The sequence below is a fragment of the Hemicordylus capensis genome, chromosome 5 (assembly GCF_027244095.1).
Source record: "Hemicordylus capensis ecotype Gifberg chromosome 5, rHemCap1.1.pri, whole genome shotgun sequence".
Lineage (NCBI taxonomy): Eukaryota > Metazoa > Chordata > Lepidosauria > Squamata > Cordylidae > Hemicordylus > Hemicordylus capensis.
Window position 1 is genome coordinate 16,353,177 of NC_069661.1, and position 72,089 is coordinate 16,425,265.

General features: G+C 45.5%; 1 long non-coding RNA gene across 1 annotated transcript; it reads right to left on the minus strand.

Annotated features, from left to right (window-relative positions):
- Positions 1-7,275: 7,275 nt before the first annotated feature.
- On the minus strand, positions 7,276-53,397 carry LOC128327957 (uncharacterized). The gene is made up of 2 exons (XR_008308921.1): positions 53,256-53,397; positions 7,276-7,503 (listed from the first exon to the last, which is right to left on the minus strand). It is a non-coding gene; the product is annotated as an uncharacterized LOC128327957 (long non-coding RNA).
- Between the last annotated feature and the right edge of the window lie 18,692 nt (positions 53,398-72,089).

Genomic DNA, 72,089 nt, shown 5'->3' on the forward strand with positions numbered 1-72,089 from the left:
TGGAGGCCTGTGGTCTGGCCTCTCATGATGCTAGCCATCGTTTAATAAGCACCAGTGTCCTTCAAGCTAGATGGGGTCTTGGAACATTCCATCTCTTTATCATCTTGCGGAACATGCAGTGCAGAATGGAAATTCTTGTGGGGGGAGGACTGCGGGAGAAGCTTCTGCTTTTCCGATTAATTATTTAGTCTTGTTGGTCTGTGCATCAGTTACTGACACTTTGCACTGTCAATACCAGCCCACAACACTACGTTGCGTATGACAAGGTAATTTTCTGCAGCTACTAGTCCTGTTAAGTGAGAGGATCAAAACCTCCTGGGGAGGAAAGGGGTGCACTTTAAATCTGTCAGATATAATCAGACCGAGCTGGCTTGTCACATGGAATTTTCCCTTTATCTTAGAAGGGCAAAACCAGGCTTCTTGGGGAAATGAGATGAGGACGAAGAAGAAGTCTATCTATCCCAATAGTTTCTTCTTGGGCTGCATTCACATGAATGAAGGTAAGCAGAGCATAGGTGGTATGTCTCCATGGGTGATTCAGAAATGTTTTGTTCTGTACCATTTGTAAACCTATACAATACAATTCAACAAATATTTATATACCAGGTTTCAACGAAAGTTTCCAAAGCGGTTTTCATCAATATAAATAAATGAATGGCTCCCTGTCAAAGGGCTCACAATCTGAAAGAAAGAAAGAAAGAAAGAAAGAAAGAAAGAAAGAAAGAAAGAAAGAAAGAAAGAAAGAAAGAAAGAAAGAAAGACACCAGCAACAGCCACTGGAGGGATGCTGTGCTGGGGATGGATAGGGCCAGTTGCTCTCCCACTGCTCAATAAAGAGCAGTCACCACTTTATCACCACTTTAAAAAGGTGCCTCTTTGCTCAGTTAGCAGGAGTCCACAAGAAAGACATGGGGCCCATTCAGATGATATCTTACTGACCCACACAATTATAAAGGGGATAAGCTGAGAATGTGCCCATCAGGAGGTTGTCTTCTGTGGAAGTCCCAGTGCCCTGGCTCTGTGGCCATAAACCGCGGGGGGCGCATGGGGCAAGCACCCTCCCCCAGACAAATAGTTTGCCTCCCCACTTGCCCCCCATGCAAGAGCTCAGCAGGATTTATTTCAGTAAAAATACATTCAGTATGAAAGTGTTCATGTGAGATATACTATTATTTCTGTTTCAAAAATCTAACATGTGAGAAACAACTCACCCACTTACCCAGAAATGCACTTTGCCTCTTCAGTGTCTCCCCGAACATTTTTCTCTGGTGCCACCACTGATGAACAGCCCTCTCCCATGCCATAAAGGGACATGCTTGTAGGATGTCAGGATGTCCGCAGAGACCTCCCAACAGGAGTCAAAGTGCACTTTCTGATCATATGGGCTGTAAGGTGTCATCCGAACCTACCCTTAGTTCAGCGAGGCCATGCAGAGATCTTCCAGAACTCCCACAGCTGTCTCCCCCACCTCACAATTCCTTGCAAGCTGTTGCCGATCATATTTCATCCATATTCTAGAAGTCAAGTGCTACAGAGAGCGGTTTTCTAGAGAGGGCGTAAGTACCATCCTGATGGTAGGCCTTGATGCTGACAGGATTGACACTCTGGATGCATTTTCCTAGCCAGGCAAGGATTTCATTTCCTTCCATGGGTGATGAAGAATATAAAGTAATACAATAATGTAGTGTTAGTTTTGTATGCTGCTAGTCCCAAAGTCCCCGGATCAGGACCCAAATGGGTACACAGAAATAATTCTTCTGCTTTGTCCAATTGGATCACTGCTGAGTTGAACTGGAGCCCTAAATCCTCTCCTCACCGCAGTGGACATTTCTTCAGCTAAATTGGCAAGTATAACCTTTGTTCATCTGATACTAGGCTACTGAACTGTGATTTGGAAACCCATATGAAGATTCTGTTGTTGAGCTATGCCACTTCAGACTATTGATGGGGTTCAGATTTATGAATGTGTTGGGGCGCAAGGGAGGCACTCGCTCCGAGCACTGGCCATGCACGTCTGCAGCTACATGGGCCTCATCCACCAGCCCCTCCTTTGGGCAGCGAAGACAATGCAGCGGTCCAGACCAATGGACAGCACCAAGAACGGCCCGGCCGTGGTGACGAGGGAGAACAAGAAACACGCCAGTCCCTGGGGCTCTCATGAAATCTCAAGACAGGAACTGGTCTTCCATCTTGCAAGAGATGCACAGGCTGTGCAAGGCTATTTGTGGCAGGACTGACCAATGATGAGGGGCTAGTTTCTGACAAGAGCATTGGCTGGCCATAGCCCTGTTGAGTCAGGCGGCTGCCTGTTGATGCGAAGAAGGGGGCCAAGGTGCTGTAACCTCCCCTCTCCCACCCCAAAGCGTTCTGGGGCTGCTTCTCCACCTGCCTTGCCCCAGCTGCCATACCCAAGCATGGCCCCGTGCACTCCAACTCACAGAATGCTTCCCCCGTATCCCCCTTATATCATATTTATAAACCTCCTAACACATACATCCCAGGGTGGTTTAAAGCCATTTAAAATTACAATACAATATAAACAATTAGAACAATATGTTAAGAATAGATTTAGCAGAAGCCTGATAAAACAGGTATGTCTTGTCTTGAGCCATTTTTTGAAGGCAGCCAGAAATGGAGAAGCTCTTATATTGACAGGGGGCGCTTTCCAAAGCCCTGGGGCAGCTACAGAGAAGGCCTCATCCTGTATTGCCACCAAATGACCCGGTGGCAGCCGTAACCAAACCTCCCCACATATCTCCCCATTTAACCTCCCCATTTAAGAGAGTGCCTTCCCTGTCTTCAACCCCACCATCTTAGAAGGTACTCTTAAATACCTGGGACCAAGATGTTAAGGATTGCATTTGATTGCAAACCTATGGTGTCACCGTCAAAGTTGGTGCTCTCCTTTGTCCTGCCGCCACTCTAGTAGTTTTGTGGGAATAAATTTTGTGAGCACCTTTGAGATAGGGGAATTGACTTTCCTCTCCTACCTTTCATAAATTAATTTCACCTTGGTCCTCCCCCCCCCCCATTTTAAAAATATATAACAAAACACAGATAGAGAGGCTATTCACATGATGGAAGGAAATCGGGCTAATGGAGGCCAGGATTTCCTCCCATCGTGTGAACCACCAGGCTTGGCTGCGAGCCCGGTGGTTCCTAAGCGGGTAACCCACCCAAGAACCTCTGCCCTTAAACCAGGTTTGCGGAGCGAGCGCTCCACAAACCCATTTTTTAACTCATGTGTTGCCGTGGCGCAGCTCTGCGCTGTGGCAACTCATGAGTAGACCCTTGGCTGGGAGGCTCAAAAGCAGCCTCCTACTCGAGGGTCTCTCCAGCATGCCCCGTGTGCTTGCACAGGGCATGCTGTAGCTTCCAGGGCTGCACGGCCCCCAAACTTCCCAGCTCCCGCCGGCTCCGTGATGGAGCCAGCAGTCGTGTGGGTGGCCGCTGCGCTGCCCAGAGCAAACTGCTGCTCATCTGTGGGGAGAGCAAGCTAAGTCTGCTCTCCCCGCAACCCCCCTAGAGGCTTTTCTCACTAATCATGAGAAGAACCTCATAGTCTACCAAAAAAACCCTCAAAACTAATGTTTACAATACGTATAAGAATACATTTGACATCTACATGAGGCCACCTACTGTCCAGCAATCTGGAGTAAAATTTCATCAATATGTTGATGACGCACGAGCCCATCTCTCCTTTCCATCCAATACAGGTGTGGCTGTCAGTGTCCTGAATAGATATTTGGAATCACAAATGAGTGAGAGAAGAACCAACAGAACAAATCTCAGCCTAGGTACTGAGGTGCTGGTTGGTTGGTTGGTTGGTTGGTTGGTTGGTTGTCTGGCTCACTGGGAAATTGTGATTCAGCCTGTTCTGGAAAAGTTATTGGTTGCAGTCCCTAAAAAGATGGGACTTTTAGATCCAGTATTTTGGATGGATGCTCGGGTTCTATCCATGGCTCGTATACCAACCAGTATTGGTTGCTGGAGACCTGTGAGATTTGACCATAGTTATCCATACCATAGTGGCATCCAGATTCTTCGGAGAGCAGGTGTAGCATAATGGCCAGAGTATACACTGACCAACAAGCAGTCCCTCATTCAAATATCTTCTCCGCTCAGTCATGAACTTGAATCTGTAGGTGGCTTTAAGCAAACCATCTCTCAGCTTCAGCAGCTGCCACATGAAGATAATACTGATTTATCTTGATGGAGATTTTTAAAAAGGTGGGGAGAGACCACCCTTTCCCCATGAAGCTCAGAATGGCATACATGGTCCCCTGCTACACAGGCAGGTTAGGCTGAGAGGGAGTGATTGGCCCAAAGTCACCTAGTGAACATGATGGATGAGTGGGAATTTGAACTGGGTCTCCCCATTCCATTTATTATTTATTTATTAGACTTCTATACCGCCCTATCCAAAGGCTCTGGGCAGTGCACAACAAGTAAAATACAACAAACACCATTTAAAACAAACAAGTTAAAGCCATATAAAAACAAATCTAAAACAGTTCAGAGCCCTTTTAAACCGATTAAAAATACTTAAAAACAGTTTAAAGGCCTTGGAAGGCCAGGCCAAACAAGTAAGTCTTTAGGGCTCTCTTGAATAGCCCAACAACGAGCCCAGACTATGGATATCTGCCGGGAGTGCATTCTATAGACCAGGAGCAGCTACAGAGAAAGCCTGTCTCTGAGTTGCCACCAGATGTACCAGGGCTAACTGGAGATGGACCTCTCCGGATGACCTCAGTGTGTGATGGGGATCATACCCGGACCTAAGCCGTTACATCACACCAGCTCCAGTCTTGCAGGGTTCTTAGAATTCCTTGAGATAATATATGCAAACTGCTTCCAGCACTCAGAAAGTGCTAAGCATTAATATTATTCTCTGCCTGAAGCTGTAAAAACACGTGCAGCCCACTTTAAACTCTTGGGCTGGGGTGGTGGGCTCTAAATCTTTTTTTTAAGGAGAAAGAAGCCCATGTTTTAAGAAACAGACTGGCAAACGTACCCCGTTAGTGAGGGAACTGTCATTGGCATGGCTCCAAAAACAGATCACCAGGCTTGCACACCCCTCCCTCTTCCCCTTCAAATCTCATTTGGAAGGAGAAATGTCCTTTTGAGAGACTCGGATGCCCGGCACAGGGGGATGCAGCACATCCTGGAGTTGCCATGGCTTGACCCATCTGCTGTATAGAGAACCAAAGGGAATGACGTCAGCTCTTCTGGCCACCGAAACCCAGTGCATTAATAGAACATAAGTGCCCAGGCAATGGCACTGGATCTGTGGCAGCTGTTTGTTCAATGTTTCATGCGTTTAGCCACATCTGCTCCAAATGAATGTTAATATTGCAATGGCATCCGCTAAGGAGGGGCTCTGTCAGCTTTGCTGAACATCAGTCTGACCTCCGTGAGAACCAAAGAGCTTACCATTCCACAGGACCACCCTTTCCTTGACCTGTTATCTTCTGACCCTCTTGCATGCCACCGTGATGCCCTGCTTCCAGTTCTCTTCCCTCTGATCCTCCCTCCCTCCCTCCCCCCCAAAAAACTCCCCACACTAAAGACATTGATTTTTCAAGGAGAAAAATTGCATTTATTTCTAGCACCCTGTCCAGCAATGTCAGATAACAGTTTATTCATCCCCCGGCCCACGGATGACATTGAAGCATATCAACAGTGACAAAAGTATATTGAATAATTATCTTGAAATTAATACATTATCCCAAACTTAAATAAATGTCATCTGATCAATATATCTTGGAATGGAAAGGGAAGAGAATGTGAAGGGCATCGCTTCATTATTCATTAATTTTAGAGTAATGTAGGCAGATGAAATGGTTATTTCAGAGGACTGCTATTATACTCCCTGGCATTTTAAATAACTCCCAAGATTTAACAGTATATATTCCCCTGTCGGAGCAGCATATAGAGATTAACACTGTGGCTTCCAGATTTCTCAGCAGAGCTGCAAGGCGCTTACTTCTACTGGCTATGGTACTGTATCTGCAGGAGCTGGTCTCTTGTGCTATTCCTGTTCATTTCAGTGAGTGGAGATTGTGCAAGAGAAGTTGCTGGAGTATCCTGCTGCCTTATTTTCCTTCCAATTTCACCTAAAAATGGCTTTCTTGGGAGACAGAAAGCCTGTTCTCACAAGCAGCCTAATTCAGGTGTGGGCAGCCCAGCCTTAGTTAGGCTGATCATTTAGAGTGCGAGAATCTGCATGGATCCCATCCACCCTCACCCTACTGTTGAGTCCAGCTCTTAGCCAAGGTCAAGGGCACAAGAACACCCTTAACCCAGCTGCCGGGATTGTGTGTCTCCTCAGGCTGTATGCAACCCGTGGGGAGACAGAGATGGGTGCCTAGAGTGCCTGTCTGATGGGGAAATCCCCCAATGCACCGTACTAGGTGCGCAGTGCATTGTGGGATTCCTGGAGGCCAGGGAGCACTTCCCCAGCCTCCGGAATGCCATGCCAGTCTCCGCTGCAGCAATCGTGTGCATGGCAGCACAGTGCTGCTCAGGTAATCCTGGATCATCTGTGGGGAAGGTAGGCTAAACCCTGCCTTCCCCTCGCCCTCCCTCCCAAGCCCAACAATGATCGTGTGAACAACCTTAGTGAGAAAGAAAGAGAGGACTGGTTCTCATTATTGAACTAATGTTAGATTGAAATTAGTTATTATTGCCCCACATGTGTTCCAACTGAGTGTATTGTAAGAACAAGGATTTTTCACTGATCTTCACTTCATGCCAATGCAACATGAAGCCAAACTAAGCAAGCTAATTTCAAATCGTGATTATGGATCTTGACTTCATTTCAGGTTTGCGCATTGTCAAGCAGAGTTTTGAGCAAATCCTGAGATCTCATGACACACTCTTCCATGGCGCATGTTATGGTGGAAGTCTCCCATTCCCACCTAGCTAACATTAGCTCATTCATGTGAACCAGTCCAGAAAGTATGCACTAGGATGATACTTACAATTTTTCAACTGTTTTCTGTGATCAAATGTTTACATGAACTTGCTGAAACGAATTTGCTCTGAAAACTCTCATGAAAACCCTGGTCTGCATATTTTAGGAGAACGTTCATTGCATTCATGTTTGACCATATTTGATAGTTGGAATGCAAAAGTATTCAATATTTGACATGCAATGGTACATAGTATTCAACCATATTTGATAGCTGGCATGAATATATGTCTATTTATTTGATATCTAGCCTTTTTATATTAAAATGTACTCAATGCATTTAACAACACTGAGAGATCATGCACAATATGGAAGCAAAATTTTATTTAAGTATTTATCGTATTTTTATACCGCCTGATATGTATATCTCTAGGCAGTGTACAAAATTTAAAATATTTAAAAGTCACAAATTAAAATACATGACAATAAAAACAATAGAATAAATTTATTAAAACAAGTGGGGTTTTTTTAATTATTAAGATTAATTCTAATTAAAAGCCTGAGAGAACAGGAGGGTCTTGAGGTTCTTCCTGAAAACAAACAGAGAAGGAGATGAAAACAGAAAATGGTCAATGAAAATGATTTGAAAACAGCAAATCAAAAATTCAGCAGTAAAATACATTGTAAACTACCATGAGACGCTTATTTTTGGTGGTATGTAAATGTGCTATAGATAGATAGATAGATAGATAGATAGATAGATAGATACCAATATTTTCAAAATCTGCTAAAATAAGACTATTTCCTAGGGGAGGGTCAAGGAAGTGGCTATGATTACCTTTCTCAGAAGGCCATTCCACATTTTAGGTCAGAGGTAGGCCACCTTGGTCTTCCAGCTGTTGTCGAACTACAGCACTCACCATCTCCAGTCACAATAAATTGTGGCTGGGGATGATGAGAATTGTAGTTCAACAGCAGCTGAGGAGTCAAGGCTGCTTACCCCTCTTTTAGGTTGCACAACCAAAAACGGTCTTAGTGTTCATAACAAGCTGCTGTACTTTCATCAGCAGCATGGGGATGGGGGCAGAGAGAAGGGCCTCTGTTGTAGTTAGACTTCAAGAGTATCTGAAAATCTGTCTGCCTGCCTCAGAATAGCTTCTGGTAATACTCCTTGTTGACTTTTCCATTTGGATATGTCTTTGGATGGTCAAGGCAATGGGCACAGAACTGCTAGATATTTCTTCTGCAAATCTTCTCTTATTCATGAATTTTGGGTCAAAGTTATGAACTATATGACAACCCGTACATTTTGTCCATGTGATAAATATCCAGTGTCCTTCCACCTGAAGATTGTACATTATCTGCTGGACATTTGGCATCGATGTCGTCAGCATTCGTAGTGACTATATGCCTGGCATTGCAAAAATAGATGTCGTCATCGGAAGCACCACAATTTGAATAGAGGCTAGCTGAATTGTACTTGCAACTAAGAGACAAGCTTTTTATAACTCTGGCTATGCAGACAAAGCAGAAGGAATATGGGGATTTTATAACTAAGATCTGATGATGGACCTTATGAATTCAAATCATTTTTATTTTAATAAAATAATGTTTAAAGCTTCCAGAAATAATAGCGTAGCCAACTAAAGAGGTTGGCCAACATGTCCCACAGTGTAATGGAAGCTATGCCAACCCACCTGTGCCACTGTGGGGCTATGAATCACCCAGAGGCAGTGCTGCACAGAAGGGCATCACCAGTATTGCTGACTCTTGTGCAATCGCACAGTGCCGGCTGCTTCAGTCATCCCTTATTGAAATAGCACACAAAGTGCGACTGCACAAGAATCAGCAGTACTGATATGCCCTCTTGCACAGCATCATAGCCGAGTGATTTAGAGCCTCACAGCACTACAGGTGGGTCTGCACTGCCCACGTTACATTGCAGGACATGTCGGAGCAGATCACAATAGCATTAAGCAACATTCTGAAGTCAGAGAAGGAGGCACTACAATATGTTTTCATCAAATTCCTTGCGCACTCATCCAGGAAGTTCTTGAGTGTGGTCAGCGCCATAGCAACAAGCATTCTGCAACTTGCAACATCTTTATTCTTGTGCAGTTTTAACCCTTCCATGCACCAAACCACTGCATCTTTCCTGCCATCTTGCTGAGTCCTCGAATCACGTATTCATATGGTCCTGAGGTGGTGGTATGGCAGCGGCAGGGACCTCTAGCAGAGCATTCTCAGTGCCACACCAAACTACAGTTCCCAAGAGCCATTGGGGAATCCATGTCGGTTATAGTGTTCTACAACTGATACGAATGTGTAATACAGAAATACTTGCAGAGTTAATGCATCTTTAATATGACAGCTCCACCCAATGCCATCTCCAGTGAAACATGCAGGTGTAAGAATAATTGTCCATGTAGCTAGGAGATAGAACACTTGCAATGCATTGCAAATGCGGGCAGAAACACATGTGTGAGAACCTCTGAGGAATTAAATAACAGCAAACAATTGAAAAAGTAGGGGATGGAAACTCATGTGGAAACAGACACATTGATTCAGGCTAACTATTTTCTGCAGAAGTCCATTGTATGGGGAGAGCTTGACCAGGAGGAATAAGAAATTTACCAATTCTTCTAGTGGGTTTCACACTTCACATGGAAAAGTGATGGTAGCCACCTGTCTAACACCACTGAGCATGCTCAAGGTTAACCAGAACAATAAAGATCTATTTGTTTGTTCATGTCATCATTCATAGAACTCCAGTACAGCCTGGTGTTTCTGAGATACCCTCTTCTTCAAATGCATCGCAAATCCCCATTCAGCCACAAAGCCCATGGGTTTCTCTCACATAAAGCTGCCTTCTGTTGAGTCAGATCATTGGTCCATCTAGTTCAGTATTGTCTACACTGACTGGCAGTGGCTCTCCAGGGTTTCAGGCAAGAGTTTCTCCCAGTCCTACTGTATGTGGAGATGCCCAGAGGCGTATCTAGGGAAAACAGCACCTAGGGCAAGCACTGAAATTGCGCCCCCTGTCCAAGCATCTGACACCCATCTTTCAGATAACTTTACCATAATATCAGCTGAAAAATACGTCAAGCTCCTTAATCTTTTAATATTTCAAAAACTATTTAGCAGTGGACGTAGCCAGACACATGCCCTGCCTGCCCTACCCTAGATATGCCCCTGGAGATGCCAGTGACTAAATCTAGGATTTTTGCAAGCAAAGCAAAGTTCTGTCACTGAGCTGCAGCTCCGTCTCTGATCTGCCTCATCTCCAGCCCCACAACTTTTTATTGAGGATTAAATGGAGTGGTTACGTATGCTGTCCTAAATCTTTGGGGGAAGGTGGGATAAAAATGTCAATAACAATGGCTGGCATACTATACTGTGTAATATTCTGTGTGCATTGTAACACGCTATGCACACAGTTGTGCAAGTGCATTCTTGCAATTGTGCAGACTGTGCAAATTTTTGAAATTGTGTGAACGCAGTTGCATGATGATACATCCCCATTATTCCCAATGGCCATATCACCATTGCATTTGCACAATTTTTGCATTTATGCAAGAGAGTGTGCTTGGTGTGTTACAACATGTATGGAACATTGTGCAGTATGTCTGCCAGTAACAATATCAACAATAATGCATTAATGTGCATAGGTTTCTACATGGGGGATCCTGCAGGCCAGAGAATGAAGCAAATATGTATTTGGTTTCGTTTCATTTTTAAAGAACACTGTCTCTAGAGTCTTCTTTCTTTAGTCCAACCTCCCCACCTCCGCTCCCATTTATTTTATTTATTTAAAATATTTGTATCCTGGCTTTTCACTGTAGTCCCCAAGAGGCTCACAACAGTACTTAAAACCAACCTGTCATTAAAAAATCAATCAAATCGTAAAAACACAATAAAGACACAGCCATCAACAAAGTAAAACAGCAGCCACGTTGAATTAAGCAATCCCGCTAGAGGCCATGAACCGCATGAGCAAACAGAATGGTTTTTAACCTGGTACCTAGAGGCCATCAAAGTAGTTGATCTTTGAATGGATGTGGGGAGGGGAGTTATCTTGTAAGAAGGTCACAGCAGGAAAGACTTGGATACCAACCAATTCTTTCTTTATTCTCAGGTTGTGTAACAGCTTTTGCCTTCTTTCTCTCTTTCTCCATTCTGCCTCTCCCACACTCCACCCCCACCCCCCATTCCCTCTCCTGTTCTACTTGGGCCCCGTAGGGACAAAGTTCTTGAAACAACCTGGAACAAGATTACAGCTATCAGGATAGTACACTAAATCCACAAACAAGGTGTCACCATCGAGAAGGTCCTGTTCCTGGTAGGTGCACACATAGGAAACATAGGAAACTGCCATATACTGAGTCAGACCATTGGTCTATCTAGCTCAGTATTGTCTTCACAGACTGGCAGCGGCTTCTCCAAGGTTGCAGGCAAGAATCTCTCTCAGCCCTATCTTGGAGAAGCCAGGGAGGGAACTTGGAACCTTCTGCTCTTCCCAGAGCGGCTTCATCCCCTGAGGGGAATATGTTCAGTGCTCACACATCAAGTCTCCCATTCATATGCAACCAGGGCAGACCCTGCTTAGCTATGGAGACAAGTCATGCTTGCTAGCACAAGACCAGCTCTCCTCTCCTGTTGACTGGAAGAACACTGTTCCCTGGTATGGACCATACTGATCAGTTGAAAATCATTTTGAGACTTGTTGGAACTCCAGGGACTGAGCTTTTGAAGAAAATCTCTTCAGAGTCTGCAAGAGACTATATACAGTATTTGTCATATACCGAAGATGAATTTTGAAAATGTATTTATTCTTGTGAATAATTGCTTGTAAACCACCCTGAGCCAAATTAGGAAGGGCGGTATAAAAATTAATTAATTAATTAATTAAATCTGGATGCCAGCCTCTTTTTTCAAATATTGCAGTGTCCTAGAGGGTTTTCCAGCTCTGATTATTCCAGGATTGGCTGCAGAAAGTAGATGTAATATTGCTTGCCTCTGTATGCCAACTGACAAGCCTTTCACCAAGTTCTGAGAGATAACCTTGGAGATGATTTCCTTCTTTGACACCAGTGGTGGACATCCACCTGTTTTGTGGGGAATAAGCAATATTATTATTATTATTATTATTATTATTATTATTATTATTATTTATTTGATTTGTATACCGCCCTTCCAAAATGGCTCAGGGCGGTTTTTGATCTAACAGAGAATCTACAGTGATCTAGGACATATTTAAGACCTTTAATTTTGGTTGGAGAATGCAATTTTCCCCCATAGGAAAACTGGGGTGAGGTTCAGAACAAAAGATTGAATTGTGCTCATATCAACAGGCCTTGTATTGATTTTAGTGGTAAGATTCTGAATTAAGAATTCTGTGTGCAAGACATTTCATGGTGCACATGAGAACCATGATGAAAGTTGTTCTGGGTTCCTTGGAAGGAGAGCAAGCATAAGTGAAGACAACTATGATGAAGAGCCAGCGTGGTATCAGGGTTACGCATGTTGGGTTGAAACTGCTGAGGACCCAAGTTCCAGTTGCCATGAAACTCACTGAGTAGGCTTGGGCCAGGCACCATCTCTTAGATGGACCTACTTCATGTTGCTGTGAAGTTAAAATGGGGGCATGAGCAATGGACATGCTGAGGAAAAGTGAAATAAAATTATAAATAACTTAATAAATAAAACAACTGTTTACTGAATCTATTGAAGGACAACTCCTCCTTAGCAGTTTCACCTGAAGCCCCTTGAGCACAAGACCTACTGCTTCGGCAGCAGCCTCTCAGCACATAAAGGGAATATTCCCATAAAGTGAAAAAGAAGGAGGCTGCTAGTTTGATCAACAGCTCAAGTTAGAGCTCCCTGACTAGGCATGAAGTCCACTGTGCTTTCTCCTTGCCTTCCTTGACTTTGATCCTTCCTAAACCTACAAATCTTCTGTAACACACTTGGCCTGTTTCCCCTTAGATTTCACCCTTCATGCAGTTATGGCACTTCCATCCTGGCTTGCAAAGGTGCATAGGAAAGTGCCTTAGATCACTGGTCCATTTAGCGCAGTATTCTCTGTGCTGACTGGCAGCAGTTCTCCCAGGTTTCAGAAGGATCTTCTTATTTTCCAGCACCCCCTGCCCCTGTGGTCAGGGAATGAAACTAGGACCTTCCCCATGCAAAACAAATGTTCTTACACTGAGCTTTAGCCCCTGTCCCCAAACTTCTTCTGATTAACATTGTCAGATGAGCCCCCCTGACAATGTTGATATTAGTATCCCAGATAAAATGAGGGAAGGGAGAATCTCTGCCCTCATTAGATTTCCCATTCTCTACAACTCACCTTTGAATGGCTATGGTTAGAGGGTTTAGTGCAGAGATTCTCAACGTTGGGTCCCCAGATGTTATTGGATTTCAACTCCCATAATCTCCAACTAAAGGCCACTGGGGCTGGGGATTATGGGAGTTGAAGTCTAATAACATCTGGGGACCCAGCATCGAGAATCTCTGGTTTAGTGTTGACCATTAGATCCAGTTGACCATTATGCATTAATGAAGATCAAAACAATATAGATGCAAATTATTTCCAAGTTACTGGTGTCGGATCCTCAGGTCCTTGGATGCTGGCTGTTTCAACCTCTCAAGAATCTAGATCCAGATGATTGCAGACTACAGAGGGAAAACAGGATCTAAAGCCTCGATCACTCAGAGCAGGGATTCTCAACGTTGGGCCCCCAGATGTTATTGGACTTCAACTCCCATAATCCCCAACCAAAGGCCACTGGGGCTTGGGATTATGGGAGTTGAAGTCCACTAACATCTGGGGGCCCAACATTGAGGATCCCTGACTCAGAGAACACAATAAAGTCTAGCAGCCAGCCCACAACAAGACTTAGCTTAAGGACTTCCTTCCATGCTTGCTAAGATGAATCTTTCCTTTCCAGGTTCAATGATACATTTTTTTAAAAATGACAAATGGATCAATTGGTGAAGATGATAAATGTATCAATTAAGTGAGAATTAAAGTAGCATATGACTTCATTAGTTCTGTCTTTCCATCTCTTAAAGGATAATATATCCACAGTGCCACAAGATTGGAAGGGACCTCAGAGGTCAACCCAGCCAGGCTTCAAAGACCTAAGAGAAAAATGACCCAAAGCCTCACTCTGTAGACTACCAAAGGATTTCCAGAAATCTGTTGATTGGTCCTCATATCTATAAAGCTGTCAGTCCTGATGGGTTTTTATTCTGTAAAACAGAATTAAATGTAATCCGATTCTCCCTGCTTCCCCCCATCCGACTTAATCATGAATTCTAAGGTCAGCCCAATAGATAGGCCTTACAGTGCTTCCAAAAGATTCTAAGGGCTGGACTTTGGCAGTTTATTTATTTATTATATTTTCTGAATAAGGCTTCATTAAACAAACATAAGATTGCTTCATGTTTACAAGTGAAGCAGCTATTAGACCTGTGCATGTTCAGAAAAATTTGGATTTGGATTCAGATCTGACTGGAGCCAGTTTCAACAATGTCACATTTGGATTCTATGAGCTCTGGCAATGTCAGATATTGGATCAGATCCGGAATTTGAATCCAGATTCCAGGGCTGCTCAACTTTGGTCCTTCTGCAGATGTTGGCCTACAACTCCCGTAATCCCTAGCTATTGGCCACTGTGATGGGATTATGGGAGTTGTAGTCCAAAAGTGCTGGGGGGTGTGTGCTAAGTTGAACAGGCTTGCAACTCATGAGTTTACATACATTATGTCAGCTCCTCCCATTATGCCCAGAAGAGATCCAGAAGCTGGTGCAGATATCAGGTGAAGGGTGATACTACGAACATCCCATTGAGTTAAGAGGTGTCTCCACTACATTCTGCACCAGTGAAAGGTTGTGAGCACTAGTATTGTCTGGTCCTGAGGTAACCGAGGCATGAGTAACAGTTGGCAGGCCCATATTTTGAGTGCAAAGATGTTTGTGAGAAAACTATACTTGCTTTTTCCAAAGATTCCTTCTGCGCTCTTGGAGCATTTCCAGGCGGGGCTTTTAGCTCACTTCCCCTGTGGAATGGAGGGTGTGCGTTCAAATATCAACCAGATTTAACCCATAGTCCCTTCAAGCTATTGGGGAGCACTCCAGATATGAGCCAGTGCAGTTCTTCTGAAATTGGTGTTATATGGTCCCTTCGGGTAAACCCTGAGACCAATCTGGCTGCCACATTCTGTACCAATTGTAGTTTCTGAACTATATACAAAGGCAGCCCCATGTAGAGTGCATTACAGTAGTCGAGCCTAGAGGTTAACAGCATATGTATCACTGTTTTAAGGTCTGTTTTAAGAGCCAGCATGGTGTAGTGGTTAGAGTGCTGGACGAGGACCAGGGAGACCCGAGTTCAAATCCCCATTTAGCCATGAAACTAGCTGGGTGACTCTGGGCCAGTCACTTCACTCTCAGCCTAACCTACTTCACAGGGTTGTTGTGAAAGAGAAACTCAAGTATGTAGTACACCGCTCTGGGCTCCTTGGAGGAAGAGCGGGATATAAATGTAGTAATAATAATAATTATTATTATTATTTCTTGTTTACACAGTCAGACAGGTATTATTGACTGGTTTGTTTTATCCAGACATCGAGTCCTTCCCAAGGACCTGGGATGCCAGAATTTTATTGTCAGTTGTTATAGATATCGTCGCCGAATATAGGCTGTTCCCAGTAAAGCTGCTTTTTGTAATTGGCTGATGGTGATTTCTGTGGCCCCTATGGTGTTGAGGTGCTCTTCAAGGTCTTTTGGGACTGCACCCAGGGCGCCAATTACCACTGGGATTAATTTGGTCTTTTTCTGCCACAGCCTTTCAATTTGTAGATCTTTGTATTTGGTGATTTTTTCTATTTCTTTTTCTTCTATTCTGCTATCCCCTGGTATTGCTATGTTGATTATTTCCACTTGTTTTTCTTTCTTCTCGACTATGTTTGTCTGTTTGTAGTCGGAAGTCCCATAATATTTTTACATCTTCATTTTCTACCACTTTTCCAATTTGATGGTCCCACCAATTTTTGGCTACAGGTAGCTTGTATTTTTTGCAGATGTTCCAGTGTATCATCCCTGCTACTTTGTCATGCCTTTGTTTGTAGTCAGTCTGTGCGATCTTTTTACAACAGCTGATTAGGTGGTCCACTGTTTCATCTGCTTCTTTACAAAGGCGGCTGTTTCTTTCTTCATGTTGCCATTCTTAAGCCATTGCCAGGTCTTGGTGATGTCTGATTTTCCACTTATACAGTGCAAATATTGACCATGCAGGGGCTTATTTTTCCATTTTTCTGCTCGGTTCTTGACTTGTTCTTTCTTGTAGGCCTGCTTTCTTTCATTGGTGTTGAATAGTTTCGCGTTATTGACCATTTGAAGTGCATCTTCTTCACTGTCCTTGATATATTCTTCAAGGCCTCTTTTCTCCTCCTCTACTGTTTGATGGACTTGCAGCATTCCTCTTCCACCTGAGCTGCGAGGGAGGTATAGCCTATCGACATCACTGCGGGGGTGCAGAGCATGATTGATGGTCATGATTTTCCTGGTCTTACGATCCAGCGTCTCTAGCTCTGCCTGAGTCCAGTCTATTATCCCTGCAGTGTATCTGATAACAGGTATAGCCCAGGTGTTTATGGCTTGTATGGTGTTCCCGCCATTGAGTTTGGACTTGAGGATTTTTCTAACTCTCCTGATGTATTCACTTCCAATTTTTCATTTATCTTCAGTGTGTGCGATGTTATCAGCCTGGAGAATGCCCAAGTATTTGTAAGGTTCTTTCTCTTCCAGGTTCTTGATCTTGCTTCCAATGGGCAGTTCTATTCCTTCTGTTTTTGTTATTTTCCCTCTGTTCATTATTAATGCAGCACACTTGTCTAATCCAAACTCCATTGCTAGATCGCTACTGAATATACGGACAGTGTTTAGCAGTGATTCGATTTCTGACTGGGACTTTCCATACAACTTCAGATCGTCCATGTACAGCAGATGGTTTATTTGACTTGATGTTTGAGATGTTTGGTATCCGAGGCCTGTTTTATTTAGTATTTGTGAAAGTGGGGTCATGGCAATTACAAACAACAGAGGGGATAGTGAGTCCCCTTGGAAAATGCCTCTTCTAATGCTAACCTGTCCAAGTGTCTCGCCATTGATTGTTAACTGTGTACTCCACATGCTCATTGCTTTTTAAATAAATATCTGAATGTTTTTGCTGACACCAGTTGTATTCTAAACTTTTTAGTATCCATGTGTGAGGCAATGAATCGAAGGCTTTCTTGTAGTCAATCCATGCAACACTTAGATTTGTTTTTCTTCTCTTGCAATTTTCTAAAATCATTTTGTCAATCAGCAGCTGGTCTTTTGTGCCTCTGGTGTTCGGGCAATTTCCTTTCTGTTCCACTGGAAGCTATTTGTTAGTTAATAAGTGTTGCATGACTTCATCTGCTATTATTCCAGTTAATAATTTGAACATGGTTGGCAGGCAGGTTATCGGTCTATAATTACTTGGAACTGCACCTTTTGCTGGGTCTTTCATGATGAGATGAGTTTTCCCAGTTGTTAGCCATTGTTCAATATCACCTCCTTTCAACATGTGATTGAACTGTTTTGATAGTTGTTTATGAAGGCTTGTTAGGTGTTTAAGCCAAAAGCCATGCAGTTCACCATCGCCTGGCGCATTCCAGTTTTTAATTTTCTTTGCTCTTTCACTTATTAATTCTGGTGTTATTATTAGATCTTGCATTTGTTGGTTACATTTTTTGACCTTTTTCATCCAGCCTGCTTTTTTATTATAATCTATTGGATTGTCCCATAATTTCCGCCAGAATTGCACTGTTTCTTCTTTATTTGGTGTTTCTACGTTTCTTGCAGTTTCTCCTTCTATGCTTTGGTAGAAACATCTCTGATTCGACTGGAATTGGAGATTCTGCCTGTGTTGTGTAATTCTGGCTTCATACCTGCTAATCTTCTTTGACGCTGTTGTTATTTGCTGATTTATTATTTCCAGGACTTCTCTAATTTTCCTTGAATCTAGGTGGCATTTTTGGATCAGATACTGTTTGGTGTTTTCATTCTTCAGCTTCTTGTCTTTCATATCTTTCAATTTACTAGCATCTGATCTAAGCCTGGAGATTTTATTTTCTAATCTAATCTTCCATTTAGGTGATGTACTACTTTCTTTTTTTACAGGTCCACTGATCTTATATCTGAGCTCTTGTGTTGTTATTGTTGCTGCACTGTACATTAGTTGGTTTGTTTCTTGAAAATTATTGGTTGTTGTTTCTGCAAGTACAGCATTGACATCTTTTAATGCCTGAGCAAGTTGTTTTTTGGCAACTGTTTTTAGCGCTGGAAGTCGAACCCTGGTGGTTGTTTGGTTCATGTGCTCAGTTATTTTTTGCTTTAGTTCTTGTTGCTCTTCTGTTAAATGGCATTTGGGTTTTTGAGGTGAAGGCAAAGGGGCAGTTGCCTGGTTTTGATTTTGAAACCGTTCAACAACAGTGGCATCCTTGATTTCCAACACCTCCTCCACCTGCGCCTGAGCAACTGCTTCAGTTGGTGGTAATTCTTCTTCCATATCTTGAGCCTGTGTTGCTCTTTGAAGTTCTTCCAGCTCAACTCCTGTGAATACTTTATTTCTTATTATGAATCTTCTCTGGTCTGCTAGCCTTTGTTCTGTTATTTCTGTATCTGGATGCTTCTCTTTCCAAATCTGGTACATTCTTTTAAAATAACCTCTTCTAGTTGGACTAGACTTGTAATACCAAATCATTATTTCCTTGTTGGCATTTTTTGTATATTTTTTTCGGTTAAGCGACGTTTCTTCCAGTAACTTTGCTATCTTCAGCCCTGGTTGCTCAACTGAAGATCCAATAATAATAGTAGTAGTAGTAGTAGTAGTAATAATAATAATAATAATAATAATTTTTAAATTATTATTATTATTATTATTATTATTATTATTATTATTATTATTAATCTCCAGAAATGGCCGTATCTGGCATATCACCAAAAGCTGATAAAAAGTCACTGGCTCAACCTGAGAAACCAGGGAGAGTTTGGGATCCAGGAGCACTCCCAGACTATGAACCTGATCTTTTAGGGGGAGTGTAACCCCATACAGAACAGGCAGCACTAAATCATCTCTTGGATACTGACCCCCTACAGACAGTACCTCCATCTTATTTGGATTCAACTTCAGCTTTTTATTCCTCATCCAGTCCATTATCGCCTCCAGGCAGGCATTTAGCGGGGTCATGCCATTTCCTGATGAAGTTGGTATGGAGAAACAGATCTGGGTGTCATCAGCATATTGATAACATCCCAAACCAAATCTCCTGATGATCTCTCCCAGCAGTTTCATGTAGATATTAAAATACATTGGAGACAGTATGGAGCCTTATGGAACTCCACATGTTAGCTCTCCACACATAAGCTATTATGCTTTTGGTTACAGCATAACTGAGCACCTCCCTCGTTAACTGGAATAAACAGAATTCTGTCACCATCTAGGCTACAAGACACCTCATTTGAACAGGGGAAATAAAAATCCAAGGGTGGTAAATTGATTTAACTCACAGTCCTCAAATTTCATGTGGCTGCATGTGTGACATTTAATGCAAATTATGCCAGGGAACCAGTTTGCTGTTTGCAAATTATTTGCAGAAGAGCATAAATTTCAGCTTCCTACTAGTAACACTTTGCTTGATATTTGTGCTTGAAGTCACACTTATCTTAGCATGCTTCAGTGCCATTAACTCTGAATTTGGAAATGCCAGAGGCTTTGCGTCTGATTATAAGAAACGCTGGAACAAACCCTCAGAAAGTGGCTTAAGGACAAAGGAGAACTATCATTCCATACGATGTTATTGTTTGGGTTTCTTTATGTGAACCACCCTGCTAATTGATATTCAAGGGCACTATACCAAATAAACAAACAAGCAAAATATGCTTCAAATTTTCCTCATCAGATAGTCCTTATTTTCTTTTCCCTTCCAGTCCCTGGTAAATGACTTTCTTCCTGATATCTGGACAAAGAGGCACCTTTTAAAGTGATGCTCTCTTATATTTAGCACAGAGAAAGCAATTGTCCCTATATTACCAAGGATAGCATCTCTCTTATAGCATAAGTGCGTAGCCAGGGAGGACAGCTTACATACTACTAACTGAGCAAAGAGGCACCTTTTGAAAGTAGTGATTCTCTTTATTGAGCAGGGGGAGAGCAACTGGCCTTGTCCAGCCCCAGCACAGCATCCCTCCAGTGGCTGTTGCTGGTGCCTATCTTATGTTTCTTGTTTTAGACTTTGAGCCCTTTGGGGACAGGGAGCCATGGTATGTATGTATGTATGTATGTATGTATGTATGTATGTATGTATGTATACAAAGTAGTTCCCAACTACTTTTGGGAACATCTTGTTGAAAAAGGAAAAGTGTGCCGTCGAGTCAGTGTCAAATCCTGGCAACCACAGAGATCCGTGGTTGTCTTTGGTAGAATACAGAAGGGGTTTACCATTGCTTGCTCCCGCGCAGTATAGCGGTATGTAAATATTCATCATATTCATATTTGTACTGATCTTTGGCAGGAGAATTGCGGTCAAGTTTAAAGGCCCCATAGCATTACAAAATGGGTCGGAAGTCCAACTCCCACATGCTGATGTGACATTCACCCTCTCCTCTCCGTGTTGCTCATGGTTACAGAAGCATTCCCCTGAAGGAACTGTAACTGCCTGTAACCATGAGGGCAGGAGCTGGTCTAAACTGGGTCCTGGTCTAATAAAATTTTGATATAACTTACAGTTGTTTCTGCACAGACTTAGAAACCCAATGGGGCTATTCCCACAATCAGGCCAAATCGGGTTTGGGTTAACCTGCCAAACTAACCCTCCCCTTAAACCGAGTTTGTGGAGTGAGCACTCCACAAACCCGGTTTTTCAAATTGTGAGTAGCAGCCACAGCGTGGCTCCACACGAGTAGACCCCTGGCTGGGAGGCTCAATCTTCCCAGCTCCCACCGGCTCCATCATGGAGCCAGCAGTCGTGTGGGCAGCCGATCCAGCTGCCCAGGGCTGCCGCCCTGCTCATGTCACCCTGCTCACCCTCCCCAGCCCTCCCCAGGCGGGTCTCTTGGATCGTGAGACCAGCCTCAATGTGATAAATAATTGTGAAGCCACATGAGTACATTTCTGCCATATCAGAATGATAATGAGAGTTTGTCCTTTCTTTTTCAACCAATTACATAAAACTTTTTTTGTATTCAGAAGACCTGCATATTATGAGGCCCTAAGCTGTAGCTTACTTAGCTTGTGCCTACATCTGGCACTGTCTATGAGACATAAAGGTCACATTCACACATAACACAGAACTGGAGTTGCAGGGGACAGAGGTTTCCCTACCATTATGTCCAAATGTGTGCAACTCCAGTTCCACTCATCCAGAGACCCAGGGTTGCACTCTGCAGACGGTTTTTAGTGAGTTCTGTACCAGGTTTTTAGTGAGTTCTGTACCGGGGTTCCACTTGCAGGGTGTGTCATCCAAATGCAGCACTGGGGGCTGCATTTGGTGAAACTGGAGATGCGGAAGCAAGCTCCTCCCTCTCTCCGGGCATGATTGGCTGTGTGGGCTGTCATTCAAGTAAGAAGGAAGCCTGCCCAGACAGTTCCCCCTCTTCTCTTCAGTCTCCCTGACTGCAGACAGCCCACTCCCCATTATTTCAGAACCATGGGTGCATTGGACCCACGGTTACACATTACATGCAAATGCGGCCAATACTCTTCAGCAGGTGCTCCACAGTTTTCTCCAAGCAGCCGAAGAAACTTTGGCTTCTTTCCTTCCCATTTATTTCCCTATTATTGTATCTCCTGAGGCTCACATCCCAGCTACCCCATTTCCTCCTGATATTCTGCATGTGTTCATGTGTGCACATCCATGCAAAGAGCAGCATCTTAAAGAAATGCAGTCGCTGGGAGACTTGTGAGCAACAAGTGAATAGAACCACAGATGAACTGAGGGCTCAGGCTTAAACCACAATCCTATGCAAGTTTGACATGCAGTGTAATCCTTTGCATGTGTACCTGGAAGAAAGTACCACCATGTTCAATGACACTTAATCCCAGATGTCTGCATCAGATTGCAACCTCAGTATCCTTGCCATAACCTTGACTCCTTGTTCCTGCCATATCAGAGCAGAACTGGGGGAAGCTGCAGACAAACCTTCAACATGAGTTAATTTTCCCCCGCTCAAGCAGGGTGGCCCTTTCATGAAGCAAGGTAAGGCAGTTGCCTCAGGCACCAGATTATTGGGGCGCCAACAGGAGAGCCATTGGAGCACCTCTTTGGGATCAATCTGACCCTTGCAAACTCTTCAAGGAGTGCCTCTTCTCACGTCCTTTGCAAAGCTGGCAGGAAGCATGAGAAGAAGCTGCTAGCAACCTTTGCGCCTCCCTGCACCCGTACACTTTCAAAGTTTCCAAGGATTGCTTTTTTGAATGGGGGTTGGCCCCCACCAGGGGCAATGGCCAAGGCAGCAATTTTGCACCTTGTCTCAGGCACCACAAGAACCTGCCCCCCCCAGCCCCGTTGAATGAGGATGACGAAGGAGAACAATTACATTTTGAGAGCAAAGAGGGGCCTCAGGTGCTCATAGAAATGTAGCCTTCCAAAACCGACGAAACAGACTCCACCAGCAATATGCAAAAGGGCCTTCATGCATGCCAAATCCGTGAGTGATGGGAGCTATTTGAACACATTTCAAGCCTGAGGATTGACCAGGGAGAAAAAAATGCAATCAGCAGCAAACAAGATAAAAACCATCTACAGGAAATGCCCTTGAAATGATTCACAAGCACAGCATAGTTCTTGGAGGAGAGGGGAGCAGCCTTCATCAGGGGTCCCCCCCCCAAAAAACCCCCACTGTCTTAGACCTACCCCGTTGCCTGGCTGTTCCAGTCAGCTGTCGCAACATCTGTGTTTATTTTGCATGACAAAGTTGTTCCTCGGCTCCGACAAAGCCTGTGTTGGTTTGGGACTTGACAGTTTGTGGCTCCTCCACTGGCTTCTGCAAAAGCTCCTGCGGTTGGCCTTTCTTTCTCGATATTATACATATTACATGATCTCCATCAATGTTTAATGACAAGCGTGCAATAGTTTTTTAATCTTTATAGCTTTAATGTGAGCGCGTGGTTTTAATAATTGGCACTGCCACGGCGGCCTCTTCCCAGAAATCCCCGGCAAAACTGCTGTGTTTTCAAAGCCCCTCAATTGCAGAGAGGGTGAGGGCTGTAAATTATAAAGCGGGGTTGCTGCTAGGGGTTGGTTGGCAGCCTTGCTTTGCTCTTGGAAAACGCCAACCTGTAGCAATAATCCAAGACAGACACATTAACAATTCACAACAAAGTTTTGGGGAAAGATGAGACCAGGCTTCTGGTTCAAGAAAATTAGATAGTAGAAGAATACTTAGGGACAGATCTTAGAGGGCCTGCAGGAATGGGGCCTTGAGCCCCATGGAGACCTCCCTTGGAGTGATCTGTTTATATATGCCAGGGCATCTTTATCTTTATAGTTTAGTACAAGTGGAAATCTATGAAACATCATTGAAAGGCCTGTTCCTTCTTCTGTTCAGAAGTCGGACACATATGCATAGATGAATATGTTGGTTGGGTTGCTGCATAGATTGCTGCAATGCATTCCACATGGGGCTGCCATTGAAGACTGGAGCCTACAATTGGTGCTAAATATTGTAGCAAGGTTGCTAAGTGATGTTAATAATAGGGAGCATAATATCTCCTAGCCATACTTAAAGCAGCAATGGCTACCAGTTTACTCCTGGGCCCAATTTGAAAAGTTGGTTTTGACCTCCAAACCTCTAAATAGATAGGACCCTATGGATCCAAAAGGATATGAACTTGCTTTACTGTTGAGATTTTGGGAGCTTTGAAACAAAGTAGATTCTGCTTAGCCAAGGGGACAATTCCTACTTGTGACCACAAGACCAGCTCTCCTCCCCTTATCTCCTTCTATCTATCTTCTTTAGAGGCTCTATGCACGCTCAGGTGCCCCTACTTTTGGACCTGAGATGGTGGCAATAAACCACGCAGCCAAAACACAGAGGACTGTGCCACCCTCTGGAACAAATTTATACATGCCTAGCAAGCCAGAGGTTGCCGGTTCGAATCCCCGCTGGTATGTTTCCCAGACTATGGGAAACACTTATATCAGGCAGCAGCGATATAGGGAACTGCTGAAAGGCTTTGTCTCATACTGCATGGGAGGAGGCAATGGTAAACTCCTCTTGTATTCTACCAAAGAAAAACCACAGGGCTCTGTGGTCATCAGGAGTCGACACCGACTCAACAGCACACTTTACCTTTAAAGGGCTTTTGGAGGGAGGGAAGAGACAGAGATACCACTGCCACTTCCTCACCCAATTGGCTGTACAAAGAAGCCTTCAGCATAGGGACTCTGAAGGCTTCATGCAGACCAGTGGACTGGACCAACAGGGTCCACCCTGGTTTGCATTTGAATGGGAGACTACATGTTTGAACACTGTCAGAGATTCCCCTTAGGGGATGAAGCCATAGCTCAGCGGGAGAGCATCTGCATGCAGAAGGCTCCAAGTTCCCTCCCTGGCATCTTCAAAATATGGCTGAGAAAGACTCCTGCCTGCAATCTTGGAGAAGCTGCTGCCAGTCAGTGTAGACAATACTGAGCTAGGTGGACCAATGGTCTGACTCAGAATAAGGCAGCTTCCTATGTTCCTAAGCAATTTTTTTAAAAAAAATAAAAAAATCAGTTCTTGATCTCCCTACCTACCCTACGCTGCCCAACAAGCCTCCAGGGTAACTACTTTGAAGGCTCCCTGCCTCTGTTCCCATCATGTCAGCCACTGTCCTTACAAGGTTACACCAGAAAGAGAGCCTTGCTCTCTACGTTCTGGACCAAGGTAAACGTCAAGTGGGAAATGATTGAAATGAGACCTAAGGCTGCAGCACAAATGTTTCAATCATGCCATGTGCCACAGTGATGTGTTTGCATCTGCATGTGTATGTGTGTATCCTTTAAAGAGCCATTTGTGTGCTTGTAATTGAAACTGCATAATGTGACATGCCTTTTCAATGCAATTTGTAAGAAATCCTAAAAGAATCAGCATTCAAGTTAGACACATTGAATATGGAGAAGGCCAGATGTGCTGCTATGTTCCAGATGTTTTTACAACCCCGACTCAGTACTTAACAAAGTAGTTAATCACACAGCAGAAGGGGGGAAACAGCAGAGGAAAGTAATGAGAAACAGAAGAATATGGAACAAAACACCTCTCAGTTCCATCAAAAGATGGTTTGCTGAAAGCACGTGTAAGAATTGCCCAGTCAGCATATTTCTCCATCTTTGCTACTTCATTAAGGAACTCCTCAGAGATGTTCCTTTAAAGACTCTGTCCTTTTCTAACTGTAACAGACCCAAAGGACAAGGAAGATATATATTAATCAAGATTTCATTACACGAGGGACAGAAAGACAAAATCACTAAAAGGGAAAATGTGTTGAAAGGAAATGAATTATAATCCAATGCAGGAGTGGCCAATTTGAGGCTATCCAGCTACTGTTGAACTGCAACTCCCATCATCCGCAGCAGCTGATGTAGTTGTGGATGATGGGAGTTGTAGTCAAACAACAGCTGGAGAGCCCTAATCCAATATTTATGATCACATTTTTCAAGTTGTTGACATGGTGTGAAGGAATGAGGCCCGAACCTCCTCTTTTTGTGTTAAAGAATTCTGCATTGTTAATGTATTTGCTTTCTCCATATGTTCTGTTAAAAAAGCTGTTCAGGGGTTAAATATTCACAGCTCCTGTTCTATAGTTGGTTTGGGAGGGAGAAGAGTTGTACTGGTTAAGTTCTGGAAGGAAGAGGGGGTTTGATATGATTGGATATGTTTTTAAATAATGGAGAGAACTTGAGTTGTTTTGATTGGTTTGTTTGAAAAAAAAACTGGAGCGGGGGAAAGAGAATATAAGAAGGCTGCCTTCAGCAGAGTTTTAGTGCAGGTTGCTGTCAGAAGAGGAGTTTGAGAGAATCAGAGCTGGAGTTGAAAAGCGAACTGAGAAGAGCTGCTAGAAATAGAGTTGAGAAATCACTGGGAGAGCTGAGATTCTCTGGAGGACTGAATCACTCTCAAAGCAGCTGAAGGAACAGTCTGGGGTTGAACCCCCAGAACTAGGAAGGAAGAGCAGGACTGGAGGCTGAGCAAAGGAGAAGCCAGGCTTGCTGCAGAAGTGGACTAGGGGTGGTTGGAAGAGGACCTTTGGTAAGGACTCTGAGTAAGGGCCCAGTATTAGTTCAGGATAGACTGGATGTGTTTTTCTCTTATTTCATTTGTTCTTTATGCTCATATGGCTGCTGTTTCTTCGTACTAGATCTTCCAAAAGAATACTGTTTTGAACTGAACTATCTTAAAGTAACTTTTGTAGTTTTGAAGTTAAAAAATTGTTGCTTCTGTCTGTTTCCCCACCCCATGCTTAGAAGCCTTTCCACCCTGCTGCTGCTACTGCTGTTGCTGCTACTATTATGAATATTTATATTAAACAAAATTCTCAAGTGGTTTACATAGAAAAATAAATACATAAATAAGATGAAAGTGTTGACTCTATGTGAGGCAGTTGTGGAAAAGGTCAATTCCATGCTAGGGATCATTAGGGAGGGGATTTAAAATAAAACTGCTAATATTATAATGTCCTTATACAAAACTATGATGTGGCCACACCTGGAGTACTGCATACAATTCTGGTCACCACATCTTAAAAAGGACATTGTAAAACAGGAAAAGGTGCAGAAGAGGGCAACCAAGATGATCAAGGGCCTTAGAGCACCTTTCTTTTGAGGCAAGGCTAGAACACCTGGGGCTTTTTAATTTAGGAAAAAAGAGGACTGTGGGGAGACATGATAGAGGTCTATAAAATCATACATGGTGTGAAGAAAGTGGATAGAGAGAAATTCTTCTCCCTCTCACACAACACTAGAACCAGGGGTCGTCCCATGAAAGTGATTGCCAGAAAATCTAGGACCAACAAACAGAAGTACTTTTTCACACAACACATAATCAACTTGTGGAATTCTCTGCCACAAGATGTGGTGACAGCCAACAAACTGGATGGCTTTAAGAGGGGTTTGGATAACTTTATGGAGGAGAGGTCTAACAAAGGCTACTAGTTGGAGGGCTGAAGACCACCTCCAGCCTCTAAGGCAGGATGCCTCTGAGTACCAGTTGCAGGGGAGTAACAGCAGGAGAGAGCGGATGCCCTCAACTCCTTTCTGTGGCTTCCATTGGTATCTGGTGGGCCACTGTGTGAAACAGGATGCTGGACTAGATGGGCCTTGGGTCTGATCCAGCAGGGCTGTTCTTATGTTAAGATGGTCCCCTGTCCCCAAAGGGCTCACAATCTAAAAACAAACATAAGATAGACACCAGCAGCAGCCACTGGAGAGATACTGTCCTGGGGTTGGATAGGGCCAGTTGCTCTCCCCCTGCTAAATAGAAGATAATCACCACTTCTAAAGGTGTCTCTTTGCTCAGTTAGCAGGGGTTAGCACCTTACCTAACTTTGAATGAGACAGAGGTTTGGAAGGCTGTTTTAGTAGACACAGCCAGAAAAAAAATTCAAAAGTCTGTTTGGTAGCAGCAGTGAAGCATAAGATCACGGGTCAAGACAGAGCCGTGACATGTGGTGGCAGCATGGTGTGATCCGTGACACAAGGAAAGAAATGCCCATCAATCTGCAACCAGTTTTGGAAAACGGTTGATGCGTAGTCCAGCAGCCACAGAGTGATAGGAATCTATTGATTTAGATAGATTATCTATTTAGATAAACAGAGAGTTAAGAAGGAGCATCATGTACTGTCTCCTTTCTTTGGAAGGCTTAAAACCAGCCAGGTAAGAGAGCCATAAGTGCTCCCAATCCCTGGTTTTGTGAATTCAGAATGCAAGGTAGAAGGAAGGGAGTGTGGTTGTGTGGGAGCTGGGTAGGATGGGTGCTCCCTACCAAAAATCTGTCTGCAGCATTTTAGCAGGGGTGGCTGAGAGGTTGTCCTCCACAGCTCCCTCCTCCCACAAGATCACAAGGTAGCCCCATCCTACCTTGCTTTTTGAATTCACACGGATTGAGAGTGTTCATGGCTCTCCTACTCTGGCTGGACACTTTTGCAGCCCTATTTAGGGTGGTGTGAAGAAGCCTACTGAGTCCAACTATTGGCCCATCTAGCTCAGTCATTGGGGCTTACTGGGTGGGCAGTGGGGGAGGGCAGAGCTCAACCTGCCTTCCTCCAGATGACCGAAGTTTGTTGCTTCAGCGAGTGAGCAGTGTGCCCACACAACCCACACTGCCCCCGGCAGTGTGGATCAACAGAGACCGGGACTAGTTTTTCCAGCCTCTGGATATCCCACAAGGCACCGCACAATGATTCCCTCACCAGGCAGGCACTCTAGGCTCGTCTGAAGGGCCTGAAGGCTGCATGGAGCCCAAGGAGACACACAATCCTGGCACCCAGGTTAAGGGAGATTAGCCTCAGTAAAAACCATACAACACCAAAACCACAACAACCTCAAACAATATAAACAAAAACAAGAAAGCTGGGAAACCTGGCAGCCTCTAAGGGATTGATCTGGGGCCTTTGGGCCTGCAAAGGGCTACATCCTTTGCCACTGGCCTACAGCCTCTCCCACAGCTGCAGCCTTCTTGTTTGACTCTCTTAGGTTGCCCCAAGTGAAGGATTACATTACTGATTGAGAAACGGGGGAGTTCCATCTCGCTTCCCTTGGAACCTTTAACCCACACCCACCCCTCTTAAGATGACTTTCTTGGTTCCTGTTTGCCAACATATGCATTCCCACTGTCTCTGTTTATTCAGGCCAGTTCCTATTTTGGGTACCCAACCCTAGCAAAAGATTGTCCCTGTGTTGCATTTTCAGAAGATGCTAGGATTGTCTTTTAAAAATCTGGTGAGCATCCACACATCTGCAGTAGAGCTATATAGCTTTCAGCCCCACCCATCTCCAAGCTCTCTAGAAGTTGCATATCTAACTGCAGGTGTGTGTGTAGTAGTGAATCACTACCCTAGCCACATGCATGTCAAGGCAAGCATAAGGACACAACATTCCACTGTGCTGCTTCCCTTCCCAACACATCCCTGGACAACCCGTTATCCAGATAGTAAATGATGTTGATGGTGTTTGATGTGCAGCTGTTCTAGAATATGGCAGGCAGCTAGAACAATTGTGAAATGAACACTTGACTCATCATTTTTTTCCTTTTAAAAAGAAAACAATAATGGTCAGTTAATGGACACAGGCAGCATCAGAAACTGATGAAGTCTTGGCTGTTGCAAAGTAACTAATGACAATGTACAGCAAAGCAAGAAGAGAGTTGAACACTGTGTAAAGGAAGTGTGGCACTCAAATGGCGTTCCTTAATATGAGAATTTGTTCTACAAACACACCCCTACTCCTATTTTCTTCTGCAAAATGTCCAAGAGCATGTGCCAATTATTTACATACATGCTAGATCATTGTTTCCCCCCTGTTTAGTTGGCCAGCCTACTCCCAGCCCCACCCATCGCTCTTTCTACCATGCAATGCAGCCTCTGTTCTCCCTTAGCGTATCTGTGCTCCCCACCTAGCCAATTTGGTAGACTGTGTTGCCATATTAGAGGGCTGTGGCATGTCTTGATAATGAGGCAACAAGAGAGAGCACTCCCCAATCATTCTAGGCCACCATCAATGGCTCCACCGTGAGGGCCTTGACAGACATGATTTTGTGCCACATTTAAGCTAGAGGATCCCAAGTTTGGGCCCCCAGATGTTGAGGCTCTACACACGAGCGGTGTTTAGAGCCTGGGAAGGTTCGGCAGGCTTAGATGATCAGCCAGGAAGCCCTGGGCAGCTGGATCAGCCACCCACATGGCTACCGGCTCTGTCACGGAGCTGGTGGAGGTCATGGGGATCAGGGGCCGCTTGGCCCCTGGAAGTCCCAGGATGACCCACGTAAGTGCGCGGGGCATTCTGGGGAGATCTCCCAGGTCGGGAGGCTGCTTGTAGCCAACCAGTTGAAGGTCTACTCATGTGTCGCCACATACCATGGCAGCACACAATAAAAGAAATCAAGGTTAACGGAGAGCTCACTCCATTAACGTCATTTAAGGGGTGGGGGAATTAGGCAGGCTAGCCGCCGTGGAACCACTATGGTTCCGATGACCACTAGAACGTGGGCTAGGCTCCCTTAGCCCACTTTCTAGTGATCGTGGGAATAGGCTCGTCATTGGACTATAACTCCCATCATCCACAGCCATAATGGTGTTTGCCCATTGTGGCTGAGGATGATGGGGTTTGTAGTCAATGACATCTGGGAATCCCAGGCTGGGAACCCCTGATTTGATCTGAACATTTGGAGGTCTGGTTTAGACCCAGCAGAGGCTGATACAGCGAGGCTGTTCTCACAAGCAGCCAAGAGTGGCCTGAGGCAGCCCATCCCGCTCTCAGCTGCTCATGAGAAGCAGCGGGAGGCAAGCAGCTTCTGCCACTTGCCAGCAGCAAACCCGGAGCCCTCCTTCAAAATAAGGTTAAGAGAGCAAGTGCTGTCTGCTTCGAGCCAGGGCTGGGAGACTGCCGGGCTCTCGTCCAGCATTGGGGGAATTCCCATAACGCCCCATGCGCTTGCACAGAGCATTATGGGAGTTCAAGGTGGAGGGGGCAGGGAGATGCTCCAAGCTCCTGACCCTACAAAGTGCCTGAGGAGGTAGCTGCACGTCTGGGCACATGATTTCCACGCCCAGACTCTTCGAGCGGATCATCCGCGGGGGAGGTAAGCTCTTGAAGGCTTCCTCCCCTCAGCCCTTTTGAGCCCTTTCTCCAATCGTGAGAAAGGACTCCGTGATTTGGAATTCTCTTTTACAAAGCGGACTTGGTTTTGTATACTTTTCATTATATTTCCTGGGACAATGTATAGGCTTAGGTACTAATTAGCCATGACATTTAAAAAAATAAGTATATAGGTAATTTTGCTTTTTGCCAACTGTGGTTTTCATCAGTCCAAATCAAATCATAAGTGCAGGGAGCAAATAAAAATGACAGCTACTCTACCTAATGAGGGGAAATGAAAGGTTAACTAAAACATCGCCACCAGTCTTCTAGCAAAATCAGTGCACTGACAAAAATCGAGGACCAGTTTCTTCTCATTAAGAATGAATTCATCAGATGTGTCGATTTTCATTTGACCAGAAACAATAAACTGTTTGTTTGTTTGTTTGTTTGTTTCCTTCCAGCAGAAAATCTATGGCTCACATACTTAAACATTAAAAAATTGCATCGCAAAAAACCATAAGATGATGCAATGATAAACACAAACCCAAAAGAAACAGAGAAAGCTGCAGCCAGCCAAGAAAGTAAATCCCGAACTGGACACCATTCTAATAAAAGACTAGCATATCCTTTTGAAAAGAGAAAAGGAGCCATGATTCTTTAAGGAAGTTCTGAACAGACAATATATCCCTGGAAAAGATATGACTGTTCCTTCAGGCAAAATACTCAAAACTGCCCCAGGTAACAACAGTTCCCTTTGATGGTGCATATTGCCTTCAGCCTCTGTCTTCTGGCACTTTTCCCACAATCTCAGAAACTATTTTTATACCCCTTGAGTAATATTTGTCTGCTATTGTCCTCTTTTGCCGGTTTCAATCTGTCTGATAGCCTAAACCAGATTCTTATCTAAGCCTGCAGGACTCTTAAAATTCTAGCCGTGCTTCCCTTTGCTGCTTCCCTGCCCATGTACGTTGTAGAGAAGTAGGTTGCAGTTTTTAATTAACAAAAGTCAGGGCAGAGTTGCAGGGCATATGTGAAGCGACACTCAAATTCAAGCCAGTTTAAACAAGTTTAAGCCTCAAAACTATCAAAGCTGCCAACTTGGGAACCCAAGATGTTCTCAGACACATTCTCAGGTCCCTTGTAAAAGTCCCAATCGCAGGATTATTTGAGGAAACCATGCCCCAAGGTTTGGGTTTCATTCAAAAGGGTTGAAATGTATCGTGTATGTTCTTCTACAGTTTTCAACCTAGTGGGCCAACATAGGCACAACAGTAATTATTATTTTATAATCATTGTTGTTGTTTCTAACACAGATCTGGCTGGTGGGGACTAGAGTCATGGTCTTTTCAGGTATGGCCCCTCAGCTTTGGAACACCTGCCTAGAAGAGCTCCATCATGCTCAATCCCCTTGAGAGGAGAGCTGGTCTTGTGGTAGCAAGCATGAATTGTCCCCTTAGCTAAGCAGGGTCCACCCTGCTTGCATATGAAAGGGAGACTAGAAGTGTGAGCACTGGAAGCAGGGGCGTAACTATAATAGGGCAGGGGGAGACAGTTGTCTGGGGGCCCACTGCCTTGGAAGGCCCCCCAGAGACAAGTCACATGACTGACTCCCCCAACCGCACACCCACCCGGGCTTCCTTCAGTTGTATTCATCCTCTGAAATTGATGTGAGTGTTAAGACCTGGAGCTACCAGAACAGCATGTCTTTCTCTAGTACCATTAAATGACTTGCATCGCCCACAATTTACAAAACCTTAAAAAAAAATAATTTAGGGTGATGTTCTATTGTGGCACATAGGTGTTATATATATTTCTATGCTTTTTGTTACCACTATTCAGCCTCAATTAAGATTTCTTTACTTCATGAGCTGAGCTTCCGGGGGGGGGGGCATTTTAAAATCTTGTCTCTGGGCCCACTCCAACCTTGCTACGCCCCTGACTGGAAGATATTCCCTTTAAGGGATGGAGCCACTCTGGGAAGAGCAGAAGGTTCCAAGTTCCCTCCCTGGCATCTCCAAGATAGGGCTGAGAGAGATTCCTGCCTGCAACCTCGGAGACGCCGCTGCCTATCTGTGAAGACAATATTGAGCTAGATAGACCAAGAGTCTGACTCAGTGAGCCGGGTCTCACAATCCGTGAGACCCAGTTTGGGGCAGTGAGCGGGGAGGGAGCCCTGGGCGGCCAGAATGGCCGCCCACACGATTGCCAGCTCCATGATGGGGCTGGCGGGGGCTGGAGGTAGCGGGGGCTGCGCGGCCCCCGGAAGCCCCAGTATGCCCTGCGTGAGCATGCAGGGCATACTGGGGAGACCCCCGAATCACCTCTCGGTCGGGGGTCTACTCACAAGTAGCCGCGCCACAGAGCCACGCTACAGCTATTCACGAGTAGATAGCCTCGGCTTGCAGAGCGCTTGCTCCGCAAACCTAGGCTAAGGAGCGGGCTACTTGAGCGGGTTAGCCGCTCAAGAACCACCAGGCTCGCTTGCTAGCCCGGTGGTTCTTATGATTAACAAAAATCGGGCTAGGAGAGCCTAGCCCAATTTTTGTTAATCATGAGAATAACCCTGTCATATGGCAGCTTCCTATGTTCCTCCCTCAGGATATTAAAGACACTGCTGAAGACCCATCTCTTTAGAGAGGTTTTAATACTATCTTATCTGCAGGTTCTATCTGGTGGGTTTTGTAATCTTAACTCATAATCTTAAATGTAGTTTTAACTTAAGCTTGTTTTTAGTTTCTGTTAATTTTATATTTTTTGTATTCTATCTTTTTTGGATTTTGTAAGCCGCTCCAAAGAGTAGCATCCTAGGAAGGCAGGGTACACATATGTTAAATAAATAATTGTGTGTATGCCAATTGGCTTATTGCTGCTGTGTTGTGTTTGTGTGTGTGTGTGTGTGTGTGTGTGTGTGTGTGTGTGTATCAAAGTGTTTTTTTCTGAATAAAATGATAGATGCTAATATTTACATTTTGACATGCAAAAAGTAAACTCCATCTAAGTTTCCATTTTACTACAGCAGATCTCACCAGTGACACACCACCTCAGTTTTATCAAGGTCCTGTTCATTTCACCTAGGGCTGGAATTTCTTTATCAAGAAATGTTAAGTTTATTGTTATTTTTAAAATAAATTCTTATAACACCATGCCTATAAAAAGTTCATCACAACCCAAACACCATTCTAACCATTTAAGCATCTACAGTAAAAACTGTCTTTTTTATTTATATAAGGTGGGGAAAGATACAAATGTAATCATAACCCCCAAGGCAAAATTTTATGGGAGTTTTGAGAACTCCTCACTATAAAAAGTACTCAAACCTACAAACATAAAAGTTTCCAATAAAATTTGTTTTAGCTACAAGTCATAAAGCATAAATTTATTTCCCCTTCCCTCACACATTGGATTTGAAGGCACAGTTGTCCAACTACGAGAGGTGAATGTTACAAATCCAGTGTTCACAAAATCACCATCGGCCGGATCACACAAAACTCTTTTTCAACATGCCAGTGGCCCCGATCCTTTCCATGTTCTTTTGGGCAAGGGTCACACAGAAACCAAGCAGTAATGTATATTGTAGTAATAATCCCATGACTGCAATGGATGTACTGTAAACAAAGCTAATGACAGAAATGGCTGTCATTTTAAAAAGCAAGATCCATGCTAAGGATTATTAGGAAAAGGACTGAGAAATAAAGTCGCCAATATTGTGATGCTGTTGTATAAATCTATGGCTGCATTTGGAGGCCTGGTTCACACAATTGTTCAAAGCTAGGTTTAATGTAGGTTACTGACATGAGCATGATTCTCTAAAACATGCCAAGGTGGGAATCTGAGATTCATCTTGGGCCATAAACCACCTTGAGCTGGGTCTCACGATCAGTGAGATCCAGTTTAGAAGGGTGAGTGGGGAAAGTGGGCTAAGCCCACTCTCCCCGCACACGAGCAGGGAGGGAGCCCTGGGCGGCCGGATTGGTCGCCCACATAATTGCCAGCTCCGTGATGGAGCTGGCGGGGGCTGGGGAGCTTGGGGGGGCCACACGGCCCCTGGAAGCTCCAGTATTTATTTATTTATTGTTGCATTTATATACCGCCTTTCGTTACCAAGGCGGTTTACAAAAGTTAAAACATACAATAAAAAGACAATAAAAATATTAAGCTAAAAAATATAAAAACAAACTGAATTTAAAATCTATAAAATACAAGCATAAAAACACACAGAAGCAGCAGTAAAAACGAAGCGGTATGCCCCGCAGAGCCGGGAGGCGGCTTTTCGCCTCCCCTCTGGGGGTTTACTCGTGAGTAACCATGGCACGGAGCTGCGCTGTGGCTACTCTCGATCTTTTAAACCAGGTTTGCGGAGCACTTACTCCGCAAACCTGGTTTTAGGGGAGGGGTACTTAGGCAGGTTACCCGCCTAGGAACCACCGGGCTCACAGCCGAGCCCTGTGGTTCAAACGATGGTGAGAAATTGGGCTAGGCTCCGCTAGCCCGATTTTGCCCCATTGTGTGAATAGCCTCCTTGAGTTGAGTTCACACAATCATGTTAATGTGGGTAACCCACATTCAATCTAGATTTGAATGCTTGTGTGACTAAGCCATAACATTATTTTACAGTATTGTGTATGGTTCTAGCTAGATTGGGGAGGGGAAGTTGGCCAACTGAGCTGCTCTTCTCGGGAAAATTCCACAATTGGGGTCCACCAGGCGGCAGCAATATAGGAAGATGCTGAAAGGTATCTTTTCATACTGCGTGGGAGGAGGCAATGGAAAACCCCTCCATTCTACCAAAGACAACCACAGGGCACTGTGGTCTCCAAGAGTCGACACCAACTCAACAGCACACTTTACTTAACCAAGAAAGTCCTAGATTTCATAGCCACCCATGGCATTGCAAGTAGCCAGGCCATTCAACGCAGTCTTCTACTAAAAATTTTAATGTACGTAGTGGCTGACATTCCCCACAGTGCAATGAAAGAAGCCCTGTGGGAATGCAAGATGGGAGAAATTTCCACTGTTCTCTCCTTCCTCCTAAAGGACTATTTAGGGGTGTACACAAAACCAGTTCATCCAGTTTGGTTCGGGTCTGAACTGGACCTGAACTGGACCAGGCCAGTTCAGTTTTGCACTCCTCAACCCCACCCCACCCCGTTCGGTTTGAGGTGGTTCACACACACACACACACTAACCTACCCCCTCTGGGGGTACAGCTATGGCCAAGGAGGAGTCTCTGGAGGCTCCCCACCCCACCTTTGGCCTTCATTACAGCACCAAATCACCCGGTTTGGGTGGTCTTTGGCCTGTTCCAGGCCTGTCCTCTGTTGTGGTGGCCATTTTGGAGACCATCGTGCATGCCCAATAGGTCTCTGCATGGCCAGGTGACCCGAAGGAGGTAAGTTAATTTTTTCTTTTAAAAAATAATTTTTAACTTAGAACAAGTCGAGGGCGGCGGCGGCGGTGGTGGTGGTGTGGCTCAATACTGAGCCATTGAACCAAACTGGTTCAATGTCAAACTGGTTCGGTTCCAAACTGGTTTGCACCTCCCTAGGACTATTCACTTGCAGGAATGTGTCCCTGAGAGCTGTGTGACCTAAAGATCAAACAACATTTCAAAGGGACTAAGAGAACATACATCGAGGCCACAGACCTGCAGGAATAATAGTTTTCAGCAAATGTCTAAATCCTTTTAAGGAAAAGGGCATGCAGATGTCCTAGCACAGGAAATTCTACCATCTGAGCGCCACCACAGTTATCTCCCGCAAACGAAGAAAACAACAACAACAACAACAAATGATTTTTTGTTCTCTCCCACAAACACAAAAAAGTATGTTTTCTTGGTGGCCTCCCCAAGATACAAGGGAAGGCTTCCTCAGATAGTCTGAATGGATGAGCAGTATCATGTAGGAGGAGGTGCTCCTTTAGGTATCCTGGCCCTTAGGACTTGAAAGGTAGTGAGGGTAAATCTGCATCCCCAATACCTAGATCTCAGAAGCAGGTCCTGATGCCCTCAGTGTGAATCAGAGGCATCCATTTGCTCTTCGGAATGCACCATCTGAGCTACAGTGGATTGGGACTGGAGCTGAAGCAGAGAGTTTTGGAGATAAATCGACACCAAGCATGATTATGATATTGATTCATGAGATATTTTGCTCCTGTTTATCTTAAAGTAGACTATAATTACCACTGGGCCTCCCCATTTGTGTCTTATGTAAGAAATTGGCTCTCGGAGTATTAACAAGCCAGCTGTTAGCATTCCTTTAATATTTCCCTGTCTCCTGCTCCATTAGACGAGGCCTGCATCTTTAGTACCTGCTCGATCTGTTAATTATTAGTAGGCCCTGTGTAAGGGGGACCGTCCAATCGGAAAATTTCTCACTTGCGTTTGTCAGTGTTTATCATCTGGGATCTTTCGTTTCCATTTTAATGGATACCAATTAAAAGAAGATGAAAGAGCAAAGTTTCAAACTTGTTTAAAGAGAAAGAAAGGGAGGAGAGATCTGCTAAAGTTGAAGTGGGGATCTGTGATCATAAGAACCCAGGAACAATGTTTGGATCATTCAATTGGGGGAATGAAGGGCTGGCAAGGATTATTTACTGCTAACTGGGTAAAGAGGCACCTATTTAACATGGTGATTATTTAAGCAGGGGGAGAGTAACTGGCCCTATCCAGGGCCATCCTTAGGGCGGGGCGATCGGGGCAATTGCCCCAAGCCCCCCGCTGGGACAGGCCCCGCTCTGGGCACACTGCAGTGAACCCTGCCCTCCTTTCTCCCCCAGTCCCAGCCACTTATCTTTCCCCGCAGCCCAGCCGGAGATGAACATTTGTGCCTGTGTACAGCTTGAAGGCAAGCTGCTAGAGCCTCTCCGCCTCTCCTGCCTCTCTGATGTTCAGCAGGTGGGCAGGGCTTCCAGAGAGGCCTCCATGCAGGAGGAAAGAAGTAGGCAGGCAGGCAGGCAGAGAGTGTCCAGCACCAGAGCTCTCGGCAGACCCTCTGCCCAGCCGAGCCTTAGTAATGGAGGTATGATGTGATTTCCTTTTTGTGTTTATCTCCTCCACCCTTGAAAATTTAGGGATTGGCTTGCCATAGGGCTTTGGTATTGAGCAGAGATGTAGGGCAGGGTGGGAGGAATATGTATCTTTAAATTGGCTTGTACAAATTGTTTTTTTTTTTAATTTTTCTCTTTAATTAAAAAAACACCATACAAAAAGTCCTATAAGTGGCTTGGAAGTAGAACAGGAACCAGAAAGCCTACATTTTCTACTTTGCAATTTCCTGAATTGAAAGCCCAGAAAACAAAAGAGCAGCAATCAAGCTTCAGAGCAATTTGCTAATTAATGCATCAACTTTTAAAATGGAGGAGAGGCAACATTTCCCTCTCCTTCCCTAATAGGACAAAAGCCATCCCTTTCCCATGTCTCTTGGGAAAGGGATGAAGGGCTGTAGCTTATGCATTCGCCATGACTGAGTACATAATACAGGAACTCAGGAGGAAACTCTCAGGCAACTGGGAATATGGGTCCCAGCTGTAACGGAAAGAGAGATGACTTGGCGAAAAGGATACAAAACAGCATGGGTGTTAGTGCAGAAGGGAGTTGCTCACCTGCTAACCACAGCTGGAGACACAATGCTAGGATCATTTCTATAGGGGTCGCAAAGGAATTAGGCAGCATCAAGGGGGAATTGGTTTCATTCCACACAGTGAAAAGAGAATGGAGATTAGAACAAAAGACTGGCAAAACAAACCCTCTAATGCTCTCAAAACAATAGCAAAACAACCACACATGAAGGGAGATGGGGAATGATGCCATATTCTGCTTTTAGAGCAAGTATCACACTCCAGCACATTTACTGCTCTGTGGCTCTGTGTGCACAAACCGTAATGGTTAGGCCTGGCTCACTCATACAAACAAATGTCTTCATCTCTCTACACAGCGGTATAATGGTTAGAGTGCTGGACTAGAACCGGGGAGACCCGGATACAAATCCCCATTCAGCCATGAAACTTGCTGGGTGACTCTGGGCCAGTCACTTCTCTCTCGGCCTAACCGACTTCACAGGGTTGTTGTGAGGAGAAACTTAATGATGTAGTACACCGCTCTGGGCTCCTTGGAGGAAGAGTGGGATATAAAATGTAAAATAAATAAATAAATGAAATGTTAGTGGCATACTTGATGGCTGAGAGGTGAATGTGTGAAGACTGACTTCATAAGAACATACGTAGGAAGCTGCCATATACTGAGTCAGGCCATTGGTCCGTCTAGTTCAGTATTGTCTACACCGACTGGCAGCAGCCCTTCAGGGTTTCAGACAGGGATCTTTCCCAGCCCCAGGAGCGTAAGGAGGCTGGCGGCGGCCTGTGTGCAGCCGCTGCTGTGGCCCCCTGGCCCTGCCCCCATGTCTGATGTCAGGTGCAGGGGCCCAGCTAGCCACGTCCCCGTATCTGATGTCAGACACGGGGGAAGTGGTCTCCCTCCTAAATGGGCATGTGCGGCCCTGTTTGGAAGGGAGATCGGCCCACACTGCATTGGGATGCATGGGCTGGAGCCACTCTCCCTGGCTTAAAGGCAGAGAGAGCTGTTCCAGCCATGCTGCCAATGCAGTGCGGACTGATCTCTCTCCTAAAGGGGGTTGCCTGGCCCCGTTTGGGAGGTAGATTGATCGGCCCCGTTGCATTGGCAGCGATACCAGGAACAGCTCTCCCTGCCTTTAAGGCAGGGAGAGTCACTCTGGGTGCCACGCTGCCCAACTCAGCACGGGCTAATTTCAGCTCCAAACGGAGCCATGCAGCCCCATTTGGGACCATAGTAATGCCCTCATGTCTGACGTCAGATGCAGGGGGCATGTCTGGGGCCACGCTCGTGGCCCTTGATTGGTGGTGGCCCGGGTTCTTTGAACCCATTCACCCAATGGTGGCTCTGCCCCTGCCCAGCCCTACCTTGAGTATTGCAATGCAAGTCAAGTCTGCAAGTCTAGACTTCACTACTGCAATGCACTCTATGTGGGGCTGCCTTTGTACATAGTCCAGAAACTGCAGTTGGTCCAGAATGCGGCAGCCAGGTTGGTCTCTGGGTCATCTTGGAGGGACCGTATCACCCCTATATTAACACTGGTTGCCGATAATTTTCTGGGCAAAATACAAGGTCTTGATCATAAGCTATAAAGCCCTAAACAGCTTGGGCCTTGGGTATTTAAGAGAACATCTTCTTCACTATGAACCACACCGCCCACTGAGATCACCAGGAGAGAATCATCTGCAGTTGTCACTGGCTTGTCTGGTGGCTACTAGGGAATGAGCCTTCTCTGTTGCTGCCCCAAGGCTTTGGAACATGCTTCCTGCTGAAATAAGAGCCTCCCCATCTCTTAAAACTTTTTAAAAGGCAATCAAGACACATTTGTTCACCCAGGCAGTGAATTAGATACTGTTTTAATTGTTTGGTTTTTAATAGTTTTAACCTTTTAAATTTAAATTGTTCTAATGTTTTAACCTTTTTATTGTTTTGTTGTAAACCTCCCAGAGACTTGCATTTTGGGTGGTATACACATGTGTTAAATAAGGTCTGTTCACACGAGCAGCGGTCTGCTCTGGGCGACCGCAGCAGCCACCCACACAACTGCCAGCTCCGTCATGGAGACGGCAGGGGCTGGGGAGTTCAGGGGCCGTGTACCCCTGGAAGCTCCAGCATGCCCTACGCAAACGGCCTCCGAGCTGGGAGGCTGCTTTTCAGCCTCCTGGTTGAGGGTCTCCTGCGCTGCAGCAACTCACAATCAGAAAGCCCGGGTTAGCGGAGCACTCACTTTGTTAACCCAGGCTTAGGGGAGGGCTACTTAAGCGGGTTACCCGCTTTGACTGAACCAGGCTCGGCTGCAAGCCCGGTGAATCTCATGATCAGTGTGAAGCGGGCTAAGCACCCTTAACCCGCTTTCCGCTGATCATCAGAATAGCTTCACAGTCTCTTTAATCCACAACAGTTTTCTTCAGAGGGAGCATAGCTAGTGACCACATCCAGGCTGCAAGACTATTAAAGCTCAAAGCTGACTCCAGACCATCACTGGAGCAACATCCAGACAATAACGAGAGTAACATACTGCTCTGGGTTATCTTGCATCCATCCTATGCAAGGGAGCTGACCAGAGTCCTGATCTCTTGCAACTGGCTTGTCCTCTTGCTAACTCTTATCAGTACCCCTCTTGAAGCCTCACTTTACATTTCCATGTGCACTGAAAGAAAAGGGGAGGGCAGAGAAACTAGGAAAGGGCTAGGAGTGCAACCCACCTGCCACCTTATTTAAATAGTACAGATGCTCCTACTGTGTCCTATCAGGAACTTATAGGACCATCCTGCATTCATGCTTTACTGTGCTCTGCAATATCCACTTTCCCCTGCTGAGGATCAGCTAAGGAGAGAAAGAAAGCTCACTGCAGTTACAGACCAAGGTTGGGGGGATTGTCCAGTTTACACTGTAAAGGCAGTTCTCTGCTGCACTTCTGTAGATACTGTAATGGCCGGAAATGCTGCAAGTGGTGGCCAGCCTGAATTGGCTTGTGTAGATTGCTGCATACCCCTGGACATCTGCAGCAAAGGACCACCTGTGCTAAACAAATCCCACTCCCTTAATAGCAATAGCAATAGCAATAGCACTTACATTTATATACCACTCTATAGCCAGAGCTCTCTAAGCGGTTTACAGTGATTTAGCATATTGCCCCCAACATTCTGGGTACTCATTTTACTGACCTCGGAAGGATGGAAGGCTGAGTCAACCTTGAGCCCCTGGTCAGGATCAAACTTGTAACCTTCTGGTTACAGGGCGGCAGTTTTACCACTGCGCCACCAGGGCACCACTCAGCACTGCCTTTTCATCATTGTACTCACCCCCTTTTCAGCCCTCCATGTGGATCATTATTGCTGCTTCAGCTGCATACGGCTTGGGCCCAGGGTATTTAAGAGAGCACCTCCTTTGTCATGAACCCTGCCATCTATTAAGATCACCCGGGGAGGTCTGGTTACAGTTACCACAGGCTTATCTGGTGGCGACTTGGGACTGGACCATCTCTGGGGCTACCCCAGGACTTTGGAACATGCTCTGTCAATATAAGAGTGTCTCCATCTCTGGTTGCTTTTTAAAAGACCCTCAAGATGCATGTGCTTTCTCAAGCTTTTAGTTAAAATTCATTTTAAACTGTGTAGCTGTTTTTATTCTGTAAAATTGTTTTTGTTTTTTAATTCTTTTTTTGTTTTTGTTGTATTTTAAATTATGTACACCACCAAGGGATATACATATCAAGCAGTATATAAATATGATAAACACATACATACATGCATGCATACATATCAATTTATGATAGCAAGCACTCTCTACTTATCAACTACAGCCTTCCTCCAAACATATGGAATGAGGGGGAAGGTTTTCTGAATAGGTTTCCATTTTGACTTGAATCTCCAAACCTATCCCATCGTATTTCTTTTTAAAAGAAATTAGATCAGGCTTTCTGTGTCTACATACTGGACAACAAAGTCCGGATCTGGAGCCAACATGGATGGAATCTGAAGTGCATATTCCCATGAGTCCTAAACGGCCTTCAACAGACATGTCCTAATGAAGCCAAGTTAAAAATCTGTAATAAATTAATGAGAATGTTCCTTTTAGCGGCAATCATCCATACACTCCATCTTAGAACTCCTTTTAATTATTGTTACTAATGATAGAGTTTTTGGGTCACTGCTTTTGAGAAGAAGCAAGCTGAAAATTTCTTTCTGCTTGAAATCAAGCACCAAGCTGAAACTGCATCTTCCATATCTGGAGCAACTAATATTTATTAGCCAAAAGTTCTGCTTCCTTTTAACAGCTGGGCAAGGACATTGCCTCATTTGGATGCAGCCTTTGTGATTAGGTTTATTTTGTGCTCACTCTTGCTTTTACTCCTTTGCTCATCTTCTGCTGAAATAATTGCTTTACGACGCTTCCAGAATCTCTGCCATTGCTTGCCCAGCCTCTAGTTCTCCATTGTTGATGGTTATTAATTGCCAGCCTTATTTGCATACTCTTTCCGATTGGTTGAGCTCAACAGGTGCATTTCCCAGTACGTGATGTCATTTCCCTCCTAAGAGCCAAGGTTGCCAAGAGAGTAGGAGGGGGCTAATTTGCATAAGAGCTTGGTGGTCTGGGGAGCCCATGTGCAAAAATGGTGGGGCAACCATCATCTCATAGCCCAGCCAGTACACCTTACAGCAGGGGTTCCCAACAGGAGGTACTAGCACCCCTAGGAGGCTCCTGCTTCCACATGCTGCAGCCACACTACTTGTTCCCCATCTGTGAATTGCCGGCTTGAAGTCAATATGTCTGCTGCAGAAGGGGAGGGAGGAGGGTGAAGACTCTCCTCCTCCACTCTTGATTGGCTTGCTAGGTGCTGCAGCTCAGCATATCCCTCCCCTCGGCCTAACTGACAGGCTTCAAAAATTTGACTACTGCCGTTGAAATGGACAAGTACGCTTGTCCCATTAATTTAAGTAAGACTGCTAATGACTCATTTAGTGTGAATGTGAGTCAGTGACTGGAGTTGCCTACCTCCCTAACTGAAATTTGTGTTTTTACGTATATATGTGTACACACACACACACACACACACACACACACACACACACACACTCTTAAGAGTTATGAGATGAGCTACTCCAGTGACTGACTTACATTCAGATTAAGATATTCATAAGCAGTCTTATTGAAATTAATGGGACAGGTTTACTTGGGAAATAACGCATCTCATAACTGTAAAATTTAAGAGAGAGAGAGAGAGTGCATGTGTGTGTGTGTGTGTGTGTGTGTGTGTGTGTGTGTGTGTGTGTGTGTACACACACACACACACAATCTCTATGGGGTATATGAGCTGAAGGTTTGTGATAGAAGCGGTACACTTGTTAAAAATGGTTTGGAACCCCCGCCTTACAGTTACCAAGGGAAATGAAATTGCTGACAGCCCAATGACAGATGAGACTGGAAGTGAGGGGGAGAAAATTAAACCTAAAGCACAGGAAGCAAATAGGTTCCAGATGCTGCCACTGGTGGGAGGCAAGAAGGGCAGGGGGAGTGGCAGGAAGCAGGCTAGCGATGGAACAGATACTAATATCCTGGTCGGTTTCAAAACTGGAGGATCTTTCTTGCACCCTGCCGCTGCCAGATCTGGCTTCTGTGGAGTGGGTGGGGTGTGGTGAAACAAGGCTAAGGAACAACAGGGGCTTCTAATAGCTCAGACCAGCAAGCAAGTCTGTTCTAGAAGCATTCCTAGCAGCCAGGGAGTATTCCATTCCTTAGTCCTCCTCATACCCCACTTTATAGCTTAGGTGGTGCAGCGGGGAAATAACTTGCCTAGTGAGCAAGAGGTTGCCGGTTCGAATCCCTGCTGGTATGTTTCCCAGACTATGGGAAACACCTATATCAGGCAGCAGTGATATAGGAAGATGCTGAAAGGCATCATCTCATACTGCGCGGGAGATGGCCATGGTAAACCCCTCCTGTATTCTACCAAAGACAACCACAGGGCTCTGTGGTCGCCGGAAGTCAACACTGACTCAGTGGCTCAACTTTACCTTTTTACTTTACATAACTTAAGTAATAAGTTAAATAAGAATTTAAACAACATTTATTGTTTCCCTATTTACCCAGCCTTAATTTCCCTCACCTTCTTCTGTTGTTTCCTTTCGTCAAATCTGAGAGTGACTGCTCCTCACACCTGACCTCTGATAGGAGATCTGCCTGCAATTCCCTCTTGTGGCCAGAGCTGAGTGACAGCACACAGGCTGAATCCCCCCTTGACTTCTCTCAGGTTACTGGTTTAAATCCCAGCTGTTACTGAAGTGTCTCATGCTGTACCCATGTGAAAAGATCACACTGAAAAGTCCCTCCTATCAGCTGCAGCATGCTACTACTTTGGTCAGCGACCTAGGCTAGCCCGCTTTCTAGTGATCATGGGAATAGGCTCACTGTGTTCTACCCGGGTTTGGGAGCTGTGTGTGCTCCCAATTTTCAGTTGTGTGCAAGCAAGGTAGGAGAAAAAAACTACCCAGTTTTGCCTCCTACCTTTCTTCCACATGACTGAAAATTGGGAGCACACACAGCTCCCAAATCCAGGTAGAGCACAGTTGTTGAGGCGGGTCTCACAATCCGTGAGACCCGCTTTTGGCGAAACTGTGGGGAGAGTGGGCTACGCCTGCTCTCCCTGCAGACGATCGCTCAGAAGCCCTGGGTAGCCGGATCGGCCGCTCACACAATTGCAGGCTCTGTGACGGAGCCGGTGGGGGCTGGGGGGAGCGGGGGCTGATCGGCCCCTGAAAGCTCCAGCATGCTCTGTGCGAGTGCGCAGGACATGCTGGCGAGACCCCCGGAGCCGGGAGGCGGCTTTTCACCTCCCCTCCAGGGGTCTCCTTATGAGTAGCCATGGCACAGAGCAGCGCCACGGCTACTCATGATCCAATAGCCCAGGTTTGCAGAGTGCTCGCTCAGCAAACCCGGGCTATGGGGCGGACTACTCGGGTTAGCCCCTTAAGAACCACTGGGCTCGCAGCCGAGCCCGGTGGTTCTTACGATAGCAAAAATCGGGCTAGGCTCTCCTCGCCCGATTTTTGCTAATCATGTGAATAGCCCTGTTGATTGTGTGAATGACCCCCTTGGCTAGCACTCCATTTCCAACAGAACCTGGCAACTAAAGTGTAATGTGACCACCATCCCTTGTTGTTTGTCCCAGCAGGCAGTAATAGAGACATACAAAGGCCTTTCACATGAGCATCTGGGGGTAGTTTTTGGAGAGTAAAGAATTCCCACCCTGTTTCCATTTGGCTCTGCAACCTCAGCACATACACGAGTAACACAACCATGATCTCAGTTTTTTAATTCAGGAGCTGGGTCCTCCAAGGATTGAAAGAGCTATCCCAGCATGCATTGCATTGGCTTAGACTGGAGATCCTCATTGCAGCATCGGTTGCCTTCTGATTGACCATGAAGGGGCTGGAGGTGGACCCAGCCCTATTGAAGACATTGCTAGGAATGGAGCACATAGAGGTGCTTCACATGATCGGTGTGAAGCGCCAGACGGGGTTTATGTGGGGAGAATGGGCATAGCCCGCTCTCCCCAGACATGAGCAGTCACTTGTTGCTGGGCGGCTGGATCGGCTGCCCAGATGAGTGGCTGCTCTGGTCGGGCACTCCCGTGCCCGGATACAGCTCCATCAGCAGCTCCGGGGCCCAGGGGAAGGGGAGCGGCGCCGTGCACCGCCCCAGCCCCCCGAACCCCAGGAAGGCACCATGCGAGTATGCAATGCCTTCCTGGGCTCCCCCCTCACCTCCCCCCCCCGAGTGTGCAAGCAGCCGCAGCTGACACACAATTGAAAAAAACGAGGTTAACGGAAGGGGTTATTAAGTGGGCTAGCTGCCGGGGAACCACCAGCCTCACACATGAGCCCAGTGGTTCCCATGATTGATCAAAACTGGGCTGACCTTCGGTACCCAGTTTTGATCAATCGTGTGAATAGCTTCATTGTGTGCTTTGCAGAAGGGCACATTCACAGATTGCAGCCCCTCTAGCCACAGTGCTCTCTTACTAACATGGCTGCTGGCTGTTGAGAGCTACTGTAAAAGGGAAATGCCAACACACAAACTCCAAGGTAGGGCGGCCATTCTTTTCTTCTTTCCGCAGTAAAGTACAAAAGTCTGGCTGCCCACATTTGAGTAAGCTTGGTTGGCGGGATTCCTGATTCCCTGTGGCTTCTCATGAATAGGTGTGGCTCGGTTTGCTGCCTTCATTTTGATGTTCATGAGAATGGCCCCCTTATCCTTGAACATGAAGCTTCCATGCTTAGCTGTCATAAGCCCTATTCAGGAGTTATAAGCATCCCCGAGAACATTCTCTGAAGCCACGGGCATCTTCAAAACTTTTTCCAGGGGGAGGTAAAGGCTACAATCCCATATCCACTTACTTGGGAGTAAGCCCTATTGAATTCATTCCAAGAGGGGACAGCTACCCGCCTCCAGACGCCTCTGTCCAAAGCTCCACCCCCACTCTGGCATGCTCAGAAGCTCCCCTGCATCACCGTCCAGGTGGGCAGATTCATGATCAGGACATTGATTTATGGTGACTGAGGATGATGGAACTGTAGGCCAACAACCACTGGAGATCACAATTCCTGGCCCAAGCGGACACTGACGTCATTCACAGTCAAAAACTGTGTTCTACCTGCGTTTGGGAGCTCCCAATTTTCAGTTGTGTGGAAGCAAGGTAGGAGGGAAACCTGGGTAGAAGTGATTGTTTGGAAGCAAGGTAGGAGGAAAAGCTACCCAGGTTTTCTTCCTACCTTGCTTCCACACAATCACGTCTACCCAGGTTTCCCTCTTACCTTGCTTCCACAAAACCAAAAATTGGAAGAACACACAGCTCCCAAACCCAGGTAGAGCACAGTTTTTGATTGTGTGAATGACCTCATTCTGTTACTGAAGGTAAGGAAATCTAGCCCTGGAAGCAGTCTGAGTAGGACACCACCATTCCTAAGCCATTCTGTGGAAGAGCAGAGAAGTGTAGTAACTAATGATCATGAATTACCAATGGCACATTTGCAGATCTGAAGGACAGGAGTTTGCTTACAGGTGTCAAAAAGAGGCCTATACTGGCTATTTGAGACTTCAGGTCTTTACATGATACCTGCTGTCAATTAGTTTCTGGAGCTTTTCCCCTCCAGCTGTATGTCTATCACTCTTCTCCCCTCCCCAACACACACACACACACACACACACGTACACACACCACATTTTTGTATCCTCTTAATTTTGGCAGTGCATCAGAGGGTGGCTCTCAGCTTCCCATCGAAATGAAATAGTAATGATTTTTGCAGGCGCTGTTTGTATTATTCATCGCTCTTGGCAAAACAAATGCTGATCTTATTATAATGCCACTGTTAAGGTTTTGATAGCATAATGAAACCACCTGGATTTACAGCAAGCCCTGACTCCTCGTAAGGGAATCTCTTTAGCCCCACTCATGCGTTATATTCAATGCATGTGCAATCTGTGAACAGTGAGTGCACACACAGACCTGTACGCAATACAGTTATTCACGCATTATGTTCAATGCACATGCAGTGGTACTCTTTCCTGTCTATACTCTGCATCTGGCCTGTGCCCAGGTTTACTTTTGAAATGATCACATGCACAATCATTCACACAAAAAATGTACTTGTGTAGACATCTGTATGCATGTACAACATAATGTCTGGGCAGGATTTCTGTTTAGAAGAGATGACACATTATAAATCCACCCATCATCAACAAATTCCACACATGGTTCCCATGACTGTGGACCAGAACCTGAACACAACCCTAAATGGTGTGAGAGGAGTGTCCAGCCAGGTCAGGAGAGCCCTGTGCGATCAGACGTCTTGCGTTTGCAAAGATGACGGGAGGAGGAGGGAAGAGAGATCATGTGGGAGCTGGGTAGGATGGGTGTGGCCAACCCACATTCTGTCCCCAGCATTTTATAAGAGTGGACAAAAGATCATCCTATTGGCTCCCACTTGATCCCTCCTCCTACCTTGGTCTTTGCAAACACATGATTGTTGATCAAAAGAGCATGCATGCCTCTCCTTTCCTGGCTGGGTGCTTCGCTGACCCTGTTTAGGGTCCTGTGAACAGCTTATTGATTTATATTTAAGAGCCATCCATAAGAAAGAAGTAACTGATCTCTGGCATCTTAAATATCCCATTGCAGGAGGAGATGATGGAATTGTTAAGTTATTCTTCTATTACTCCCCCCCCCCCACACACACTTTTATTTCAATAGTGTTGCACATAACATGATCAAGGATAGCAATTATATATGTGAGTGTAACTGAAAAAGAAATGTGTGTGGGGGGGAGATCCTTTAAATATAACTTCTTATATTACATTTTATGGGAGCCTTGCTGACGCTGTATACTGGAAATATCTGGTGGAAGGAGCTTCCTAATTCAAGGGCATCTCACCCAGACACTTTTGAACATGATGCATAAGGGGCAACATCAGTGACTACACTTTCAGACATAAGTCTGGATGTCCTCCATCATCTCATCAGTGGAAGTATGAATTCTTGCACATCTGTAACCCCAGCACATCTCATCTTTTTAGATTGTGAGCCCTTTGGGGACAGGGATCCATCTTATTTATTTATTATTTCTCGATGTAAACCGCTTTGGACATTTTTGTTGAAAAGCGGTATATAAATATTTTGTTGGAAAACATTATATAAATATTTTGTTGTTTTTGTTGTTATTGTTGAAGGCTCACTGTCTGTCCCTGTCCCCTGTAGGGCTCCAACACATGCAGTGACGCTGCAAGAGGGCTGTTCTGATACAGCTTGTCCTTGTGCAATCGCAGGTTGTACACTTCTTCCATTATTCCAAATGGAAATCGCCTGCAACGTGCAATCATGTAAGAGTCAGGCAGTTCACAACATTTTTGCAAGGCAGAAATCGGGGCACATCCTGAAAAGGCAGAACAGGGGCAGGTTCCCCAGGTATGCCAAAGGTGGATAGCACACAGAAGAACTGTCTTGTTAAATCGAGGCAGGGGGAATGGATGAGTCTGCAGTTTGGGGGGAAAAACAAATAGACGAGGTTGTTCACACTGAGTTTGCACAAGAGGCCCATGTTGACCGGGCAAGCGGGAGGCCTCCCAACCCAGCAGCTGCAGACCCTGGTAGCCCAGATCTGCGACCCGGGCAAAAGGTGAGGTAGCAGGGGAGAGGAGTCCGTCCGACCTCACATTGTGGTCATCTGAAGTGCCGAGGCTCTGGAAATGGCTGCTGGGAGCCCTGAATACAGTGGGGCAAAGGACAGAAGCCTTGCTGCACTGCAGCAGGCTGCCTCTTTGCTGCCTGTGCAATGCATTGTGGGATGCAGGAGGACTTCCTTCTCCCTGAACCACTTTGGGCATCTGCTGGGATGAGCAGTGGAGCCCTGATGAGGCTTTGATCACCTGGGGGGAGGTAGGTAGAATCCTGCCTTCCCCCAAGCCTCCCGCCCCACCCCACCCCACCCTGCAATGGGTTGTGTGAGCATCCTTGATGTGTAGCAAATGCATGGCAACGTGCTTTAAACATTTTTGCAGCCACGGATTCAAACGGTGCTTCCTCCTTTGATTTCTCCTCATTGCCAAGCTGCTTTTCAGCCACCAAGGCTCCAAACAGGGAGAGAGCAACTTGGTAAGCCCTGCTAGATGCTTCTACTACGGAAAGCTAAGGAGAAGGGCCTGGTGTCTATAGAGTTGATATGTACAGGCTTGTGCTGGGCGGGGGTGGCGGGGGGGGGAGAATTTCAGCAAGCCCTCAATCTGTCTCCTGCATGTCATTGAAGCCTCTGTCTGATCAGGGAGCGGAAGACAAGTTGGGAATAAACATTCCAACTCCCATCTGCCCCTCCCTCGTCCCAGTCCCTTGCCTCTTGCTTTCTCTTATTGTCATAAACAAACACAATAATCTAGGCCACTGGTTTGGCCCAGATCTCTCCAAGCCATCTCGTTTTCTCTTGCTGTTCTTTCCTTCCACTTGAAAGATGAGAGAGAGAGAGAGAGAGAGAGAGAGAGAGAGAGAGAGAAGACTTTTGCCAGATCTGTCAGAAAACAAAGCCGGGTAGCTGAAACATAACAATGAATTTCTAGAGCTCTGAAGGAAGGCTCTAGTGAGACCAAAGTGGCTCGTACGCTTTCCTGGGCTGAGGAGTGAATTTCATCCTTCTATGCTTCAGTGAAAATGTTGTATAGATTGCCTTATGGAATTTCTTGAAAACCATCTCCAAATTCCCAGCATGCCACATCAGAGTGCTTTGTGCCAGCCAGGCTGCTGAAGATGATGGGATTCACTCTCCTAAATTCCAGAGTATTTGTAAACAACTCTTTTTAGCTTCATTTCATTTTTCACAAATATATAGGGGACACTTCTGGCATAAACACACATACAGACCATGGTTAGAAATAAAACAGCTGGTCTTGGGGCATAAGCCACCAGGCGCTAATCTTTCTGGCACGTGGGCCACGTGTTAGGAAGACCAGTGCTCAGAGGGTCTGTAGCTCAGTGTTAGAGCATCCACGTGTCATGCCAAAGGGCCTAGATTCAATACCTGGAATTCTCCAGGTAGGGCTGTGAACCTTGTAGAGCCATGTTGTCAGTGTAGACAATACTGAGCTAGATGGACCAATGCTCTGACTGGTATAAGGCAACTTCCTATGGCTATACTTATGATCAAAATTCCTGCTGGGTGCGGGAGGCAGGGTTGGACCTACCTTGCCCCCGATGATGCTTCCCGTTTTCTTCGGAACATTGCCTCATGCCCACACAATCCACGCTGCTCCCGGCAGCGGGGATCATTGGAGTCAGGAACTTGTTTTTCTGGCATCCAGGAACCCCATAATGTAATGCACAATGAGCATGGTGCATTGGAGCAGGGATTCTCAAAGTTGGGTCCCCAGATGGTATTGGACTTCAACTCCCATAATCCCCAGCCCCAGTGGTCTTTGGTTGGGGATTATGGGAGTTGAAGTCCAATAACATCTGGAGACCCAACATTGAGAATCCCTGCATTGGAGGATTCCCCCGTGAACCAGGCCCTTGGTGTATGTTCTATGTATGCTTGGGCTGTGTGCAGCCCAAGCATAGATATGACCCTGGACCTGGGGTCACTCCCTTTAACCCAGGTAAAAGCACGAGTTAAAGACTTGGGGCTTCCAGGGGAGGCAGCACCAGGATCAGCCTCGATCCTGGCGCTTCACAGGAGCAACCCTATCCACGCGAGCACCCCAGGAAGGGCTGCTCGTGTGAATAGCCTTCTCCTGTGTTTATAAACAGGAGAGCAACTGTTGCTAGTGATACATTTCTGAAGACATCAACAAGCCAAATTCTTAGAAGTGCTAGATATCTGTCTGTCTCGACTCTCCACCATGATTAGGACACTGGAACATAGAATTGCGGATTGTTTTTAAACTGTTTTTATGTTTTAATTCTTGTTCTAACATATATATTTTTGCAAATTGCCCAGAGACATGAGTTTGGGATGGTATACAAATATACTAAATCATGGGTTCCCAATTGGTGATACTCCAGATGTCATTAAACTACAACTTCCATCATCCCCAGCGACAGTTTATTGTGGCTGGGGATGATGGTAGCTCAGCAGTGACTGAATTACCACTGGTGGGGAACCCTTGTATGGAAGGAAGGAAGGAAGGAAGCTGCTGCTGTCTACTGAGTCAGAGTCAGACCACTGGCCCATCTAGCTCTGTATTGTCTACTCTGACTGGCAGCAGCTCTCCAGGGCTGCAGGCAAGGGTCTTTCCCAGCCCTACCTGGAGATCCTGGGGATTGGACCGGAGACCCTCTGCATGCTGAGCAGATGCTCTTCCACTGAGCCATGGCCCCATCCCAAAATAGGGACTGGGTTATTGATGGAAAAACTTGTCAGGATGTAGCCCCTAGTTTGCCCTTTCCATCCCAACCCAGTTTGTTCTAGTATCTCAGCCACTTTTGTCATTGGTTTCCGGTTGCAGCTTCATTGGCTACTGGGACAATTCAGCCAGTCTCCTGAAAAATCCAGACAGACTTTGCACCACCAGGAGTCCAAGCTGCTCATGCAGCAGGGCGGCTTGTTTCCACCTTGGATTTGTCTGGCTCTCCTGCCTACTCCTTGGAATCCTGCCTGCTCCTGACTGCCAGAGAGCTGGACCTGTTTCTAGCAGACGGTTTGCCTGGTGTTCCTGACTTGGTTTGTTGCCTAGAATCCGTGACTTCTGGATCTCTGCGGACAAGCTGTGGCCGGTGCCTCTGGGGCTAAGTTCCATGGGTATGTAATAAACACTTTCCACAACATAGACCAACACAACCAGAAGCCATTAGGCTGCAATCTTGTTCACACTGGTTTGGAAGGGAGCCCCACTGAAGCCAAGAAAACTTACTTCTCAGTACAGGTCCCCCCCCCCCTTTATTTTGCAGGGGTTTCATTCTTGCCTATTGGCACGAATACAGGAACCACAAATAACAAAACTTTACTCCTATGGGAATGCAGGGGTTAGATTCCTACACACACACCCCAAAAGAGCTAAAAGGGTAGGGAGAAATAAGAGAAATAAAGTACTGTAACTTGCTCTCCAGATCTCCAGCCATGCCCCCTCAAACCCCCAATTCCGCTTATTTCCCTCGAAACTCATGGGAATTATTTTTTTTAAAGGGCCACAAAATGGCTCTGCACTGTAAAATGGCAGCTGGAAATGACACCGGAGGTTATTTCCGGGTCGTTTCCAGCCACACAAGCCCACAAATATGCGAATTTTAGTCTATTAGTTAGAAACTTCAGTTAGTCAAAAATGCAGCCGCCAGATTGGTCTCTGGTGTATCCTGGAGAGCCCAAATTCTTTAAACAGTTGCACTGGCTGCCCATATGTTTCTGGGCAAAGTACAAAGTGCTGGTTATTACCTTTTAAAGCCCTGAATGGCTCAGGTCTCAGTTACCTGAGAGAGTGCCTTTCTCTTCAAGATCCCCAGCGCTCATTGAGATGATCAGAAGGGGTCAGTCTTCGGGTGCCAGTGGTTTATCTGGTGGCAATCTGGATCCGGCCTTTTCAGTTGTCATCCCTAGGTTGTGAAATGCACTCTGTGTGGACATAAAAGGATTGTTTTCCTTGGAGGCCTCTAGAGAGCCTTAAAGACCCATCTTTTTAGCCTGACTTTTAATGATATCTAGTTTTAATTCTAATTTTAATCTGGTTTAAATGTGGTTTTTTTTTTAAACAAAACAAAACACTTTTTAATTGTTTTATTATGTGTTTTTGATTTTAATGTAAACCACCCTGTGTCACTTTAGGAAAGGCAGTATATAAATTGAATGAATGAATGAATGAATAAATAAATAAATAAAGTATTTTTACACAACAGATAGAGAAACCGGGGCTCTAAGACCTGTCCACAGATACACAAAACCACGGTTGTTGAAACAGGCAACAAGGGCCACCTGTCAATGAGGTCAGGATCAGGTGATACATCTAGTCTGTACAGGGCCAGGTGATTCTTGAGCAGGAACTTCTAGCAGGGAGGCCAGGGGGCAGCCCAAGGTTTCACAGTGACTGAAGCAAGACACAAAATGTTGCCTTGCCCCCCACGCCGGGTGGACTCAGCCCTCCTTCAAGACCAGCCCTTGCAAACGTTGACAGTGCATGGAGATGGAAGGTTGCTTCTTGCAAGGTTTTCAAAGAGTGTGAGAGGTGCTCCTTGCAAAGTGTGCAAGGGTCAGATACGTTCCAAAGAGCTGTTCCAGAGGCAACTGCCCCACCTTGCCTCATGGAAGGGCCACCTCTGAGTGAGGCTCCGGTGCCTTACCTCTCGCCCATCAGTATTGGAGATGCAGCTCCTCATGGCATTGACTCTTAGCACCATCAATCCTATTGACCGCTAGTGGCATTAGGGGTACAAAGTAAGAGAGCCAGTGTGGTGTAGTGGTTAGAGTGCTGGACTAGGACTGGGGAGACCCGAGTTCAAATCCCCATTCAGCCATGATACTAGCTGGGCCAGTCACTTCTCTCTCAGCCTAACCTACTTCACAGGGTTGTTGTGAGGAGAAACCTAAGTCTGTAGTACACCGCTCTAGGCTCCTTGGAGGAAGAGCAGGATATAAAATGTAAAATAAATAATAACAACAATAACAATAACAATAATACCATGCTTTCTCTACTCTGATTCCCCTTTGTTAGACTAATATTCAGGGGTGTAACTATAAGAAGGCAAGGGGAGACAGTTGTCTGGGGGCCCATGGCCTTGGGGGCCCCCCCAGAGGCAAGTCACATGACTGACTCCCCCAGCCATGCACCCCCTGGGCTTCCTTCAGTTGTATTCATCCTCCAAAACGGATGTGAGTGTTAAGACCTGGAGCTACCAGAACAGCATGTCTTTCTCTAGTACCATTAAATGACTTGCATCATCCACAATTTACAAAACCTTTTAAAAATAATTTAGGATGATGTTCTATTGTGGCACATAGGTTATCTATATCTATATAAATTTTTACAGTGCTTTTTGTTACCACTATTCAGCCTTATTTAAGATTTCTTTACTTCATGAGCTGAACTACAGGGGTGGTGGTGGCCATTTTAGAATCTTGTCTCTGGGCCGACTCCAACCTTGCTACGCCCCTGCTAATATTCTCAAATTCCATTCTCTCACCTGAGAGACAGACTTCTGTCCTCCTTCCCTTTCTCCTGGTGTGGTGAGCAGCTAGGCACTAGGCTTCTCTATCTCTCTGATTTATTTCCTAAATAAACTACTTTGCTTAGAACTTTTACTCCATGGCCCCATTCACACATAATGGGGAATCGTAGTTGAAGGGGCCTGAGGTTGAATTTTCTAGTACATCCAAACGTGTGCAACTGCCGCTCAGACCTAAAAGCAACCCAAAGTTTCCCTCCTGAAACTCCAATTTGAACCTTCGGTTTGTACTTGAACCACTCCTACCTGAGGTTTGAAGGTGTCAGCGTTACATCTGAATGCTGGACTGCAGTCCCACTGAGCTCTAATTGGCATTGAGGGAGGAAGCTCCTCCCTCACTCTGGCTGTGGTTGGCTGCCAGGGCTGTCCTTCATTCCAGAAGGAAGCCCATGCAGCCAGTTTCCCTGCCTCTCTGCAGTCTCCCTGTCTGCAGTTGGGGTCCTGCTGGTTACATCTGAGTGTGGACAGGTAATCACACTTGGGGGGGTGAGGGGAGAGGCAGAATCTCAGTTTCTCGTTAGGTGCGAATGCAGCCCATGTCTCCAGACAATATCAATCAGCAGTGTTCTTCTTGCTTGTGCACTTCTACTGCAGGTGGGATAGATAATCAAGCTCTAACTAGCTAGAGAATGTGGAGCTGGAGGGACATAGGGATATAGGAAGCTGCCATAAACTGAGTCAGACCATTGGTCTATCTAGCTCAGTATTGTCTTCAGAGACTGGCAGTGGCTTCTCCAAGGTTGCAGGCAGGAATCTCTCTCAGCCCTATCTTGGAGATGCTGCCAGGGAGGGAACTTGGAACCTTCTGCTCTTCCCAGAGCGGCTTCATCCCCTGAGGGGAATACCTTACAGTGCTCACACATCAAGTCTCCCATTCAGATGCAACCAGGGTGGACCCTGCTTAGCTAAGGGGACAAGTCATGCTTGCTACCACAAGGCCAGCTCTCCTCTCCAGACCAGTGCTCTGATTTGGTATAAGGCAGTTTCCTATGTTCTTATCAGTGGCTGCTGGTGCAGACGCCACCAGAGGGGCAGTGGGAGGACCCTTTAAGTGTAAATTAGTAGGCGCTGTGGCGGCGGATCAACTTTGCCACTCAGCTGGCCTCTGAACATTCATGGCGGCCATTTGCTGGCCATGCAAATGGCTTCCGCTAGCTGAGTGGCGGAGTCGATCCTCTGCCACCGTGGGTGCTGGGTGGCACGCCGCTGCTGGGAAGAGCTTTCAGGGATGGCAGTACAGGAGGTAAGCATCTACTAATTTACAAGGTGGCAAGGTGCCTCCTGCCGCCTACCCCCACCCCCTGGCGGCACCCTCCCCAGCCACTGGTTCTTCTGATGATCTTCAGCAAGCAAGCCAGATGCATCTCTCCCACTGATCTTCAGCCCCTTCCCCACATGGCACCAGAACAGCAAGGGCGTGGGCCAGCCTCTCCCTCCATTCCTGCACAAACCATCTCCAGCAAGCAGAGAGGCAACATGAATGTATGCAAATTCCATCCAAAGGCACTGGGACATTAGCCTGGGAGCCTGACATGTAAATTAATTTCCCTGCTCATTTTACTTTAAAATCACTGCTGGCTCCATGCTGCTGCATATGTGGGCTATGCCTCTGTCTTGCTTTACCTTTCGGGTAGGGTTTAAAGCAGGAATCCATGCAGAATAAATGCAAAAGGAAAAAGCGCACATATGTTGTCAAGATCAGGACATCGGGTGTGCTAAATAAAAACCTCATGGGGGCTGCTTTTCTCTCTTTCTGCTTTGACTCCTACCTGAAGAACAAATATTCAGGAGCTGTAACAGTGAGATTTTCTCTGAAGCTCTCACTGGGTTTGCCATGCTGGCAGCATCATGGTGGTGTCTCGCAGGGACCCCAGCCGATACGTCTTGGGGGACTTACGTTTCCCTTCATTCCTATTAACAAGGGCGGGGGGGGGGGGTTATACCTGAATTTAAAAAAGGGCAAGGAAGACAGCTAATTACAGCTTAAGCTTCATATGCAGAGTTAATGAATTTTAACATGAACCAATTAATAACTAATTGAGTTTTGTGTCTCTGCAGCAAATGGAAGTGGAGGGGTATTCGGGGGTGGGGGAATGGGGCTTGAAGGGTTGACTGCTTTCATTGAAATGTTCTTCGATCCACTTGGGCTGGGAGAAACCCCTTCCTTTAAAAGAAACCCAACAATAATAAAGGTAATACTACTAAGAATGATCGCCCCATCCCCAATATGAGACAGAGAGTTATTTGTGAGAGGAGAACATAGGAAGCTGCCAGCTACCAAGTCAGACCATTGGTCCATCTAGCTAAGTATTGTCAACACAGACTGGCAGAGACTTCGCCAGGGTTGCAGGCAGGGATCTCTCTCAGCCCTAACTTGGAGAAGCCAGGGAGGGAACTTGGAACCATCTGCTCTTCCCAGAGTGGCTCCATCCCCTGAGGGGAATATCTTACAGTGTTCACACTTCTAGTCCCCCATTCAAATGCAATCAGGGCAGACCCTGCTTAGCTAAGGGGACAAGTCCTGCCTGCTACCATAAGATTCTCCAAGGTTGCAGGCAGGAGTCGCCCTCAGCTCTGTCTTGTAGATGCCAGGGAGGGAACCTGGAACCTTCTGCATGCACGCCTGCAGGTGCTCTTTCCATCCCTGAAGGGGAATATAAGGACAATATGTAGATGGTCCACTGTCTGACTCAGTATAAGACAACTTCCTAGGTTTCTAAGTATTAAAGTACAGTCACCCAGAGGTGCACCTAGGTAATTTGGGAGCTTGGGCCTAAAAGGCCTTTGGAGCCCCCAACCTGCTGAAGCCCCCACCCCCTGTGCAAATTAGGCATAATCCCCCGAGACACACACACACACACACACACAAAAACACAGTATTTTTAACACGTGGGTTCTTGAGGGCACAAACAGCAACTGAACTCGCAAGAATGCAAGAATGCAAGAATATAAAACAAGTAAATGTATGAAAATATGCATTTGAAGAAACATTTCAACACACAACTTAACATCATTCTCATCCCACATATTTCTTTCCCCATACCCTCCTCTGTCTCTAAAGCACCCAGCGCAAGTCACAATCACATGGCTGCCTGGTGTAACGCGGGCCGGCAGCACAGCACGGTGGCCACACCTCCCAGGACAGAATAAAGAGGATTGGGGCCCCCAGAGGATGTGGAGGCCCTGGACTTTGGCTCCAAAGTAAGAGCACCTCTGCAGTCTTCCCTCACCAACTGCAGTTTTCCCAATCGTGTTTTTGCGTCACTGCAACTGGGAAATTGTGACTAGTCTCACCAACCGTGACTGGAGTATCCACGGTTTGGTGAGATTTTTTAGTGATGGGTTCCCCCGCAATTTGGGAAGGGGGTTTTCCACAGGTTCAATCTGATCATTCCTCTTGCTGACCCTGCCAATTCCTCATAATTTAAATTGTTTTAAATGGACTTTGAATGGTTTGGGGGGGTTAAAAAGTGCCTTTGAGTGATTTTTTTTGGGGGGGGGTGTTCCAAAATATTCCAGAGGATCAATTTGCTCACTCCTCTTGCTTTTTATTGATTATTTTAAGAGATTCTGGGTGATTTTTTGGCAAATCTTTTGTATTTTTTCTTTGATTGTTTTAGTCTTTTCACAACCACAGTTTCCCTAACCCCCTGTTTCTTATTGATTTCAATTGCTCACCAACCACGAATTTGCCAATGGAGAGGTTTTGCCGGAATGGTACTCAAATGTCCACCCATGAGGTGATATTTGCCATGAAATGGAAATATATATGGGAACAATGCGGGTGCCTGTATGTTCTCCGCTCTGAGGCTCACAGCAGCTGTGAGGAATCATTTGGATAACTGAGGATGCAACTTGGGGAGAAAAAGTGTTTACCCCCTTTCAAACTGTCTTTCCTCCAGTCGCTATTAGGAATACAAAAATATATTCAATCAATACATCTTTATTATAGTATTTGAACAGCATAAGGTAAAACATGATAACAATGGTGTTAAGAGCAGTTAAAGCCTATGAAGACAGTGAACCGGGTCTCACGATCAGTGAGACCCGGTTTAGCAGGGTGCGCAGGGAGAGCACACAAGCAGGGAGGGAGCCTGATCGGCCGCCCACACGATTGCCAGCTCCATGATGGAGCCGGAAGGGGCTGGGGAGCTCGGGGGCCATGTGGTCCCTGGAAGCTCCAGTATGCCCTATGCAAGCACGCAGGGCATACTAGGGAGACCCCTGGAACCAGGAGGCGGCTTTTCGCCTCCCCTCTGGAGGTCTCCTCATGAGTAGCCGTGCTGTGGAGCCGCACCGTGGCTACTCACGATCAGAAAGCCCGGGATTGCGGAGCGCTCTCTCCGCAAACCCAGGCCAAGGGGAGGGCTACAAAAGCGGGCTAGCCGCTTGTAAGCCACCAGGCTCGCCTGCGAGTGGCTGATCACCTGCGAGCCCGGTGGTTTACACAATCAGCCAAAATCGGGCTAGGCTCTCCTATCCCGATTTTGGCTGGTCGTGAGAATAGCCCCAAGAACAACAAAGTCAATGCTAAAATCTTATTTTTGTCTGAATATAAAATGATGCATAGAGCTAAAATCTATGACAGGTGATCCGTTTTCCCCCGCCTAAAGTGAGATTTAAAGTTCTGATAAAATGAATGCATAGAGGCTAAAAACTGTAAGATCTATACATTCTATAAAACATAAGAACCATAAAATAGCGAATTAAGGTTAGAGAACGAAATAAAATATGGTAAAGTTAATTAAAATATGGTAAAATGAGAACTTTGTATCTGGAGAACAGAAGCAGCAGTGCAGGTATGGGCTGTGTCGGTCCTGGTTAGTTCAAGTGTTGAGGTTGCGGCCTACTACTATCTATGCACTGGGGAAGGCAGAAAGAAGGTTGGTTATGTAGCTTTCCAAGTCAGACCACAGTTTCCTGACCTAGGATTTCTGCCTCTGTGGAGGCAGGCAGATGTTGATTACCAACAGGCTGCAGTGACTGAAGTGGATTGTTACAGCCATAGAATGTTGCCCAAATGAGAATGATCTTGTTGATTATGTGTGCAGGGTAGTGGAGACTAGTACTTCCAGCCCACCTTTAGGTCTGCCCCTTCCTGCACCAGTGTCTGCTCCCACATAATAAGAGCTGAATCCATTGAGTTTGAGGTCCTCGGCTGCCCAGGTTCCCTGAGCCATTATGACATCATATCCAGAGATGAAGTCCTTGAAGGAAGCATCCCTGCAGCTGAAGTGCCAACCTGCCACATTCCAGGTCAGACAGGAGACATTATGCTTGTCTTTTGAGGGTCATTCTGTGGCTATGTTGGCAGGAATCTGTGTAGAGGTTCCTAGTGGAGGGTCTTGGAACATGATGGGTTGGGTACCCAGGTCCTCGGGGTAAGGGTGGTAAGTCTCTAGCGAGGTTTCTGGTGTGAGTGGCATCGATGATTCTTCAGAAGGCACATTGGCCAGCCACTGGTCTTGTGGTTCCAACGAAACTCCAGGGGGTGCATTGGGGCAACTGCCGCTTTTGTGGCAATGAGGATGATGGTGGGCACAAAGGTGACTTTGGAGGGTCCTCGAGCGAAGCATTTTGCAACTGGGGCTCTTGAGATTGGGTGGGTAGTGTATGGGTCCTTGTCTTTGGAATGGTTGCATCCATAACTTGAGGTAGTGAGGTTAATGGTTGGCATGCATCTCCATACTTCAGGTCCTCGGGACTCACGTGTGACAACTGTAGCTCTTGCAGTGCTGCAGGTGGTGTGGGCACCTCTTCCTGGGTAGGTGCTGTCTCTGTATGGTTTGCCTGGGGCTCTATGGCATCAAAGAGTAGCCTGCGTGAAGGTGTTATATGCAGGGGCTGGGCAAGGTAAGAAGTAAGAGGTAATGCCACTCCTTGTGGCGGGGATTGAGGGAGGGGTTTCACTGGTGTCAGTTTATCTGTCACCAACCTCTGAATCAAGTCTTATCTCAGTGTCAGAGATAAAGTCAGAACAGTGGGCTGATGGTTTCCTCCTTGTCCTGGGAGGGGTTGCTGTCTTTGTGCTTGGGTTGGTTAGGGCAGTTGGGTCCTTCTGATTTAGCCTGAGGAGGAGAATTGGTATCCATCTCATAAAAAATACATTAAAAATGTTAAATTTCTTCTAGGAAGCTCTCCTTCTGTTATTCCCAGCAGGAAGGACTCTGTCCTTTTGGAAAATGGCATTTTGAAAATTTTCTTCAGTTCATTATATATCATATCCCAAAAGGCCATTGCCCTCCTGCACAACCACCACATATGAAGGAAAGTTCCTTCACATTCTCCACATTTCCAACATTTGTTTGAAACATTTTAATACATCAACACTAGTTTTTTCGATGTCAAATACCACCTATTCATCATCTTATAATAATTGTCTATTAAGGTATAACATGCAGTAAATTTTAAATCTGTTTTCCATAATTTTTCCCAAGCAGCCATATCTATATTGTGACCTACATCTTTAGCCCATTTTATCATTGTTGTTTTGACCACTTCATTTCTTGTCTCTTCCAAAAGCAACAACCTATACATCTTAGAGACTAATCTTTCATCATTTTCACACATCTCCTTCTCAAATCTCGAGGTTTGATCTACAAACCCAACCTTAAGATCCTTTTAATAAATTTTGAATGGGAGACTACATGTGTGAGCTCTGGAAGATATTCCCCTCAGGGGATGGACCCGCTCTGGGAAGAGCACCTAGGTTCCAAGTTCCCTCTTTGGCTTCTCCAAGATAGATAGGGCTGAGAGAAATTCCTCAACCTTGGAGAAGCCACTGCCAGTTTGTGTAGACAATACTGAGCTAGATAGACCAATGGTCTGATTATGTTCCTGAGGCGGCCACCTCTCACTGTCTCATGGAAGCGCTGGTCCTATGCCCATTATAATGGCGAGCATTGTGCTAGAGAGTTATAACAGATGTAACTGCAATGAATGTGGGCTTCAACAATTTCATGGAAGACAGGTCTATCGATGACTACCAGCCTTGATGGCTATAGGCTATGTCCAGGCTCAGGGGCAGGATGCCTCTGAATACTACTTGCTGGGGAGCAATGGCAGGAGGGGGGGCACACCTTCATCTTCTGCTTGTGGCCTTCCCATCAACATCTGGTGGACCACTATAGGAAACATAATGCTGGACTAGCTAGGCCTTGGGCCTGATCCAGCAGGGCTTTTCTTATGTTATGTTCTTATGGCCACCTCTGGCTCTTGCTAGGGAGATACACAAATGTAACTCAAATGAATGCTCCTAAAATACAGTCTGTTTCTTTTCTCCGCCCCGCCCCCCTTGCAATTCACTCTGGAATGTATTGCTGAGGATCCTGCCCTCCCTCCTGAAATCTCACTCTCCTTACTCCACTGAAACTGAAATGGCAGCCAGGATTTTAAAGGTCCACTAGCAATACGAGTGCATCCAAAAAAGGTGCATCTAGAAAGGCAGGATGTTGGAGGGGCCTTTCTTGGTACAATCTGCTTCCAATACACATGCAATGAACCACGAGCCCAGTTTGCATAACAAAATGGTTTTTTTAAAAAAACAACCCACGAACTTTCACATTTCTTCCCCACCAACCATGGCATAAACAGTATTAAGATCTCCCTGTGGCTGGCAGTTTCCAGCAGCTGACTCTAGATCAGACTGTTAAATATAACCCAAGCCAAGAGGAAGGGGCTGGAAGCATGATAGTGACAATTTCAGATGATAATAAAGTCGGGAGAACAGTAAATATCAAAGGCCTGCTCAGTCAGACATTGGAGGGTTTAGATCATTTAAATCCCAGGGCTAAAAGATGGCAAATGCCAGAAATGAATGCAGAATCCTAAGCAAAGGATAAAAAGAAAAAAGCGTCTGCTAAAGGTGGGTGAGTATTTCAGTAAAATGTCCAGGGAGGCACAAAGGAAATTCCCCTCAATTTTCTTTAAGCACAAAGAGCAGAACCTCAAAAGGAGAAAAGGTGGCAAAAAGTTTTCATACCTTTTTTTTAAGGCAGAGAGTCTTAGAGTCAGACTGGATGGAAATATCCCCCAAGCTTCTCATTGGAAGCATGCCCTTTGACAATGTGTTCCAATGAACTAAATGTCTAATTTTACCCTTATTCATTTAAAAGACTTATACCCTACCATTCCATCCTGCAAAGCTTCAAGGCTGACTGGGGATAGTCTGTAGCATCTGCTTTGCATGCAGAAGGTCCCAGGCTCACTGGCATCTCCAGGTAAGGCTGGGAAAGGCTCCTGCATGAAACCTTGGAGAAGCCGCTATCAGTCAGTGTAGAGCTAGGATTCTCAATGTGTGGGTCCCCAGATGTAATTGGACTTCAACTCCCATAATTCCCAACCAAGGGCCACTGGGGCTGGGGATTATGGGAGTTGGTCCAATAACATCTGGGGACCCACACGTTGAGAAACCCTGGTGTAGACAACACTGAGCTAGAGGGACCAATGGTCTAACTCAGTATAAGGCAGCTTCCTACGTTCCTATGTAAAGCAAGAATAAACCCCACCCTTCCTCAGGGTAGCATGCAAAACACCCTCTTTTTATTTTCATGACAACCCTGTAAAGCAGACATGGCTGAGAGAACATGACTGGCCATGAGCTTCATGGCTGAGCAGGAATTTGAAGCCATGTCTCCCTGATCCTAGTCTGACCCTCCAACCACGATACTGGTTGTGGAACCAGCCAGGATACTGGCTGTGAAACAGCTGCTATCAGTCTGAAACAAGCACCACACAATTACCTGTAGTATTACACTCAGCAATAAAACAGTTTTGACTTGGAGACGTAAAGATAGTGGCTGGCATCCCAGCTAATGCTGCACTAGTCCAAATATGTTGCAGTTGTGCATCGATGTTGTGCTAGTTCTGCTAAGTTAGGAGCTTGTGTTCTGGGTTAGCATTGTACCAGTGTAACAGGGTGCATTTGCACAACCTATGGCACATTTAAACAACAACTTTATTTGTTAGCCTCCCCATAACAAATTGTTCTCTGGGCAGCTCAAACTTCCTGTTGTGAAACCTCTTCCTTGGTCCATATGTGTTGCAGGGAATAATGCAAAGCTCTCTGTTATCCTTGGTGCACAACCGTTTGAACATCCACTCACCTACGTGACTTTCCTGCATGTGTGCACCTTTGTGCATTGCACTAGTGCAGTGTTCGTCTGGATGTCAGCCAAAGAGTAGATACAGGACAGATGTTTCCTGGAAAGGGTGTTCAGGGTGCTGCCACTGGCAAGACCATGACATATCTTACCTCTGAAGGTAGAGTCACTCAGAGCAGAACCTCAGCAGATCTTAATAAATTGGCAGATTGCTAGGAACAAAAGAACTAAGAAGAGCCTGCTGGATCAGGCCAGGCCATTAAGTCCTGCATCCTGTTTCCTCCTGACCAACCAGATGTCAACCTAGAAGCTCATAAGCCAGGTGTGACGACTCCAGTGTTGCTCCCCAGTGATATTCAGAGGTATCCTGTACTTTGGAGCTCCATTTAACTGTTAGGGATGTGCACGAAACCAGTTTTCCCAGTTTGGTTCAAGTCTGAACTGGGCTCAAACTGAACTGGGCAGGTTCAGTTTTGGCACCTGAATGAGGGCCCGGCTTGGCTGAAATTCAAGCTGGTTTGGGCCCAGTTTGGAGCGCCAGGGGTGGGGACTTCTTTGGTTGGTTTTTTGTCTCTTTAAAAAAGTGGTGGACTTACCACCTCAGACTTACCACCTCTTAACCTTTTACGGGCCTCCGAATAGGTTCAAACACTGGGGGGTTCGAAGTTCGTAGGCAGGGGGTGTCTCACTTTAAGGGCGAGGGAGGGTGCACTTACCCCTCCCTCCGCTTTCCCCCCACCGGTGCCCAGTATTTTACATGTCCTATGGGACGGCAGCGTTCTTCCCTGCCACCCCGTTTGCTCTTCTGCCAGAAGTGGCTGAAAGCAGCTGGTGCATGTGCGCCTGCTAGGCACGCACACACACATTGTGCTTGTGCTTGCACACATCGGGCACTTGCACACTCGTAACATGCACTCTTGCACCCCTGACAGGCATACATGCACCAGCTACTAATTCATGCTTGCTACCACAAGACCAGCTCTCCTCCCTCCCACTCTCCTCTCAATTTACACCTATGTATATTTTTTAAAAACCAAACCATATGTGAAGCAGCTGCTAGGAATGGGTCAGACATGCATGAATATTGCTTGATTTTCTCTTCACTGATTTCTTTGCCCTTGATTACTTGTGTCTGAATGTGTGAACTTACTCCCTTTAAAAGCATTTTTTTTTCTTTTTAATAAAAAAGAAGCCTACCTTGGATCCCTCAGAGCTGAGTAACTACAGGCCTGTCTCCAAACTTCTGTGGCTGGGTAAGGTAATTGAGAGGGTGGTGGCCTCCCAGCTCCAGACAGTCTTGGAGGAATTATCTAGATCCATTTCAAACTGGCTTCCGGGCTGGCTATGGGGTGCAGACTGCCTTGGTCGGCCAGATGGATGATCTCCAACTGAGAATTGACAGAGGAAGTGTGACTCTGTTGGTTCTTTTGGACCTCTGGGCAGCTTTCGATACTATCGACCATAGTCTCCTTCTGGAGTGTCTGAGGGGGTTGGGAGTGAGAAGCACTGTTCTGCAGTGGTTCCACTCCTACCTCTCGGGCAGGTTCCAGATGGTGACCCTTGGAGACTGTTGTTCTTCAAAATCTGAACTTTTGTATTATGTCCCTCAGGGCTCCGTATTGTCTCCGATGTTGTTTAACATCTACATGAAACCGCTGGGAGAGATCATCAGGAGATTTGGTTCGGGTGTCATCAGTATGCTGATGACACCCAAATCTATTTCTCCATGTCAGCATCATTGGAAGAGTGCATAATCTCCCTAAATGCCTGCCTGGAGGCGGTAATGGGCTAGATGAGGGATAACAAACTGAGACTGAATCCCAGTAAGACGGAGGTACTCATTGTACGGGCTTGGAACTCGAGAGATGATTTTGATCTGCCTGTTCTGGATGGGGTCACACTTTCCCAGGCAATATTTCTTCATAATTTATGTGACTGATTCCATGTAAACTGAAGTTTCATTGCATTGCTTGATCAGTGATGGCTCATTCACACATGCAAGCTCATACTACTTGAAGATTCAGCTATCAAGAGGTGAATACGAATGTGCAAACCAGCTCCTATTCCTAATAGGAGATTGCTTTCACTTGGACTGAGTTTTGATAACATTTGCTGGACCATGCCCATGTCAGTATCAACACATAGGCTACATTTGCATGATGTAATGCAGAACTGGAGTTGTGGGGGGCAGAGGTTTCCCTACTGTGCAGCTCCGGTCCCTCTCATCCAGTGACCCAAGGTTGTGCTCTGCAGACTCCAATTTGAACCCTTGGTATGTAGTGAGCTTTGCTACTCATAACTGGGGTTCCATCTGCAGAGCGTTGCATGCAAATACAGTACTGGAGGCTGCATTCACTCCAACTGGAGTTGAGGGAGGAAGTTCATCCCTCACTCTGGGTGTGATTGGCTGTGTGGGCTGACCTTCAAGCAAGAAGGAATTCCACACAGCCAGTTCCCCCTCCTCTCTGCAGTCTCCCTGACTGCAGAGAGCCTGCTCTCCGTTTCATCCGAATGCAGACAGGAGAGCGGGGGCGGGGGAGTGGTTCCACGATATGTGTGAATACAGCCTTAATATAGTTGATAGAGGACAGCTTGGTTTATGTAATCCACTAACAATCAATGAACAAAGTATCTTGTGATAACTGGGGCTATACCATTCTTTCTGTCTTAGCCATAAATTAGGCAATGCCTAAATTGGGGGAATTTAAGAGGAAACACGGGGAACTACAGTCCTAAAAGAGGACCTACAGATCAATCCACATCCTTCTCAAAATACAATTCCCAGAATTCCTTGGAAGAAACCATGAAAGCTAAATTGGCATAACTTTAGCCCCTATATAATAAGTATTTTATATCTACAAGACCAGCATAGCTGATCTTGTGGTAACAAGCATGACTTGTCCCCTTAGCTAAGCAGGGTCTGCCCTGGTTGCATATGAATGGGAGACTTGATTTGTGAGCACTTTAAGATATTCCCCTTAGGGGATGAATGCTCTGGGAAGAGCACCTCGGTTCCAAGTTCCCTCCCTGGCAGCATCTCCAAGATAGGGCTGAGAGAGATTCCTGCCTGCAACCATGGAGAAGCCACTGTCAGTCTGAGCTAGATGGACCTATGGTCTGATTCAGTATATGGCAGCTTCCTATGTTCCTACAGTATATAATATATTGGAACTATATAATAGTTCTCTCTGAATGTTGGTTGGTATCCAGGACTTGGATGAAGGCAGCATGTTTTGGTTTTGCTTTCATCATTTGCCTCTTTGATGAAAGATCTCCCCACACTGAAAATGAAGATTTCAACATGAAGAGCAAAACTTAAGAAAGTGTAACTCAGTCGAACTCTGTGAAGTTCTCAGTAGCAACTGGAAAAGCAGTATCGCAATAAGAACTGTGTTGTTGTTTAATGCCCAGGAAACGGTGATCGGGTGCATTTGACAGGGGGCAGCCAGCCCAGGCTTAAAACAACACAAAACTTTGGGCAAACATTATTGCTCATGCTTTTACCATCCTGATATAAATGGTCTGTGATTTTCAGGTAACAAATGGTAAGAGATATGCCAGTGACAAGTCAGGTACTTGTGGAGAAAGACAACTTTATCACTTCCCCATGAGTATGCTTCCCAGGGAACAGCCCCACCAATCACAGCCCAAGAGGGATCATTAGTTCTTGCACATGGAAGCAATGAAGTTGTCTCTAAAGGTAAATCATCCCAGGATTTTTATAATCCGAGATAAAAATTTCAAACATTTTTTCTCTAAATTCTCCTGGTTTAAGGTTTTAATCTTTGATTATTTATTGTACCGTCATTCTGAAGAACATGATGAGAAGGACAATATACACGGCAGTTACAGTCGGCAAATCTGTACATGACAATACAGCATTTTGGGAAAATGAAATGAAATAAAATAAAGGCCTTTAGCAGGGTTTTGTGTTGTAACAATGATCTTTCACTTGCGAGTCTGCCAGGACAAATAAAAAGCAGAAACATTGTCCGATGTGCATTTCAATTGCCCACCCATTAAATTTGCAGATAAATATTCTTTAGAAGCTGGATACAGGAGAGAGAACAAGATATACATTTTCTTTTTCGCCCGACAAGGCTTCAAATGCATCTTATTCAAAAGAACATATTTTCTAGTGTTCTCTGTGATTGCAAGAGACAGAAAGCTATGCTAAGTTTCTGCCAGGATTAAATGTTGTTTTAAACTGTTCCATATAAGATTTACCCTTTGCTTAGTGCTGCCACTGGAAGTTGGAATTCAGATTGAATCCTGCAATTTCCCAAGTTAAGACTATTGCTCTAAAGATTCTGGAGAACTTATCTAGACATGCACTCCTATTATTTGATGAATAGTTAAAATACAATATAATGTAAAAAGTCTAGTATCCTTATTGAAAACCATCATGGTTGTATTTTTTCTTAATCTATTGCATAGTCATTCAGGATGAAATCAAGAAAGGTTATGGAGCCTCTTCCATTAGTGTGGGAGGGCATCACTATAAGACACTATAAAGGCCTAAACTTCTCCCTTCTTGGCTAGATGTGTATGGTACTGGAGGTTTGGTAATGTGCTTCACCATTATCTGGATTGCAAGGCACATACCTAGCTTCCATAGTATCTTTTCTCAGTCAGGATCATTGGTCAAGTCAGAGTTTTAGCTGAAGCAGGGGTCCCAGGCAAGATCTAGATCCTGGAAGACTCTGAGCAAGAGCAAGAGTCATAGTTTGCTGTGCTAGACCCTTGGACAGCTCCAAGCAGGAGAGCTTGAGCTGGATAGTCACATCAAAGCAGGAAAGCTGGTGCTCCAGCAAACGTCTGGAGCTGAATGACTAGCTATTGTTCGTTGGCCCTGCCCTTTCAAGGAGAAGGCTTTTGCAATTTCAACTTGAAGGGCCTTGTCTAATTTCATAGACACTGATTCCAGTGGTACTCAAGGATCTCAGGTTCTCAAGGGGCTCTTCCGAATTGGAGGATGAGAGTAGGGCCATGTCCTCAAGTCATGGAGGATGTGTTGAATCTGGAAGCCGCTGGTTCTTTTGGTCTGGGGGATTTCAGTGAAGTGGAGCTGCCCAGGTCTAGGTTGTGGGGACTTCCCATCCTATCTCATGCTGTGAGTCTTCTATCCCATTTCAGAATAGGGGGTGGTCCTAAATATATGTGTTTAATGGCCTCACTCTCCTTGCCTCCTGCATGCAGATTCCTTAAACTCCAGGTGAGTATAGGCTCTGTTCATGGCCCAAAGCTGCAATTGTGGGATGGATTCTGGCAGACATTTTCAGTGGCGGACATACTGCACGGGGTTATGACGGCCCAGTAATGTTGCATGTATGAAAGTTGTGCAAGGTATGCAAAAAATGCACAAATAATATTACACAAGATACTACACTCATTATTTCCAATGAGATTACTGGTGTGTGACATTTGCACAATTTGCTCCACTTGCACAACTTGCATACAACGTTATTGGGCTGACATACCCTTGCATGGTACATCAGCTACTTTTAAAAACATTTTACATCAAAAACACTGTGTATTTTCATATCTTACAAATGTGTGCATGCATTAAAAAAAATGCATGCGCAATACTGGGACTCATTCTCTTAAGCCCTAAAAATCCCATGTGACAGTGCACTCCTTGTATACAATATATTCATGGGCAATAAATGTGCATGCACAATAACTGCCTTGGAGAATGCTAGTGCACACCTGAAAATTCTAGAATAAATCCACTCACCTTTGCCACATCAGAATAACTCAAAATGGATTTATCTAGAGGGAATTGTCAGCTGTGGTACTGCTGCTACGATTCACGCACCAGAAAATGTGCTGCACATTTTGCAAAGTGCATTATAGTCCTCATTACATTCAGCATCACAAAAAGCCTGAGGATCCAACTGTTATAATTTCCATCTTTCAGATGGGAAACTGAGTATCAGGCCACAGTGTAGCAACCTATCCTTTATTAGCAAACTAGATAATTTACACTAATTTGAAGGGGTTTAATGGCAGTAGGAACCTGCTGTTGATCAATGGTTTGAATTATATAATTCTGCACATGTTAAAAAAAAAAGATCCTTGCTTAGACACCAATCATACAAAAGGCTAGACATTTGCTATTTGGTTGGACATTAAAGATAACCATCTTTTAATAGAAAAATACATAAAATATCTCATTAGAGCAATGGCACTACCAGGTACAATTCATAAGACCTTAAATAAAAATTTATGCCAAGAATCATTTCCTCCGGCTAAATTCTATAACTCAAGCAACTCAGAACTGAATGTTTTGCATGCATTAAGACCATTTCCTAGTGAGATCAAAGGCTTGCTTTGGACATTCAGCACAAAAGAAGAAGAGGTGACTCTCATCATGTTTCTAACTGTGCACAGGATACCTTAGAGAAATGTTTGATAAGGGCTGGCTACAGCCTCCTATTTGTTGGAGGTATGATTAAGAAACAAGAATGTCTATGCATATGGTTTTGTCTTGTCCTATTATTGCTTCCTTCTGGTCTGAAATTCCTAAGATTGTTAATGTGACTCTGCAGCAATCTTTGCTTGTTAAGGATGTTCACGTGGTTTGGATATGGAATCTATTCTTACACCAAGAATTATGGATCGCTTGAACAAGGGGAGTTGCTAAAAGGAGTATTGTCCAACACTGGAAGAACAGATCAACTCCTCATCCAGTTTTGGATAACTATCTAGTTTTGGATAACTGATGTGTGTTCTCTGTAGTGGCGGTCGGGGAGGGCAGCACTGGGGGCGGCGATGAGAAGTACCTTTACAATTAAATTAGAAAGTGCTTACCAGTGGTACCACCAGCACCTGCAAGCAGCAATGCTCTGCCTGGCATCCTGTGCAGCAGCAGTGCGGCTCTGGCATTGACCTGGCTTCGGCACATTCACCTGGCATTTGCATGGCCAGCAACACCATGCTGACCACGCACATGGTCTCCGCACATGCACAGAGGACAGGTGAGTGCTGGAGCCATGCTACCACCATGGACAGAGTGCCAAGTCCTACACTGAGGATTGTCTGGGGGCTAGAGGTCACCTCCAGCCTCGGAGGCAAGATGCCTCTAAATACCATTTGCACAGGGGAGCAACAGCAAGAGAGAAGGCATGCCCTCACCTCTTGGCTGTGGGCTTCCTAGTGGCACCTGGTGGGCCACAGGATGCTGGACTAACTAGGCCTTCAGCCTCATCCAGAAGGGCTGTTCTTATGTTTTTATATTCAGGTGCCAGTGGTATCACTGGTAAGCACTTTCTTATTTAATTTTAAAGGTACCTCTCGCCACTCCTGCCCCTGAGCATTGCCCCCACCGGCTGCCACTGGGTCTCTGTTGGCATCTGAACTCCTTCTCTTCCATAGAACGCCAACGAAGAGGAGTTAATAGTGATCTGGTCAATTTTAATGAACTGTTTGTGGTTTAAAGATAAATATCCTTACAAGAATTCCCCCACCAATTAAAATTAATACTACTTATATACTATGCAGATGAAATTGGATTGTTGTTGTTTTTAAAAATCTTGTTTTCTTTTGATTATGTAACCATTTGTGTGGATTATTGTTATCTTGGTTGTGTTTGGTTGTTTGTTTTAGTTGAAATAAAGAGAAAAGGGAAACAAAAACTGTGCATGAGGAGAGGCCATAACGCAATGGCAGAATGTGTGTCCTGGGTACTTTATACCAGATGCGTAACTATAGGGGGGGCAGGGGGGGCACGTGCCCCGGGCGCCATCTTTTCTGGTCACATGGGGGGCACCGACATGACAAAAAAAAATTTGATTTTTTTTTAATTTTTTGTTAATACAAATGTTTCCTGCTCAGTGCAGCAGTGCTGCAGCAGTCAAGGGAGTGCGTCGGCAGCCCATCCCCCACAAGCGGTCCCTTCCGCGCCGCCCGCGCCCCCCCATTGCTTTGCTGGCGCCTGGCGGCCAGTCAGT